Genomic DNA, 72,089 nt, shown 5'->3' on the forward strand with positions numbered 1-72,089 from the left:
ACAAGGACTACATGGAGCTCCTCAAGCGGACTGAGGAAAGTGATAGGAGGCTTGCTCACATGATGTCCATCTTCAGGGCATCTGCGAATTAGCTCCTGCTGCTGGTCGTATCCCTTTTTTGTGTCCCGCCATGGAACTTGGTCATATCCTGGCAGCGTGACAATAACTTGGTCATATCTGTGAACTTCTTACTGCGAAGTGGTTGATCTTGTAGTGAATCTGTGAACTTTCTTGACATGTTGGTGACTCTGTGAACCTGGTCATTTTGCTGATGTCACTCTGCTGTGAAATTTGCAGATTTGAAATGTTGTCTTTTATATTTTGCTGTTGAATTTCCTAATTTAATATATGCACTGTTGGGCTATTGTGGGCTCTTAAAAGGCCAAGGCCCAAAGTAGCCTAGAAATATATGGGTTCTTAAAAGGCTACAGCCCAACAAATAATTAATTGCATTTTCGAAAAATGGGAGTTGAAAAGGCCAAAAAAGGCCGAAGCCCAAAAAACTTGCAGGACCGTAAAAAGGCCAAGGCCCAATATCTTTATGGACCCCAAAAAGGCTGAGGCCCAAAACCTTTGTGGACCCTATAAAGGCCTAGGCCCAAAATCTTAATGGACCCTAAAAGGCCAAGGCCCAAAACTATAATGGACCCTAAAAAGGCCAAGGCCCAAAAGTGTAATGGGTCCTAAAAAGGCCACGGCCCAAAACTGTAATGGGTCCTAAAAAGGCCACGGCCCAAAACTGTAATGGGTCCTAAAAAGGCCACGGCCCAATGGAAATTGGCCCAGGCCCAGTAAGTACAACAGCTAAAAAGGCCGTTGAAAAAAAAAAAAAGCTAAAAAGGCCGAGGTAATTGGGCCAGTTACGGGCCAAGGCCTAACAAAGCCGGAAAAAATAATCAGAACTAATGGGCTCAGCCCACATAAGGAGCTGAATGGACCGGGCTGAATTCAAATAACGACGTTTCTAATTCGTCACAATTTTGCCACGTCGGATTGCCACGCTGGACTGGGGGGCAGGTGCCCATGACGTTTTGGGAACGTCATGCAGTCAGTGACATTTTAAAACGTCACAAAGCTCTACGACGTTTTCAAGTGAAACGTCTTAAGCACTCACTGCTGACTCCAGCTTTCGACGTTTTGAAAGTCGTCACAATAACGTCACAAGTAGCCATTAGTGACGTTTTAGTGACACCTTTATTTTGTCAACTTATGGCAGATTTCTTGTAGTGAACCGATGTATGTTTTGACAGTAGCTCCCGAATATATCGGGAGCACTAACTCTGCCGATGAGCCCGTTGTTCTTTGATATTTCCATAAGTGAAATATCGAACGTAGGTTGTATTATGTGTATTTCCAAACTCTTGCTATTTTCGGCACTCGTAGAGGCATCTATAGCAGAGGGAAAGGTTTGCACCCTTTGTTTATATTGCATCTTTTAGCACTCGTAGAGGCTTTTCTTTTGGAGCACGATCTTTTGCCGCGTACTACGTTGCACCGTCGTTTGCCAGGAGGCGTAGGCAAGGTTCACGGTGATGCGGCTTAAATGCTCTGAATTACTGCAATGCTTATCAAGAAATCGAAACTTAAGTTCTCATTAATAAGGTAAGTACGGGACTAAAGGGCGAGAAAAAGAGAGCCCTGTTGAAAATAAAGGAAAACACTGAATGCTATTCATCTACTTTTTAAGCAAGAAAAGGGTTCTTCTTATCTACCGGCTTGTCCACCACGTTAGTGGTTTTTGAGGCTTCGTTGATTTCACTAGGTGTCTCGATGGCGATTGCCAGTGTCTTTTTTTCTCCTATGAATGCTGTGTCATCAACTGCCGAAGCTTTTACTGCTGATACTTCTGGGTCAAGGTCGGCTGGCTTCTGCTTCGTTTCCCTGTCGCGCTTTCCTTCCTTATTGTCGTGTGGTGATGGCTTGGAACGGAGATCGGTGACTTCCTGTTTGTACCCGAACTTTGCAGCAATCCTCTGAAAGTCTCGATCACAATTGTCTGAGCGTGAAAAACTTCCATAGAATGTGATATTTGTCCCGTTGCTCCCAGGCATTTTCAGCTTGAGGTATGCGTAATGCGGTACAGCCATGAACTTGGCATAAGCTGGTCTTCCGAGTATAGCGTGGTACTGTGATTCCCAGTTCACGACTTCAAACTCGATCTTTTCCTTCCTGAAGTTGTCGGGTTTGCCGAAGACGACGTTCAGGTAAACTTTGCCAAGAGAGTACGCCGGTGAAGTAGGGAGAATCCCATGGAAACAGGTGTCAGAATCCTCTAACATTTTCATGGTGATCCCCATACTTTTGATTGTGTCGACGAATATCAGATTTAGTCCGCTTCCACCATCCGTGAAGACTTTACTCATCTTGAACCCGCCTACTTGCGCCTCGACTACCAAGGCAGCGTGTCCTGGTTTTGGTATGGTCATCGGTGATCTGCTCGGCTGAACGTGATGTTCTGAGATGACCACTCGACATACTCAGGGATGTTTGCCATAATACTTTCTGCCAGATTGATTTCTCGGGTGAGCTTCTTCATTTCTCTTCTTGAGACACCCGTCCTATGGATCATGCTCATCTGCCCACATGGTGGTGGAAACGCCTCATTGGGTTGATGAGGCTGCGCTTGCTGGACCTGGTGCTGCGGTGGGGGTGGTGGTGTTGGTGGCTGCGGCTGCTGCTGCATGAGTTCCTGCATCTCAATGAACTGCCTACAGTCTCTGAGCAGGTGACTTGACTTCGTTTTGTTGTCTTTAGAGTCGATGTACGAGTGCAGGTAGCAAGGAGCGTTTATCTGTTCGGCGTAGGGTAGCTTGGGGGTCCTCTGCGGTCGTGGTTTGTAGTTACCACGGTTTCCAGAATTGTTCCGATTGCCGTCTTGCCGATCGTCTCGTTTGTCGTCATACCGATCATCCTGCCGATCAGAGTATCCTGCGGCTACCAGGTTACTGTCGTCGTAACTGCGGTTTTTCCTTTTCTTATGGCGATCCCTTCGTCCACCCGAGTCGTGCTTCGGCTGGTCATCGTCTTCGTCATCACTGCGCTGTCGCGGCTTCCGTACGTTGTCCTCGCCATCAGCCCAGCTGTTGGCGATTTCCATTAACTTGGTTATTGTTTTTGGTTTCTTGCGCCCGAGTTCCTCTATGTAGCTTTCATGTCGGATGCCATCGCTGAAGGCGTCGATTGCTCTGTCGACAGAAACATCTTCGGCGGCGTTTATGAGTTTGGTGAATCTCCCGATGTATGCGCGCATTGATTCCTTCTGCTTCTGCTGGCAATGCCGTAATTCCTCAATCCCGACGAGCCTTTTGTATGTTGCTTGGAAATTGGCGACGAAAGCGTCTACCAAATCGTCCCATGACTTGATGGAACCCTTCGGCAGGCCTCTTAACCAAGCTCGTGCTGAATCCTTCAGGTAAAGTTGCAAGCATTGCATTGCTGCTATCTGATTTCCTTTGTGCAGAATCACGGTTTGCAAGTAGTCGTCTATCCGGCCAGGACCTCGGCTCCTGCTGTCCATCGTATTTGGCGGCGTCAGTAGGGGTAGGTTTGAACTTCCTGGGTGGCATCGCCTCGCGGATTTTGTAGCTTAAACAATCAGCCCCCCTTAGCTCGCCATCGTATTCCTGGCTCTCATCCGAAGAGTCACTGTCATATTCCTCCCTAGCGGTGTGTCGTCGCCTTGCTTTGTCGATTCTGCTCTGGGTGATTTCGTCTCGAGCATCTCTCGCATGATGCTTTGAGCCGCTGGCCTGTAACGTGGATTTTTCCTTCCGCGGGACCAGGTTGTCTCCCAATATTGCGAGACTTTCTAAGGCACCTCGGTGAGCCTGGGCCATAGAACCTTCAGGGCGCTGATTGATAAGGTATGCTGCAAGATTGGCGGTCGCTCCTGCAACGGTTTTTGGCCGCGGCATGCCCGCGGTGTCCGTGGTCATAAAAGACTTGGTCAGATTTGACGTTATTTCCCTGGCATCATCCTCCGAGAGCCTGGATAACCTTGATCGATGCTTGCCTGCTCCTTGAGTGCTTCGAGAGGCACTTCCTCGTGAGCCTCTCCGTCGCTCACTGGATTGGTCTGCAGCGGATAGGCGTCTCTCGAGGGTGGCTTGCTCTTTCGATAGGCGCTCCCGGTTTTTCTCCAATATAGAGCGATAAGCGTTGAGGGTTCCAACCGAGGTTCCTGCGGGGAGCGGTGTGTTGTTAAGCACGGCTGCCTTGGCTGCTGCCCACTCCTCTTCTGCGATGGTGTAATCGCTATTGTTGTTACTGGCGCTATTTGCAAAACTTGCTCGTCTGCTGGAGCGGGGGGTGTGATCTCCGTCTCCCCTGTTCCTTGTGTTTCCCGTGTTATTGGCGGCATAAACCTGGTGGTGTGCCGTTCTTCGGGTGGTGCCTTGGACGATGCTGTCGACGCTGTCCTCTCCCGAGGAGTACTGGGCATTGCATATGAACGGTGTGTCGCTTGATCCTAGCCCGTGCCTGGTATCACAGTTCAAACAGTAGTACGAGGTCATCTCCAAAGATGTGGAGCCGTCAGATCCAACCGACATAGGAGACGTCGAACGAGGAGTCGATGGCGCAGGCGAGTTCGTTGAGTCCGTCAGACCAGCCGACAGGTCGAGTGATGACGACGCGCTTGGACCTGTCGAGCTGGAGGCGAGTGGTTCTAGCAGCCGAAGGACGCCTTCCGAGTTGACGTTGTAGTGGACGCTGCCGAAGGTCATCTCCATGTTTCCTTGTAGAGCAGAAAAGGTCGAGCGATGACGGTGTCGATAAAGCTACCGATGACATGACTGGATCTGCCGATGACCGATCTTGTGCCGACAGGGTCCCCATAGACGGCGTGATGTCTACGCACGCTTCTATTCCTGTAGACAGTGTTGGGCCTCCAAGAGCAGAGGTTTGTAGAACAGCAGCAAGTTTCCCTTAAGTGAATCACCCAAGGTTTATCGAACTCAGGGAGGTAGAGGACAAAGATATCCCTCTCAAGCAACCCTGCAATTACGATACAAGAAGTCTCTTGTGTCCCTAACACACCTAATACACTTGTCAGATTGTCAGATGTATAGGTGCACTAGTTCGGCGAAGAGATAGTGAGATGCAAGTGATATGGATGAATATGAGTGGTAATAGCAATCTGAAATAAATATGGCAGCAAGTAAACATGCAGTAGAACAGTAAATAAACGGAGTTTCAATGCTTAGAAACAAGGCCTAGGGATCATACTTTCACTAGTGGACACTCTCAACAATGATCACATAAATAAATAAGTTCTCTTCTCTTATGCTACTTCAAACACTCTCTTGTTGGATAACAAACACCATTCATTGTGTAGGGCTACAAGAGCTACCTCAAGTCGGAGTAAACAAGCTCAACAACATTCGGAATTCATATTTAAGTAACCTCTAGAGTGCATAATAGACCGTTGCAATTTAGACCGAGTACTAACATAGCATACACACTGTCACCTTTAAGCTATGAAAGGGGGAATAGATCACATCAGTACTATCATAGTAATAGTTAACTTCACAATCTACAAGAGATTACAATCATAACCTACGCCAAGTACTACATGATGCACACACTGTCACCTTTACATCATGAAGGAGGAATAGACTACTTTAATAACATCACTAGAGTAGCACATAGATTAATAGTGATACAAAGCTCATGATCACATAAAGATCACATGGGAGAGAGAGATGAACCACATAGCTACCGGTACAGCCCTTAGCCTCGGGGGAGAACTACTCCCTCCTCATCATAGGAGATAGCAGCGGCGATGAAGATGGCGGTGGTGTCGATGGAGATGCCTTCCGGGGGCAATTTCCCGTCCCGGCGGCGTGCCGGAACAGAGACTTCTGTCCCCCGAATCTTGGCTTCGCGATGGCGGCGGCTCTGGAACTTTTCTCGTATCGTGGCTTATTCCTTTAGGGTTTTCGAGGCGGACAGAATATATAGGCGGAAGGGCAGCCTCGGAGGAGTCCTGGTGCAGCCAGACCATAGGGGGGCGCCCCCCCTTGGCCGCGCCGCCATGTGGGGTGGGGCCCCCAGGGTTCCCCTCTGGTCCCTCTCTGTCTCTCTGGAAGCTTCCGTGAAATATAAGATCGTGGGCATTAATTTCGTCCAATTCCGAGAATATTTCCTGTGTAAGATTTCTGAAACCAAAAACAGCAGAAAACAGGAACTGGCACTTCGGCATCTTGTTAATAGGTTAGTTCCGGAAAATGCATCAAAATGATATAAAGTATGAATAAAACATGTAGGTATTGTCATAAAACTAGCATGGAACATAAGAAATTATAGATACGTTGGAGACGTATCAAGCATCCCCAAGCTTAGTTCCTGCTCGCCCTCGAGTAGGTAAACGATAACAAGGATAATTTCTTAAGTGACATGCTACCGACATGATCTTGATCAATACTATTGTAAAGCATATGAGATGAATGAAGTGATTCAAAGCAATGGTAAAGACAATGACTAAACAACTGAATCATATAGCAAAGACTTTTCATGAATAGTACTTTCAAGACAAGCATCAATAAGTCTTGCATAGGAGTTAACTCATAAAGCAATAAATTCTTAGTAGAAAGTTTTGAAACAACACAAAGGATGATTAAGTTTCAGAAATTGCTTTCAACTTGTAACATGTATATCTCATGGATAGTTGTCAACATAAAGCAATATAACAAGTGCAATAGGTAAACATGTAAGAATCAATGCACACAGTTGACACAAGTGTTTGCTTCTAATATAGAAAGAAGTAGGTAAACTGACTCAACATAAAGTAAAAAGAATGACCCTTCGCAGAGGGAAGCATGGATTACTATTTTTGTGCTAGAGCTTTTCATTTTGAAAACATAGAAACAATTTTGTCAACGGTAGTAATAATCAATATGTGTTATGCATAAGATGTCCTATAAGTTGCAAGCCTCATGCATAGAATACCAATAGTGCTCGCACCTTGTCCTAATTAGCTTGGATTTACATGGATTATCATTGCATAACATATGTTTCAACCAAGTGTCACAAAGGGGTACCTCTATGTCGCCTGTACAAAGGTCCAAGGAGATAGATCGCATTTTGATAGATCTCAACTTAGGACATCCATACCGGGACAACATAGAAAACAGATAATGGACTCCACTTTAATGCATAAGCATTCAACAACAGATAATATACTCATAAGAGATTGAGGGTTAATGTCCAAACAGAAACTTCCACCATGATTCATGACTTTAGTTAGCGGCCCAATGTTCTTCTCTAACAATATGCATACTCAAAATAGTTGATCATGATAAATCACCCTTACTTCAGACAAGACGAACATGCATAGCAACTCACATGATATTCAACAAAGGTGTAATAGTTGATGGCGTCCCCAGAAACATGGTTATCGCTCAACAAGCAACTTATAAGAAATAAGATACATAAGCTACATATTCAATACCACAATAGTTTTTAAGGCTATTTTCCCATGAGCTATATATTGCAAAGAAAAAGAATAGAATTTTTAAAGGTAGCACTCAAGTAATTTACTTTGGAATGGCAGAGAAATACCATGTAGTAGGTAGGTATGGTAGACACAAATGGCATAGTTTTTGGCTCAAGGATTTGGATGCACGAGAAGAATTCCTCTCAATACAAGGCTTAGGCTAGCAAGGTTGTTTGAAGCAAACTCAAGTATAAACCAGTACAGCAAAACTTACATAAGAACATATTGCAAGCATTATAAGACTCTACACTGTCTTCCTTGTTGTTCAAACACTTTACCAGAAAATATCTAGACTTTAGAGAGACCAATCATGCAAACCAAATTTCAACAAGCTCTATGGTAGTTCTTCATCAATGGGTGCAAAGTACATGATGCAAGAGCTTAAACATGATCTATTTGAGCACAACAATTGCCAAGTATCAAATTATTCAAGACATTATACCAATTACCACATGAAGCATTTTCTGTTTCCAACCAAATAGCGATGAACGAAGCAGTTTCAACCTTCGCCATGAACATTAAAAGTAAAGCTAAGAACACCAGTGTTCATATGAACAAGCGGAGCGTGTCTCTCTCCCACACAAGCATAAATTTATTCAGAGAATGAAAATAACAAAACAAAAATAAAAGCACACAGACGCTCCAAGTAAAGTACATAAGATGTGACGGAATAAAAATATAGTTTCACTGATAAGTTGTCGATGAAGAAGGGGATGCCTTGGGCATCCCCAAGCTTAGATGCTTGAGTCTTCTTGAAATATGCAGGGATGAACCAGGGGGGCATCCCCAAGCTTAGACTTTTCACTCTTCTTGATCATATTGTATCACCCTCCTCTCTTGACCCTTGAAAAACTTCCTCCACACCAAACTCAAAACAAACTCATTAGAGGGTTAGTGCATAATCATAAATTCACATATTCAGAGGTGACACAATCATTCTTAACACTTCTGGACATTGCACAAAGCTACTGAAAGTTAATGGAACAAAGATATCCATTCAACATAGCAAAAGAGGCAATGCGAAATAAAAGGCAGAATCTGTCAAAACAGAACAGTCCGTAAAGACGAATTTTTCAGGGGCACTTAACTTGCTCAGATGAAAATGCTCAAATTAAATGAAAATTGCGTACATATCTAAGGATCACACACGTAAATTGGCAGATTTTTCTGAGTTACCTACAGAGAGGCCTATTCAAATTCGTGACAGCAAGAAATCTGTTTCTGCGCAACAATCCAAATCTAGTATCAACCTTACTATCAAAGACTTTACTTGGCACAACAATGCAATAAAATAAAGATAAGAAGAGGTTGCTACAGTAGTAACAACTTCCAAGACACAACAAAACAGTAGCAAAATAAAAACATGGGTTATCTCCCAAGAAGTGCTTTCTTTATAGCCATTAAGATGGGCTCAGTAATTTTAATGATGCACTCGCAAGAAATAAGAGTTGAAGCAAAAGAGAGCATCAAAAAGCAAGTATGAAACAAATTTAAGTCTAACCCACTTCCTATGAAAAGGAATCTTGTACACAAATAAATTCATGAGGAGCAAAGTGACAAGCATAGGAAGATAAAACACGAGTAACTTCAAGATTCTCAACATAAAGAGTTGAAACTTAATATTATTAAGATGCATATAGCCATGTTTCCCTCTCTCATAATAACTTTCAGTAGCATCATGAACAAACTCAACAATATAACTATCACATGAAACATTTTTATCATGAGCTACATGCATAAAATTATCATTACTCTCCACATAAGCATAATCAATTTTATTAGTAATGGTGGGAGTAAAACTATCACAACCATCATTGTAATCATCATAAATTGCAGGCATGGTATAATCATAATAAACTTTATCCTCCATAGTAGGTGGCACCAAAATACCACTATCATTATAATCATCATAAATGGGAGGCAAAGTATCATCAAAGAAAATTTTCTCCTCAAAACTTGGGGGACTAAAAATATCACCAGCTTCCCCAAGCTTAAATTCTTCCATAGCATTAGCAATAATAGTATTCAAAGAGTTCATGCTAATAACATTACTACAACTATTTTGCAAACAAAGTTCCATGGGTTTTTTAATTCTCTCTTCAAACACATCATGTCCTAATTCAATATAAAGTTCATAAAGATCTCTATTTTTTTTGTTGTTTTCCATTATGCCTAACTAGTGAAAATAAAAACAGGAAACAAAAAGATGCAATTGCAGGATCTAAAGGAAATAGCTTCGAGCACTCACACACCGGCAACAGTGCTAGAAAATAGCTTAGTAGTCGGAGGATGTGAATACCTTTTACCTTACCTCCCCGGCAACGGCGCCAGAAAATAGCTTGATGTCTACGCACGCTTCTATTCCTGTAGACAGTGTTGGGCCTCCAAGAGCAGAGGTTTGTAGAACAGCAGGATGTTTTCCTTAAGTGAATCACCCAAGGTTTATCGAACTCAGGGAGGTAGAGGACAAAGATATCCCTCTCAAGCAACCCTGCAATTACGATACAAGAAGTCTCTTGTGTCCCCAACACACCTAATACACTTGTCAGATGTATAGGTGCACTAGTTCGGCGAAGAGATAGTGATATGCAAGTGATATGGATGAATATGAGTGCTAATAGCAATCTGAAATAAAGATGGAAGCAAGTAAACATGCAGTAGAATAGTAAATAAACGGAGTTTCAATGCTTAGAAACAAGGCCTAGGGATCATACTTTCACTAGTGGACACTCTCAACAATGATCACATAAATAAATAAGTTCTCTTCTCTTATGCTACTTCAAACACTCTCTTGTTGGATAACAAACACCATTCATTGTGTAGGGCTACAAGAGCTCCCTCAAGCCGGAGTAAACAAGCTCCACAACATTCAGAATTCATATTTAAGTAACCTCTAGAGTGCATAATAGACCGTTGCAATTTAGACCGAGTACTAACATAGCATACACACTGTCACCTTTAAGCTATGAAAGGGGGAATAGATCACATCAATACTATCATAGTAATAGGTAACTTCACAATCTACAAGAGATTACAATCATAACCTACGCCAAGTACTACATGATGCACACACTGTCACCTTTACATCATGAAGGAGGAATAGACTACTTTAATAACATCACTAGAGTAGCACATAGATTAATAGTGATACAAATCTCATGATCACATAAAGATCACATGGGAGAGAGAGATGAACCACATAGCTACCGGTACAACCCTTAGCCTCGGGGGAGAACTACTCCCTCCTCATCATAGGAGATAGCAGCGGCGATGAAGATGGCGGTGGTGTCCATGGAGATGCCTTCCGGCGGCAATTCCCCGTCCCGGCGGCGTGCCGGAACAGAGACTTCTGTCCCCCGAATCTTGGCTTCGCGATGGCGGCGGCTCTGGAACTTTTCTCGTATCGTGGCTTATTCCTTTAGGGTTTTCGAGGCGGAGAGAATATATAGGCGGAAGGGCAGCCTCGGAGGAGTCCTGGTGCAGCCAGACCATAGGGGGTGCGCCCCCCCCCCCTTGGCCGCGCCGCCATGTGGGGTGGGGCCCCCAGGGCTCCCCTCTGGTCCCTCTCTGGCTCTCTGGAAGCTTCCGTGTAATATAAGATCGTGGGAATTAATTTCGTCCAATTCCGAGAATATTTCCTGTGTAAGATTTCTGAAACCAAAAACAGCAGAAAACAGGAACTGGCACTTCGGCATCTTGTTAATAGGTTAGTTCCGGAAAATGCATCAAAACGATATAAAGTATGAATAAAACATGTAGGTATTGTCATAAAACTAGCATGGAACATAAGAAATTATAGATACGTTGGAGACGTATCACGACGCCAATTGTCGAGGGTACTCCTCGGCAATGCCCTCCGATTGGGGTTTGGGGTTGATGGAATCCTGCAAGCTGACACGAGACATCGGTTCACAGACAAGCGGGGAGAGCGATTTACCCAGGTTCGGGGCCCTCGATGAGGTAAAACCCTTACATCCTGCCTGTCTGATCTTGATTATGATAATAATGGGTTACAATGGGGTGCCGAAGGGTTCGGCTGAGATCTCGTCGAGAGGCTAAGTGTTGCGGTGACCTAGCTCTAGTTTTCCGGTGGCTATGATTGCTAAGATTGATTGTGTCCCTCGGCAGCCCCTCTCCTGGCCTTTATATAGGTGGCCAGGTCTCAAGAGGTCTAACCGAGTACGACTAGTTTTACAATAACTCCAGCTCCAAACTTTCCTTGTTCGGCTCCTTCCTTGTCTTGCCCGCCAAGGAATCTTCTGCTGCGACATCCAAGTGGCCCATCTTGCCATCGAATACCTTCATGGGCCTTCAGTTAGATCGTATAGGGTAGGGAAATGTCGGTTACCCGAATGGTAATGCCCACATCAGCGTCCCTCCAGGACATGGTTGACGCCGAGGCGGAGAAGAGGAAGAGGCCGCGGAGGATCAAGGCCGGGGAGAAGGAAGTCCAAGCCCTGACAGAGGATGGAGGGGCATGCCATGCTGCACAACGACTACTTCGCTGACGATGCAACACATGCCGACAATTTTCGGCGCCGGAACAAGATGAGCAAGGGGCTGTTCATGAATATCCTCCACGGCGTTCGAGAGTTCGACCCCTACTTCAAGCTCAAGCTCGACGCTGTAGGCGTTGTCGGGTTCTCGTCGATTCAGAAGTGCACCGCCGCCATGAGGATGCTTGCATACGGAGCACCTGCCGATACACAGGACGAGTACCTTCGCATGAGTGAGTCTACTGCCATTGAGTGCATGTACAAGTTTTGCCGAGCTGTGGTGGGAAAGTTTGGCAAGTACTACTTGAGAGGGCCAACTGAGGAAGAGACTGCAAGAATCATGGCACAAAATGCTGTCAGAGAATTTCCTGGAATGCTTGGAAGCATCGATTGCATGCACTGGGCATGGAAGAAATGCCCGTTTGCTTGGCAAAGTATATACAAAGGGCGTCATGGATATTGCAGTGTCGTGCTTGAAGCTGTGGAAGATTATGACCTGTGGATTTGGCATTCTTTTTTTGGCATGTCGGGATCACACAATGACATCAACGTGTTGCAGCAGTCTCCGGTGTTCAGCAGACTAGTGGAAGGGCATGCTCCACCATGCAACTATGAGATCAATGGCCACGAATATACCAAAGGCTATTATCTAGCCGATGGTATATATCCAAAATGGGCCACTTTTGTCAAAACAATCTCGAATCCATCAGGTCTGAAGAATTCCCACTTTGCTACGCGACAGGAGGCTTGCAGAAAGGATGTCGAGCGGGCATTTGATGTTCTTCAAGCACAATTTGCCATTGTCCGGTACCCTGCTCTAAGCTGGTCTCACGACCAAATGTGGGAGCTGATGCAGACTTGTGTGATCATGCACAACATGATCATCGAGGATGACCGCAAGAATCATGCCAGGACACATGTTGGTCCCTATGAGTGTGAGGGCCCTCTTGCGGAGGTTGATCATGAGTTACCTGCAGATTTTGCTGATTTACTCGCCATGCACGCAGAGATCCGTGACAGCAATGTTCATGATCAACTTCAAGCTGATCTCGTTGAGCATTTGTGGAGGATCAAAGGAAATACCGTGGCACCTTGATCTAGCATCTAGCCCTATTTATTATATTTCTTTACTTGTTTATTGTTTGTTGTATTTTAATTTGAAAACAATCCCCGCAAACATTTTTATTCATATGCTATATTTGATCGCCGCTACTCTGATCGCGACGATTCGGCGGGAACGATCTCTTTTGAATGCAACAATTTGAATTTCTGATTGGGAGCGGCGTTTGGGGGACGCGGCTGGGGAGCGACGTCCCCCAAACGTGGCACGAACAAAACACGTTCCTCAAACGCTCAATCCGACGCGGTTTGGGGTGGGGGACGCGACTGAAGATGCTCTTATAGCTGAGAGGCCAACCTACTATAATTTGAAACGGAGAAGCATGGAGTAGACTGTTAATTTATCCATGTACCTAGTTTTGTGTAGATATGTATCTTTCACAACCGACAGTGACGAAGTGACACGTGAAACCATCTACTTTTTTTTTTTGAGATGGTGAAACCATCTACTTGTACTTCTTCAAACGCACCGTTCTACAAAGGGACGTCTGACCGTTAATTTCCCCCATTTCATTAATCGGCCAAGTTAGAAAACTGACGGCGAAATCTCGCGGCATCGTCTACTACTTTGCATATCGAAAAGAAGTTCTTTTGTCGTCCAATCCCAAAGCTCGAGTATGTTCGTCAACCTAGGAGCATGGATAGCTTGCGGCGCTGAATACCAGCCCGCCGTTTTTCTTCTTGCCCTTGACCACTCCCCGTTGTTGACAATCTCATCTTGACGGTCGGTACGATGTCCAAATTAAGTCGTCTGACTGCAAGAGCCACCACAGACACTGAGACACAGACCTGATCGGCTAATCCCATGATCCTTGTGTCTGTTACTTTGCTGCACTCTTGAGGCACACATTTGCTTATTTTCTGTATTATAGCTAGCTACTCCTTGTTGTACGGACAGAAATTTGGTGCACATAAGCACCAGTGATCTCACTTCGAAAAATAATTTAAAAATCATATTTCTAAGATTTATAAAAATCTGAAAATAAATCATGATGTAGCCGGTATTGTATCCCACGGTCGTGTAAATTTTCAATTGAAAATAATGTGTATTTTAGGCTGCACAAAAATAACAAATGCATAGATCTGAGTATAGTGATTTAAATCTACAAAAAGAAAACAGATTTTGTCATTTTTGTATAGGTCAAAAAACAAAACATTTGAATTTGAGATTTTGTAGGTTAGTGGGGTACATCATTAGTTACTTTTACAATTTTGTTACATAATTTTTTTAAACATATAAATATAATTTTCGAATTTTTTAATCTAGCAAAAGCACTGGTGCCTAGGATCCAATATGACTTTTCGTTGTTGCACCCCCAACTCTCCAACAATTCGACCAGCTCCTGCTGGCGGCGCTCTTGGTTGGCTGGCGAGCACCACTCTGTCGAGAGCGGAGTCACCTCGAGGAATTGAAACGTGTTATTTTGGGCTGCTCGAGGAATCGAAGCCTGCTATTTCAGGTTTGTAGCTGCGAAAATCCACAATTTTGTTGCAGCAAGTTTCACTGTTTCAGTTACCACTAAAAAAGAGGATAGTTTCAGTTCGCCCAGAAAAAAAACGGTAATAAGTTTCAGGAGGTGAAACTCCGGTACGAAATGGGGTTGGGCACTAGCAAGTGGCCCTCCCCTCCCATCACTACCAAAATTAAAAGGAAAATAATTAGCCCACAAAAAGATATCGAGAGATCCTAGGCATGCACATGAAATCAAAGTTTGCAAAGGGAAGATAATTAAGCAAAATCCCTCACAATCAAAGTGTTGGAGGAACTCACTGCCGCCGGAGTCGACGAACCGGACATTCAGGACCACGAAGGGAGGGCTGATAGGAAAGCACAAACTTAAAGCAAGAGCTTGCACCATTATGATTTCTGAAGTTCAACAGATAAACTTGCGCACAGACTGAAGATCCAAGTGCGCGGCACCTGCATCTATCGAGACCAACATGCTTGCAGCAATCAATTCAGGAACTTCTGTGCTTGGAATCACTGAGCTCTAGTCTACTAGCATCTTTGTTCACCAAGGTCGATTGACATTCTACTGAATCAAAAACTTGGCAACGCCACACTGATAAAAGGACAGCGCTAGAAATCCTCCGGAGGATCAAAGTTTTCCAGCCTCCTGTTTGCATGTGCGACACGTGTCCACTTTCACCTGAAATTCAGACTTTGCTTCGTCGCAGCAAAAAACCTCCCGCTTTTGCTTCATTGAAGCAAAAAACGGTTCGACCAAAAACAGAAAGAGAGTTGCCAAGACTCGTTCAGATTTTACTTCGTCGCAGCAAAAAACTCCCGCTTTTGCTTCATTGAAGCAAAAAAGGTTCGACTAAAAACAGAAGTAGAGTTGCCAAGACTTGTTCACACTTTGCTTCGCCACAGCAAAAAAACCTCTCACTTTTGCTTCATTGAAGCAAGAAATGGTTCAACTAAAAACAAAAGGGGCGATACCAGAGACTCGTTGGAGCACCATACTTCGCCGGAGACTCTCCAGAGACCTCGCCCGAGACCTCGTAGCAAAACATCGTGCTATTGAAGCTGAACCGACCTCGCCGGAGACCTCGCCGGTGATCTTATAGCAATAATTTTATACTAAAGTAGCAAGCTGTAGACCATTTGTAGCAAAAGTTTAGTCTATTGTAGCATCGTTATCTCCTCCTCTCCAGCGCACCACCGACAACATTTAATCTCTGGCTAGCAACATTGTGACTTTCTTGCAGCACCACCACTGAATGTTGGTAGCACCGCCGCTAACCGTGTGCAGCAGCGACACTGACAGTTTGCAGCACTGTCGGTAGCACCACCAACATACCTTTGCAGCAAAGGTATGCCACCTTGGCAGCATCATCGCTGTGCTCCGCTAGCATTGTCGCCATATCTTTGCAGCAACGTCGCTCATCGTCGGTAGCAACACCAACATACCTTTGCAGCATCCCGCCGCCCACATGTAGGCCATCATTCTTGTAGCAGTAGTACCGCATTGCAGGCAACGTCCACTCCGGCTTATAGCAGCACCGCCCCTGGCTTGCAACTCTGCCGCCCACTCCTAGTAGTACGCCCAAGGTAGCTAAGCCGGCCTTAGCCAGTAGCAATGTCGGAAGCACAAAGTAGCAGCAGCCTGAACCGCAAATACCAACTATCGCAGAGATGAGTGGCGATAGCACAGGGGGAGCACTACAAGCTCGGCCTCCACGACCACCGTGCTCCTCGTAGCATCACCATGCAACCTTCGTAGCACCGGCGCCGACCAATGGTAGCACAGAAGTTGGTGATCGTAGCACCCCAGTCCGACAGTAGCTAAATACCCGTTGGAGAAGGAGGTGGCAGAGGAGCACCGGCGGACAGAGGGCCGGTGAGCAGAGGGCGCCACAGGTCGCCGCAGATCGTAGCACCTCCGCCGGCCGCATCATCCTTCGTTGCCGGTGGTAGCATCCGTAGTCGTCGGTGGCATCATCCGCCGGCCCGGCTTGCAGCAGCCAGGCGCAGCAACCGTCGTCGTCGGTGGTAGCATCTATAGTCGTCGGTGGCAACATCCATAATCGCTGGTGGCATCATCCGCTGGCCCAGCTTGCAGCACCGTCAGTCACAACAACCGTCATCGTCGGTGGTAGCATCCAGTCGACGGTGGCAGCATCGCCCGACTCCACTGGAAGTACCGCCCAATGTTGTCGGAAGCACCGCCAGGTTCGCCATTGGTGTTGCCTAGCAGCACCAGCCGTCTCGCGTGGCTGCACAAGTGCCTTTGGAAAGAAGCACCCTCCATGGGCAGTCGTAGCTTGGAACAATGAAGACAAGTTTAGCAATGCACCTTGGGTGCTTTTTATTGCATTGATCAACTTATATAGGGTTTACATGTACAATCGTGTGTACAGGAACATGTGAGCAGTTGTGCTCTTAGTGCGTTTGTGCGTGTGCTTGACTAGGTCTGACAGTAGCTGAACCAGGTCACGCTAACACCAGCACCCATCACCTCCATCTCCGGCGACGGCGGGATGCGGGCCTCCATCTCCGGCGACGGCGAGGGCCGAGGGGACTAGGGCGTCGGGCTCCGCCGTGGCCTCCATCTCCGGCGACGGCGAGCGCCGGGAGGACTAGGGCGTCGGCCTCCGCCGTAGCCTCCATCTCCTGCGATGGCGGGCGCCCGGCGCTGCGTCGCGGCCTCCATCTTCATGCTACCCCGAAACCGCCGGCCGCTGTATCCTCTGAAACCCGCCGCCGCGCTTGCAGGCTTGCAGCTCCCCAAAAAATACGCCCCGACTCCTCAAGCGAGCAGCCCAGGCCGCGCCCTCACCGGACGGGCCGCGCCGCGGTTCCTCCTCCCGCTCCCGACATCCTTATAACCAGCAGCGGGGCGGTTGATTTGGGGGCGGTCACATCAAAGTGCGTGGGGAGGGATGGAGAAAAAGAGATGGAAGCAGATAAGGTATGTAGTGGAGTTGGTGGGGCCCAAGGCAAGAACGTCTGAGGGATGGTGGAATCCGGACGCATCCAATGGCCACGAACCCGGAGGCCGCGCGCGATGCAGCCTCCGAAGGAAACGGAGCATTTTCCCTGATAAAAACTGCGGCAAGTAGAGGAGACCGAGTTCAACGTTAATAATGCAGCCCGACCCGGCCTGGCCTGAAAATCCTAGGCCAAGCCCTACCCAACCATGCCTCCGGGCCGGGCCGAGAATATTGCGTGGACTGTTGACCGGTCACTGCTCCAACAGATATTTGACTTTGCCTGCTCAAAACTTAGACCGGTTTACTCGTCGCTTCTCCGGCTGGTTCAGCGGTCAAAGCTGTCAAGGACCATTTTTTGATGGATTGGGTTCCAGCACGGATTACAAAGATTGATCGTATCATTCCGGACCTGAATTCCCATGCCATGACATCATCCACTAGTGAGATCACTTTGATACATGTAGTAGTGTAGTTCGCTACACAAGGGCAACATTTTGAGAAAGCACGGAAGGAATACTTGGCATGTGCCGATTTAAGTTGTGGATGATTTGTTCTCTGTTAATTACTCAGTTCAGACCATCTGATGACAATTAACAAGACGATGGATGCTGCTTTATTAGTATTCCTTTCATGGTTTCCCATGGTTCACACACTGCAAGGTGCGCCTCTCTCGCTGTCATGTTGTTCTTCTATATGCGTGTGACAAGTTGTAAAGGCGGAATTAGTTCAGAACATCAGGTCAGCTTAGGTCGTCACTAATCTAGTTTCTTCAGTGGGAGTGCTTCCCGTTAATCTAGCATTGTTCACGGTTAGTGTTCCCACTATTTATTTTTGAATAAATTGTTTTCCGACTGTCCATCTTAGAACCATTCGACTAAACTGTTCTTCGTAGGCTGGGAGCCTTTTTTTCACGCGAAACCACCACAAGTGGGATCGATTTCCATTATAGGATGGGAGCTTTGAATCAGCTACATTACTAATTCTACATGTGACTTTCAATGGTAGATCAAATTGCAGGTTATATCGGATTCCGTGTTGAAGGTGCCATAGGCTTAGCCAGAGAGCCTCATATACACACGTGAAGCAGATGCATATTAATCCCTGTGTTTGGCACGGATGACCTATGCATTCTGTTACATCACAGGAAGCATCATCATTCCAACTTCGGAACTCAAATTTCAAGGGCAGGCGGCAGAACCATCACCATCGGTGACGAGCTGAAACCATCCAGAGCAGTCCTAGCTACTACAAACGAACGGCAGGGTATACATAATACTACTATGTATTTATAGGCAATGATGCAAGCGACGTCTGACCGTTAATTTCTCCATTTGATTAACTGCTCAGCATGCCATATCTGACCGAATGCCAAGTCAATATCAGGCTAGAAATTGACTACGAAATCTCTCGGAATCGTCTACTACTTAGCGAACGAAAAAAAACAAAGCTATATTTGTTATCCAATCCAGAACTCGGGTATGTTTTTCAAACTATAAGAATATGCAGATAGCTTGCAACGCTGAATTCCGGCCTGTTTTTCTTCTTGGCCTTGACCACTCCCAGCTGACATTCGTTTGACATCGGTAATTAAGCACACCTGATCCCACGATCCTTTGTGTCTGTTGCTGCCAGTGGCCACTCCTGCTATATGCCCACCTGCATTCTTCAGACTCGGATCTGTAATAGCTAGCTGCTAGTGCTCTGTGCTCAAACACATTTGCTACTCTGCTCTGAATGTTTTGTCTTTCTTTCCTACTACTATGTGAAAGCGGTCCTTGATGCAATCCAATTCTCCAAGAATTCAATCAGCTCCTGCCGCCGGCGCTCCTGGCTGGTGAGCACAACTCTGTCGACAGCGGAGTTAACTCGAGAAAATGAAACTTCGTTTAGATGACTGCTCGAGGAACTGAAACCTGCGGCCGGAGGCGACTAAGCGGTCGACGTTCAGGAACACGACCGAGCGAGGGAGAGCTAATACAAACCCACAAACTAAAAGCTAGAGCTGCAACGTTGTGATTTCTGAAGTTTAACAATAAACTGCGCTCATACTTAAGATCCAACTGGAGAACACCTGCATCTGTCAAGACCTGCCAACATGCTTGCAACTATCACGTCAAGAATTTTCATGCTTGGAGTCACTCAGCTACTAGTGTACTAGCACCTCCGTTGAGAAAGGTCGACTGACATTTCACTGCATCAAAACCTGGTAATGCCACATTAACAAAAACTGCAGCAATCAGAGGAATAGGGGTTCAACATTAATCATGTATCCCAGCAAATACAAGACTTGGCAGGTACCCAATTCTAGTCTGACTGAAAGACGGGTATCCATAGTTTTGCCACGAGACATACATGCAGACATATAGTAGAGAGGTACTAGTACACATGTAGATAGTACTAATTGGATGCACATGGGAGCGTATGCTCCCTTTATTTTGAAATACATGTTAGGCACATTTTAAAATGTCCAAAAAATTGAAACAAAAATTTCGCACGTACAACTTCATGTGCTACGCGCTCACAAAGTCGTTTCATGAAAAATCGACATGTCATGTGACGTGTGTAAAAAAGATAAAATTCGGTGCTGAAACAAAGACTTGTCACAAGATAAATTTTCTCTTTTTCGCTTAGACTACAAAAAATATCATTTTTTCGTGAAACTTGACGAATACACATATATTATGGAGATGTACATGTAAATTTTTTTGTCAAAATTTTTTGACACTTGAAAATATGTTTTTATGGTAGAGGGATCATACGGACCCGGGAGCCGAATTGAGTTTCTGTAATTGGATTGGATAGATAGATTCACAGATACCATGACCATTAGCCACACTACTAAACTGTCATGATAATATCTTTGACTGCTTTCAGCTCGGCCGGCAGGAAGCTAGCAGCCAGCTCCTTGAGAACAGACGGGGAGCTTGTTTTAAGATGCTCGTAGTCATCAGTTGCCATCATGGCCTCCAGATTGGAAGGAGAAGCGAGGAACTCGAAACAACTTTGCTTGATTCTATGGAAGCCATGCTGCTCAGCTAGAGCTAAAGTGGTCGCCACAATGTCAGTGTCGATTAGGTCGCACAACCTCTCCTCGCATATCAGCTTCAGCCTCTCGATGTTGTACCTGTCCGCCGCCACCAGTAGATGGCCAGCCATCGCGCCGTTGCTTTGCGCATCACCTCCAGGAGTCGTCTCATGAACATGCAGTGAGTCGGTGTATATGAAGTGCAGCAAGGACTTGAACACGTCGCTTTCCATGTCGCTGATCTCAATTGGACCGCCGGAATTCTCCTTCATGGGGCCGAAGAGCTCAGCTCTGAAGACGGATGACCGGGCGGCGAGCACGGACCTATGAGCCGAGAAAGATTGCCCACCAACATGAAAGGTCACGTCTGCTCCTTCCCAGCTCTTTAAGAGATCGCCAAGATGCTGATGCAAGTCGCTCGGAGGAACCGAAACTGACCGGCTGCCTTTGTGGATACGCCTCACGACGGTAACATCGCATCTGATGCTGAAACTGCCATCTCTTAGATGAACTGAACTCTCAAGATCAGCCTTCTTTATAAAATCACGGATACCCCAAGTTGAATCTTTGGTAGGGAAGATGTTTTCATCCGTGGTACGGCTATGTGACGCCACTGCTTCCCCATCCTTGTCGAGTAGGCTAAATCTAACTTTCGCCTTCACATCCTTGGCCATGACTGAATCAAGAACAAGAAAAAACAGATATAGAATAGGGAAGATTTTCAGCGGGGCAACCGTTTGGGTAATACCTCACAACCCAGTTGTGACCTCCAACTGTAAATGGGATAGATTTCACGTATTTGCCATGCTTGATTCGCTCCTTGATACTTGAGTACCCATCTACCTTGATCACATACGAACTTTCTTCAGATCCAGCTACGATGGCAGCAGAAAGATTGCAGACCTCTGACATTGGGTGGTCGGATAGGCAGCTTGGTTGGAAGAGGGAAGATTTCTTTTCGTCAAGCGTGGGAGTTAGATTGATCTGTTTGAGAGCCGATCAATCAAATCAAACGGAAATATCCTGTAACAACCTCGGTCTAGATCTTTGGGTCGGTATGATTTGCTCATATTTAGGAACCTGACTAACTTCACGAGGGGACGCCGGTGAATCTGCAACCGTTGGATATGAAATGAGAACGAGGTGTGTATTAATTGCCAGATGATATTTCCTTTTCTTCTTAACCTTGTTTTTAGTATGCCCCGGATAAAAAGGTTACATCATTCCTTTAATCTTGTCGTTGAAAAGGAAACAGATTGGATACAAATCAAATGGTGCCCTTTCCATATATGCTTCCATATTTTCAAAACGAATACAGATCCGAATATGAATATTATCGAATACCAATTCAAAGCCGATGTTACTCGGATACGGATGTGAACCAGATATTTTCTCAATTCGAAATGAATACGAATACAGTGAAATAATAGACTGATGTCTTATAACGAGTCAACTATAAACGTACAAGGAGATAAATATACTAATACAATACATAATTGTTTAAAGTTCAATCATAGAAATGTACAATTTATCAAAATATTTTAAAAAAATTATAGTGTAACATCCCAAATTTTTCTAAATTTCTAAATATTAAATTAATAATTTAAGTTGATTGAATTGCTTGACTCCGTTGAAAATTTTGAATGAAAATAAACTTTTTAGGACTTGTTTTAAAGAAGGAAAGAAAACATATTTCCTAGAAATTATTGAATATATATATAAAAAACCTAAAACTTTTATTGTTTTCTCAACCTCGTGAAGCGGTGTTCAAAATATTCGAATTGATTTCTCCTCAACCAAAAACTTACTTCCAAAATATCCAAAAGTATTAGTTTTCGAAATAATTGATTTTGGCTGAAACCTAAACACATTTTGATTTTTTCCAAATAGCCCTACAGTACAAAATATCCAGAATATTTTGGTTTTGAAAATATTTTAATTATTTTCTTGCATAAGATCCAAATTTTATTTCTAGTTTTTTCCAATAAGCTATTAGGCCAAATGTATATATTCTAGCATTTTATTAAACTCTCCAATATGTCCATATTAGTACTGTGCTTTTTAAATATCTTTTCATAATTTATTTGAGTTAATTTTTTTATATAGATAAAAGGGATCATATCCCCGATTTCATTAAACGAAACCAGCATACTACAAAGTTTCCATCCTTACACACCATAACACATCAGCAAACACACAGCAAGGTCTTTTTCCCTCACGCATGATCACATCCTGATCACTACTAGGTTTTCCACTAATTTTTAAGGTATAGCAAAAACACTACTGGCGAAAATGATATAGAAGAGAAACACATATCTAACAACAGCCAACCACTTTTCTCTCCTCCGACACCGAACACCAGACAAAGTGTTTGTTGCTGACTTTCTTTTCCTTCACATCGTTAGTCTTGGTATCCATGGCATTCAACTTCTTCTTTCTCTAAACACTTCTTTCACAACCTTCTTCAGCAGCTTAGCGCAGAAATTCAGTTGATCCTTAACGTCCTCCTTCACCTGCAAAAGACTTCAACAGTTAATATAGTAGCAAATTTTAACAATTACTATATAGGGCTCATCAGGCCATTTCCCCTCAAAACATGCCAACTTCCTCGTTTTCCAGATGTTACATATCACTACAGGTACCCTGTCGAGGTGGCTCCTCGGCAATGCCCACCATAAGGGGCTTAGGATTGACGGAAGGCAACGATGGAGATTCCGAGAGCGAGAAATTGCACGATGTACCCAGGTTCACGTCATCGCGATGGAGGATCGCTACGTCCTACAAGCAATCCACTATATGAATATATGTGTACAAGGGGCCGCCGTTGGCGGAGTTGTATTTAGTCTAGTTCTAATCTGCAGGTTGCGATATCTAGGTGTATCGCGTGTATGTTTTTCTGTTTTTCAATCTGCCTTAAGGGGTGCCCCTGCCTGGCTTTATATATGCAACCAGGCTAGGGTTTATAAGAGTCCTAGTAGAATACGTACTAGAGTCTTCTTTCTTGTAGTCCAAGTTGATAATTCGTGCGGGTCCAATTTGTCGAGTCCTTGTGCTAGTCCACCTTCATAATCTGCAGTGGGTAGGGAAATGTCGGGTACCCGAAGGGTAATACCTACAACATACCCCCACATCAAGAATTACCCCCTTTTTCCCCAAACCCTTTCAACCGGTTAGAAATACAATGATTAGCTGAATCAAAATGGAAATTGAAACCAAAGGTACAACTAACCACATTCCAAATGTATCTGGCCAGGGGGCATCTAAAAAGAGGTGTTTAATTGTCTCATTGCATCCACAAAAAAGGCATCGTTTCTCACATTCTCCGTTTCTCACATTCTCCCTCTGTATAAGCACACCCCTTGTCAAAATAGTCCCTTTTAGCATTAACCACAAGAAAGTTTTTATTCCGAGAGGTATATTAACTTTCCACATGAATTGTAAGGGACAAATTCATTGAATTCAATTGCTAGGTACGTAGAAAGATTAAACTGAGAATGAGCCTCAGCTTTTTAATTTCCATATTAATCTATCACGTTCATTTCTCAAAGTTACTCTCTCTAGAAACTTTTTCAATCCACCCCATTATTTCCTGAGCTCTCCCACCATCGCTCTTCTGTATCTAAGTCCATTCACACCCTTATCAAACACGTTCATAGAGATAGTGAAAACCCTGGGAAAGGCCTTGGCTAGGCAAGAGGCGCCTATTCAGTGATCTTCCCAAAAGCTTGTCCTCAATTCATCACCTACCTACACCCGACAACAATTCTAGAAGTGATGTTTAATCTCCATTAACCCCTGCCAGAAATGGGAGTCCCCACTTTTTGCCACTGCCTGGCATAGGGTTTGCTTTTGGAGATATTTCCTCCTAAGATTTTTTTTCCATATCCCATCCTCATTGAACAATTTCCATAAGCATTTGGACAACAAAACAATATTCATTTTTTCTAGGTCTAGGACCCATAAACCCCCTTGGTCCTTGGGCATACACACTGTCTGCCAATTCACCAAGTGATATTTTTTCGTATCCTCACTTTCATCCCAAATGAAGTTATTTCTGATTCTATCCATCTTTTATTCACCCCACGTGGTATTCTATAAAAGGATAGCATGTATAGAGAAACACTAGTTAGTGAAGAGTTGATCAGAGTAACTCTTCGCCCCATCACTAGCATTTTCCTTGCTATGGTCCCAGTTTAGTCCTCATTTTCCCTTCAGTGGGGTCCCAATCTGAGTTTTCAATGTTTTCTTGTGTATAGGCACCTATAAGTATTTCATAGGAAGTAATCTAGATTTACAAGTGAAGATTCTCTCAAAATCACTCTCTCTCTTTCTCTGAAGCCTCTCCTAAGCAATATATATCACTCTTATGAAAGTTTATTTTCAGCTCTGACATTTGTTCAAACATGCATAGGATAACTTTCAGGTTTCTATCTTGTTCTAGATCATCCTCAAGAAGAAGGATAGTGTCATTTGCATATTGCAGAATTGACACCCCTCCTTCTGTCAGATCTGCAGCTAGCCCAGTCAACAAACCTTACCCCGTGCCCTTTTAATGAAAACTGCCAAAATATCAACAACAATGTCAAAGAGGAGGGGTGAAAGGGGACCCCCTGCCTTAAATCTTAGTGTGTTGAAACATAAGAACCAATTTCTCGATTGAGATTAATCCCCACCTTACCACTACTTACTGTTTTCATAATCCAATCCATCCATTGAGTTTGAAATCCTTTGGCCTCTATTGTTTGATATAAGAAAGGCTATTTGACTTTATCAAAATCTTTTTCAAAGTCAATCTTGAAGAGGACTCTAGATTTTTTATTCGTGTGTATGTCATTTAACACCTTATGCAGGACATTCACCCCTTCCATTATAGACCTACCCTTGATGAAAATTGTTTGGTTTAGCATAATAATTTTCCAAATTACTTGGATGAGTCTGTTAACACAAACTTTTGTTATGATTTTGAAATATACATTCAAGAGACATATGGGCATGTACGTTTGAATTCTATCTACACCTTTCCATTTTGGCACTAATGTTATCACTCCATAGTTTAATCTACCAATGTCTGGTTCTCCTTCTTAGAAATCTGTTAACAAACCAAAAATCTCATGTTTAACTAGATCCCAGTTTTTTCGATAAAATTCTGCATTGAACCCATCTGGGCCAGCTGCTTTGTTTGCTTCCATTTCAAACACAACATTTTTTAGTTCTAATGAAATCCTTCCTAAGAAGTTCACAGTCTTCAACACTACGCCTTTCTATCCCAACATCATTAAAACGAATATTAGTTACATATATGGATTGCCAAAGAGTTTTTTTATAGAAGTTAGTAATGTATCTCTTGAGATTTTCCTGTCCTTCTATCACACGTACCCTCATCCTAATTTAAACTAATAATAAAAGTTTTTCTTCTTCTCCCATTTGCTTTTTAGTGGTAATACATAGTGTTATTATCCCCCTCAAGCAGTTATTTTTTACTTCGCCCTTTGTATCACTTGATTTATTCCTCTTCAATAATTATTCTCAGTTGGTTCTAGATTGATTTTTTGGTAGCTATATCCACTTGTGTTAGGCCATATAGTTCCCCTTTATTATCTATTTCATCCAGCTGAAGAGCAAGGTTCCCTCTCTTCTTTCTATATTCCCCTTCTATATTAACTTATTAAGATTCCAACCTTTCAAAGTTTTCCTCAAACATTAAAATATTTTTCTGCCATATATATTTTTTCTTTTCTCCAAAGTATGATTTATTCTATACCCTACTCACCACACTTTTTAGGTCAAATCTCAAGAACTAGCAATTTTCAAATCTGAAAATTGGTGGTATTCTAGGTCTGTTCCCTGTTTTGATAAAAATAGGTGTGTGATCAGAGAGTTCACTAGGCAGAGTTGATGCACACACCAGTGGAAATCTCTCTTCCCATGATGGTGACACCAAAACCCTATCTAATAGCTCATAAGTTGGATTTTCATGATTATTACAACAAGTAAACTTTCTTCCAGTAAGGTCAATTTCCATAAGTTGCTCAATAACAACATTGAACAAAGGCTCCATATGTTATACCCCCTGGTTTATTTTTCTCACTTTCTTTTCTATTCATGTTGAAATCCCCTACTATATCAGTATCGGATATGTAGAGCTCCTGATGACATTCACCAATTCTATTAAGAAGTTGGCTTTTCCATCTTGCTGAGCATCTCCATATAGCACCACTAAATTCCAGGTGAAATTATCTTCTTTGCTAGCAATAAGGAATCTAACAAAATAGACTCCCATTTGTTTATCAATAACATCATAAGTCCCTTTATTGACTCCCAAAAGAATCCCTCCATATCTCCCCTTGCAGGTATACCATCTTATTTCCTTAAGGAAATTAGCTGGATAATCCCGTCTCACTGTTTCATGTATGCCAATAAAATCCAATTTAAAATCTTTGATACTTTGTCTAATATAATTTTTCTTGCTTTCCTCTCTTGTCCCTCTACTATTCCAAGTAAAACCACTAATCATTATTTGTTTCCACTTTCTCTCTCTCTCCTACACATAACAATAGTTTTAACAGGGGTTTTACAATGCACTTCCTGCAGAGTCATACCCTTTTCCCCAGTAAATTTTGCACAATCATTTTATCTATCAAATTCTCACAATCCTCTTTTTCCACTTTGAGAATATACATTAGAGCTTGGTCAACATCATCTCGCTGATTGTCCATATCTAATGAACTCTCCTGACACTCGATCAGTGTCCTTTTCACTATTAAGGAAAAAGAGAGAGGATTTGGTGACTAGGTGTATACGTGAGCACCCTCTAGATACCACACGATCTGCCTTGAGATCCGGTTCTAGTCAATTGGGTATGTTGCCTTGACGTTGTCTTATGCATTGCTAAGCGTACTTGGCGTGGGCTGCGGGTCTAGCGTTTCAATGATTGGTAGCACCTACGTGATTTGGAAGTGTTGTTAGTGCTGATGTGGTTTGCTAACCCAACAACGATGATAACAGGGGGTTGCTAAATGTGACACGTGTCAGCAAATGGATGCGTGCTCACGTATACACCCGGTCACCAGGCTTCTTTTGTAAGGAAAAATATTAACTCTAGCCTGCTCTTGCACTCTCAATAAAGATAAATTATTATCAATCATGTCCAGTGAGGTATCGAGTTCAATCCCCACCATACTAGCAATATCTAGAATGCAATAATCAGATGTACTAGCCAAAGTGGCTAGAGATGTACCTTCTGATGACTGAAGATTCTTCACCACAGCTCTGTTCTTTGCCCTATCCATGATTGGTTTATCACTCATGCGAGCTCGCCTGTTACTGAGCATGTTTCCATTGGCTTCTTCTATTTCTTCTAAGATCCCCACTCCTTTCTGTTTCTTCTTGCCATGATTAGGTGACTTCCCAGCTTGCACATTGTTGATTTTTGTGTTGATGCTTAAGTAAGAATCATATTCCCCATTTCTACCCCCCTCATCTCCAGATAAATCAACTCTGACATTTGCTTCCAAATCTTCAGTTTGATCTTTCATGTCTAAGTCAAGACCTCTCCCATTGTCTCTAGTTTCCTCCATATTTTCATCCTCCAATATTTTTTCTTTCCCTCAACTTGCTCATCTGCCCCTGCTCTCATTGTGTGTGTGTGTGTGTGTGTGTGTCTTGTTTGTCTCATTTGATGAAGCTACTGCTTTCTTGTTTGTTAGGGAAATTACATTAAGATCATTATGCTTTTCCATCTCTTCTTGTCTTGCTTGTGCTTTCCTAGTTTGCTCACTTGTTTGAATGTGGGTTTCTTTGTCTATCTCCTCACTTTCTTCATTCCTCTGTCTCTTTTCTCCTCTGTCCCCTATTTCTTGTGACAAAGTGTCCTCCATCTCATCAAAGAATTGTATGTATTCTTCTTCTGGTCTTAACCACCCTTCCTCCACCAACTGCTCTACCTATAAGTAGATGTAGTAGATCATCAACTTCTTTGTAGTAATCTTGGCCATGGAAGGGATGTTTTTATGGTTCACTACCTAACCAAAGTCCTAATGCTTCCATTCTTCCTGAAGGTGTCCATATCAACCTCAATCACCTGTCCTAGAGTAAATCCTACCTTATTGATCCCTTGGTAGTTTTTCAGTGTTTTTGGCACTCTCTTAGCCCTTACCCATACTATATGAAGCTTCCTTGCTGTCAAATTCTCACCTGACCATTGCTTCACATTGATTTTGATGAGTGCACCTCACAATGTGACCCAGTCATATATTGATACCTCATTAATCCTTGCAGCTGATGGGAAATTGACTAAGAAACGTCCCGTGGATACTTCTTTTTCTTGCCAGGTCCACTTCCATGGTTAAATTCGCCCTAGACACATCACCAGTAGTTTCTCATCAACTTGGAAATCTAGTTCCTGAACTTCGACTATTGCAATTGCTTTTCCTTTCTCTTCAGCTCAAGAGCTCTCCTTTCCATGCTCAGCCATAAAACAACATAGGCTAGCAGGCCCCCCAAAACCAACCAGATTTGCCGTTGGCTTATTCAGCTTCAACCAAGCACACCTTACAGATATGTGCCCTTTTCCATAGTTAACACATTCCACCTCCTTAGCACAATCTTTTGAACTATGTCCTTTTTTCCCACACTTATTGCACAAAAGATTGTCAGTTTGCATTGTTTTCTTCCCTGCAATGTCTGTTTCAGAGCTAGATCCCACATGGATCTGTTGAGTAGCACCTGAAGAAGCTGCTACTATTGTTGCAGAGACAGTAGTTCTCTCATCCGCATTCCTGTTCTGTCCAGTAGAAACTCCCCCTGAACCAGTTGATGCAGTTTTCTGAACATATGCTCTGGCTTGATACTAATCTCTCTCCCTAGCTCTTCCTCCTTGGACTTGATTGCCTCAAATTGTCCTTGCCCTTTCCCATATTGACCTCTGTTCAGGTTGTTGAACTTTCCCTGTCCTTCCCCAAAGCGATTCTGCCCATTCTGGTACTGATTCCCCCCAAATTTCCAAGGACGAGAGAAAGGGGCGCTGAAATTTTTTACCTCTCTATCCACCGAACTGCTGTTGCCTGCTAGGTCCACCTCCTTCTCTCCCAAAATTCCCTCCACCTCCATTGTTTTTATAACGCTCTCCCATCTCACCCGCAATTTCCGCCGCCAGTGGCACCCCAGGAACCCTAACCTTGTGCTCCCACCAACCACAAATAAGAGTGTCCAAGTGCCCAGGAACAAATATCTTCTCAGACAAAGATGTCCCTGCTTTGTTTGGGCACGTGGGACTCTGCTTTTCATTTTTTGGTGGGCTAGGTTTTGGGCTTTGACTACTTTTCACCGGCCCACGAGATGGAACATTTTTAATAGAAATTTTTATTCCTATAAACAGTGGATGTCATCCCCTATCTTCCTCCATGGTCGTTTGCAAGCTTGGGTTACAGAGTCTCCTGCCGGTGGCCTAAGCAACATCGAAACAGGTTTCTCTACCCCTAATGCTCGTTTGGATTCTAGTAAAGGGTCAAGGTTTTGCCGAACTGCTTTTCCTTTACAAATTTTAAACCACCCAAAATCTTTTGCTTCTCCGACAGTGTCACCAACATGCTCTATTGTTCTAGATTGCAGGGAAGCATTGCTTCCAAGATCTAGTCCAGCAGAGCCTATTCCCCTACCAGAACAATGATCACGCATACAACCTTTCCTTGTTCTATCTTGAAGCTCAATCAACCTTTTTTTCTTAAAAACTTTTTTGCAAGGTACACCCCTCATGTCTTCTACGATGGCGAGAAAATCACCAAAACAGATAGGGGATACACTATGAAAAGAATCATCCCCCGATTCCTCACTCTCGTCATGGTAGAAGTGAACAAGAATATGAAAACGATTTGCACTGCTATTGATTTTACACATACCTTTTAGAGGATTTTGCTGCATCCCTCCTTGAAAAGTTCCTCGAACTCCACCTTATTCTTCTTCCCCTTGAGAAGGCGCTTGGTGAATTTCTTGAGCCTTGCCATCATGGAGATGGCTGTGAGATCCTCTACCTTCATCGGTGGCAGCCTTCTCTCCGGGTCGCAGGAGCTCTTGACGTATATTGAATCCTCCCTAGGCGGTCGAGACCATCTTGTTGGAGTTGGTGGCCTGACTAGATTTGGACCCAGCAACTCCGACATCCTTCGATTTGGTGGAGCTGGCAAAGCCATGATTCCCACCGGCGTGTTCCTCAATAGCTCTAGCCCTTTTGCCGCCTCTCTCGTCTACTTCTCGCTCGTCGTTCTTCTGTGGAAGACTCTACGAGGACTCTCTGGATTCTCCTCCATTTTTGGTAATGGAGGCCTCCCTGGGACTGCCTCCTTTTATGGAATCTGGTCGAGCACCTTGCGACAACAGAGGAACATGGGACACAGAAGCTCCCAAGCCCACGTGATCTCCACTGCATCCATCATGTGGGCCCAATCATGGAGAATCCGATTGATTCCTCCACGAGCGGTGGCGCGACCACACCACGGCGACCAACCACCCCATCCCATCAGCAAATTCATGGCATCTCCTCCAGATCCGCGATTCCCTGCGCCACCATATCTCGCATCGGATCGTCGGCATCCTTGAGATCCAGCATCGCCTGCGCTGCCTTGATCTGTTCCTCGATCCCTTTGCATGACAGCTACGGTCGCCATCCCACCGGCTCCGCCATCTGCTTGATTGCCCACGGTGAGGATAAGCAGATCTGCAACAACAATTTCTACCGCAACTTCGCTTGCCTCCGTTCCTCTACTAGCCTCTCCTCCTCGCTGTCCCTTGCCCTTTCCTTGGCGATCCTTCTCAACTCCTCGAATGGCAGCATCCCCAGCGTCCACTTCCGCTCTGACATCGCGAAGGGGCTTCGTCGGCAAGGAAGCGGCGAGGGCGGGGACAGGGGCGAGGGTGGAGGTGGGGGAGAGGGTGGGTTTCCCCTCAGGAGTGGGCATCAAGAGATATCATAAATTATTCGCCATCTGCAAGCGTAGCGGCCGAGCCGGAGCTGTAGTGGCGACGTCTTCTGGCCCAGACTGCCTCTCCCTTTCTTTCCTTAGATCCCGAGCGCCCGCCATGGGAGAGAGCCTTGAGAGAGGGGACAGAGGAGGAGAGGCCTGTGGGTCCATGCCTCGCCGGAGGAGAGGCTGAGAGCATGAGAGCATCTCCACTCGTCCCCCATATGCGCTCGGGCGCAGCGGTTTTAGGGCCCATATGGGGGACGCTGGTGGTAAAGTAAAAAATAGGGGGCAGGCGGCTGCCAGTCGTGGCCCCTATACTATTTTTTTTTTCAAAATATAACACAATTCATAGAAATAGTAGATTTATAGATAGTTCGGCTATATTTGGCCAATATTTGTACAAATTTTAAAACATAGACATAAAGAACCCTAAAAATCTAGTAACCGCCGCCATTGCCGCCACGCCCTAGCCCTAGGCGGCGGTTCATCGCCGCCGCGTAGTAATCCTCCTCGTCGCTAGGCTCCTCCTTCGGTTGCGGGAGGTAGCTGCAGCCCTGGCTAGCGTCCCCACGCCTCCTGCGCGGCCTGCTGGACTAGCCAGCATCGTCATCGTTGTCCAAATTGACGACGAGGCCGAGGTGACGACAACGTTCCTCCTCAGTGCGGCGGTGATCGGCCGCGCTTCATGCCTCGGTGAACTCGTCCGTCGCGGCAAATGACTCGAGCTGGGCTTGGTGCAGCCCCGGGAACTCCTCCAGGTCGTCCTCCGCCTTGACGATGGACGCCGCCGCCTTGTACTCCGGCTGTGACGTCCACTCACGCTAGCGCGGCGGAGATAATTTACACTTGCACATGATTTAGCTAAGATAGGTGCCGCTTCATTTAGACCTCACTTCATATGGCAGAAGGAGACCGAAGAGAAGTTCCACACCAATAGCTTGATGCCAGAGATCATCAAACCAACCGACGATCTATCCACTCTCAAGTGAGCGATATGACATTTCAGCGAGTCATGCTTGAATTTTTTGTTAATGCAGTAATGTCATTCCTATTTATACACATCCGTATTAGCTTCAAAACATATATAGGTGGATGTTTATTGTATGCTAGCTTGGTCTCTTGCTTTATCGCACATATTAGCATTTTAATCAGTTTAATTGTGTATGATACCATATTTCTCTTATAACAGGTGTCGCTATTTCGAGAAACTTGCCCTGTCATTTATGATTTACGGTAAATTTCGAGCACTAAGGTATTGTGTCAATTATGTCGCGAATAAGACACTTTTAGTCAAGCGCAATTTATGTCATTTATGCGCTACACAGGTAGCGATGGCTAGATAGAACAACCAAAATTATATTAACTTCTTATAATCCTGAGAAAAGAATAAGTATGAGGAAGATGAAACATTTGAAAAAGGGAGAGTAGCGTACAAGTAGTCACGCACATGTACCGCGTGGCCTTTGATGGGCCGATCAGACGGTGATGGCATGCTGACCGTAGAGTGGGCCGTCAAGCTGGCTAATTTTTACAACATGCTATAAATGTAAAATTGAGATTGTAGACTTGGTATAGTGTTTTCTCTCCCGGTGCAACACACGGGCAACTGAAAACCTTAAAACTGAAACTTAAAGAAAAAATAAAAGAAAAAGAAAAAGAAACCGGCCAGGCAAGCTCAATGAGCGAGCAGCCCAGCTCACGCGCGTCCCTCAAAAAGAAAAGGTCATAAATGGCGCCCCGCGAAATGTTCCGTTATAATACTAGCGCAATCTTTCGATTTCAAACGCTGTTCCTCACTCTCGCTTCCCCCAAATAACCTCCCACAGTCGTCTGCTCCAGCCCACAGAAGAAAGCTAGGGTTTCCCGGTCGGAATCTCCGCGAGAATGCCGGCCAGCGCCGCCGCGGGGGTCGCCGCGGAGGGCGAGGAGAAGCCGGCGGGCAGGGAGCTGCTGTACTGCGGCACGACGCGCTTCGACATCATGGGCCGGACGGTGAAGGGCGTCATGCGGGGCAGCAGAGGCAACCTGGTGTCCCCGGCGCGGCTGCGCCCTCTCGTGGGCGTGGACATCCGCTTCGTCGCCTCCGGTTGCGGTGAGCTCCCCCCGCCGCGCGCCGGCGTCCTCGGATGGTGGTGGTGTTACGCCCTGCTTTATTTCTTCATTTAATATCCTAGGCCCAGTTTGTGCGTGCAAATGCTTGAATATCCTGGAATATTTGTAATTTCCTACTAGGTGATTTTGCTAATGGGTTCCTGTACTGTGCCCAGCGGCTTGCCACTGCGTTGCGTTGGGCGCTGACGGCCGTTGCTTCACATGGGGTCGAAATGAGGTATTAGCACCAGTCAGTCTCAGTCGATGGATCTTTTTTTGGGGATGGATTTCTTACTCAACGCTATTCTTTCGAGCAGAAGGGGCAGCTGGGGCATGGCGACACGCTCCTGCGTAATCTGCCCGCCGTTGTTTCTCAACTTTCAAAGTAAGAAAATCGACCGCACCGCTGAACCTATTTCCTGCATCTTTACTGTTTAAACAGGAAGCGTGTACTGCATTGCTGAATTCGTCAATAACTCAATATATACCATCCACTCCAGTGGAAATGAATAATCCAAGAGTGTTGTGTCTTGTCTCGACGCATTTCTGAATGCTAATTAGCACTTGTCAATTCTGCTGCAGATACAACATAACTTCAGCAAGTGTTGGAAGAAATCATACGGTGGTCGTGACTGACGATGGAAAGTCCTTTGCATTTGGTGACAACAAACATGGGCAATTAGGGACAGGTTCACTAAGGAAAGGTTTGGTATCCTTCACTTTTCGTTTTTTTATGACTGATATGACATAAGTATTATTGCATCAAATACAATTGTTTTGTGGAAAATCATTCTGAGCTTGGACAAATTGTGGCTATATTTGCTTGACTAGCCAATTAGTACTATACTCTACATCTCGTGTATGTATGTTGTTACTCCAACCTATTCTTAGAATCTACTTCAACTTATTTTCCAGTTTGGTTCTTACACTGCTGTTATTTGTTGTCCCTGACTCCCTAATTTGCTGCAGAAACTGTGGTGTCGCCAGTCCCCTGTCTTGTGACTGAAGCAACTAATGCGGTCTGTGGTGCTGACTTTACTGTCTGGCTGTCATCAGTTGAGGGATCTTCAATACTGTATGGCTTTACTGATTCTTAAAAATTAGCAACCTATTTTGTGTTTCATAACAAGAATGATCATCTTTTCATGATAACCTTTTCTCGATCAGTATCTGCTTTAGCTGTAGTTAGTAGTTTTTTTCCCTTGTCAATTTTTGAAGCAACATTTTATTCTTCTGTTCTATTCAGCACAGCAGGCCTTCCCCAGTATGGCCAACTTGGTCATGGAAGCAACAATGAGGTTGATTGCTACTCTGTAACACAGCACACCTACCGTATTTGCTATCAAAAATGTTTGTGACTTGATTTATGTTATTACAGTATAATACCAAAGTTTCATCGGTAAAGCTATCATATGATCCTCAGCCCCGCCCCAGGGCAGTAGCTACATTATCTGGCAAAACTGTTGTCAAAGTTGCATGTGGAACAAATCATACAGGTTTTTGTCCTTTCTTCCTTTTTCTTGGTTAATGTGTTTCTTCAACCTTCATGATTAACACTGATCTTAATACCTTTGCTATACTTGGATGTTGCAGTTGCAGTTGATTCAAGTGGCTTTGTTTACACGTATGTTCCTTCTCTGCCATTTGCTTGACAATGTTAAATCCAGATTGTTGTGACTTACTGGTGTCTCTCTATAGTCCTTTTCTGTATACATAAATATAATTGCTTTAAGTCCCATATATATATTTCTATTCTCTCATATAGTTCCTTTATTTACCAGATGGGGTTTTGGTGGATATGGAAGGTAACTTATTCCTTTCATGCATGTCACCATAATCATGATGTGTCCTACATTGTTCATCTGTCCACTTTCTTAATATGTAGGTTGGGCCACGATGAACAGAAGGATGAATGGCAGCCTCGCCTTGTTCAAATATTTCAAAAGAACAATATCCTGGGTCCCAACGACATTATCTCAGCTGGTTCTGCAAGTTCGGCGTGCACTGCCGGTGGTACGATTCACGTGTTACTTTGTCATGCACCCTGGGATAAAATTACTAGAGGAGTTTATTGCTTGGGCTATATCACGAAATACACTAGAAAAACCCAGCTATGAGAATATAGTTTGGCGAGGATCATACATGGATCAAGTAGCTATTGTACGGAATTTACCTTGTACCTTGAGCTGATACTTAGTTATGTTTGTGTTGCTTGTCTTGCTAAGATTATTACACAATTCAAAATTCAAGTGAAATGGCATTGAACTATCGAGTTAGTAATGGATCTTTAGCCTGTTGCACACCAACCATCAAGCCTGGCAAACATAACTGTAGTTTCATATTTTGGCATTTATCTATGTTTGCGTAAATATGCCTGTAAAACCATATCATTCAGCTAACATAGCTGAAAGCTGTTGAATGTTATTGTGTTTTAAGTTTATGCTCCTGTGTGGGTAATTGTTTGAAAATCTGACCTGAAAACTTGGGTACTTTGATAATATTGCTCTTGAATTACAACAACAACAAAGCCTTTATTCCCAAACAAGTTGGGGTAGGCTAGAGGTGAAACCCATAAGTTCTCGTAACCAACTCATGGTTCTGGCACATGGATAGCAAGCTTCCACGCGGCTCTGTCCATGGCTAGTTCTTTGGTGATACTCCAGTCCTTTAGGTCTCTCTTTACGGACTCCTCCCATGTCAAGTTTGGTCTATCCTGTCCTCTCTTGACATTATCAGCATGCTTTAGCCGTCCACTATGCACTGGAGGCCTGCGTTGAATATGCCCAAACCATCTTAGACGATGTTGGACAAGCTTCTCTGCAATTGGTGCTACCCCAACTCTATCTCGTATATCATCATTCCGGACTCGGTCCATCCTCGTGTGCCCACACATCCATCTCAACATGTGCATCTCCGCCACACCTAACTGTTGAACATGCCGCCTTTTAGTCGGCCAATACTCAGTGCCATACAACATTGCGGGTCGAACCGCCGTCCTATAGAACTTGCCTTTTAGCTTTTGTGGCACTCTCTTATCACAAAGAATGCCAGAAGCTTGGCGTCACTTCATCCATCCGGCTTTGATCCGGTGGTTCACGTCTTCATTAGTATCCCCATCCTTGTGCAGGATTGACCCCAAGTATCGAAAGGTATCCTTCTGTAACCTCCTCCTCCTCGTGCCTAGTAGTACTAAAACCGCACATCATGTACTTAGTTTTAGTTCTACTAAGTCTAAAACCTTTCGATTCCAAGGTTTGTCTCCATAGTTCTAACTTCCTATCGATTAGGACCACATCATCTGCAAAGAGCATACACCATGGGATATCTCCTTGTATATCCCTTGTGACCTCATCCATCACCAAATCAAATAGATAAGGGCTCAAAGCTAACCCCTGGTGTAGTCCTATTTTAATCGGGAAGTCATCGGTATCGCCATCTCTTATTCGAACACTTGTCACACCATTATCGTACATGTCCTTGATGAGGGTAATGTACTTTGTTGGGATTTTGTGTTTCTCCAAGGCCCACCACATGACGTGTCGCGGTATCTTATCGCAGGCCTTCTCCATGTCAATGAACACCATATGCAGGTCCTTCTTTTGCTCCTTGTATCTCTCCATGAGTTGTCGTACCAAGAAGATGGCTTCCATGGTCGACCTCCCAGGCATGAAACCAAACTGATTTTTGGTCACGCTTGTCAATCGTCTTAAATGGTGCTCAATGACTCTCTCCCATAGCTTCATTGTATGGCTCATAAGCTTAATTCCACGGTAGTTAGTACAACTCTGAACATCCCCTTTGTTCTTGAAGATTGGTACTAATATACAGCGTCTCCATTCTTCTGGCATCTTGTTTGCCCGAAAAATGGAGTTGAAGAGCTTAGTTAGCCATACTATCGCTATGTCTCCAACGCCTCTCCACACCTCAATGGGGATACATTCAGGGCCCATTGCCTTGCCTCCCTTCATCATTCTCAACGCCTCCTTGACCTCAGACTCCTGGATTCGCCGCACAAAACGAGCTCTCAGTCTTCCCATTGAATAACCCGTTGAAGTACTCCCGCCATCTATGCTTAATCCCCTTGTCCTTCACCAGGAGCTGGTCAGCTCTGTCCTTGAAGCATTTGACTTGGTCAACATCCCTCGTCTACCTCTCTCGGATCTTGGCCATCCTATAGATGTCCTTTTCGCCTTCCTTTGTGCCTAACCACTGGTAGAGGTCCTCATACGCCTGACCCCTGGCTTCACTCACAGCTCGCTTTGCGGCCTTCTTTGCCATCTTGTACTTCTTCATGTTGTCTGCACTCCTATCCAGGTACAGGCGTCTGAAACAATCTTTCTTCTCCTTAATAGCCTTCTAGACATCAGTGTTCCACCACCAGGTATCCCTAACTTCGCTCCTCTGAGGCCACCTTACGAATACAGGTCCCCATCTTCATCCACATATTGTCCGCATCACCTCCTTCCTCCCAAGGGCCCTCCTTAATGACCCTCTCCTTGAACGTCGGAGCTACCTCCCCCTTGAGCTTCCACCACTTCGTTCTAGCGACTTTCTCATGCTTATCCCGCTGGACACGAAGTCGAAAGCGGAAGTCAGCCACCACAAGCTTATGCTGATGGACAACACTCTCTGCGGGTATCACCTTACAATCTAGGCACGCACTCTTGTCTTCTCTCCTTGAGAGGATGAAGTCAATCTGGCTACTGTGGTGGCCACTACTAAAAGTCACTAGATGTGATATCTCTTTTTAAAGAGGGTGTTAGCTACGATCATGTCGTACGCTAAAGCAAAGCTTATGACATCTTCCCCTTCTTGATTCCTGATGCCATAGAAAAAGCTCCCATGCGCCCCTTCAAACCCTATGTTAGATGTACCCACGTGGCCATTAAGGTCTCCTCCTATGAAGAGCTTTTCGCCACTGGGTACACCCCTAACCATGTCCTCTAGGCCTTCCCGAACTCCCTCTTGGTGTTCGCATTGTGGCCTATTTGTGGGGCATAAGCGCTAATAACATTGAGAACTAAGTCCCCAACTACCAGCTTGACTAGGATAATCTGGTCCCCACATCTCTTGACGTCTACCACTTTAGATTTGAGGCTCTTGTTGATCAAGATACCTACTCCATTTCTGTTTGGAGCCGTTCCCGTATACCACATCTTGAAGCCGGTATCCTCTACTTCCTTCGCCTTCTGTCCCCTCCACTTGGTCTCCTGGACGCAAATGATATCAACACCTCTCCTCACCGTTGTATCAACTAGCTCCCGAAGCCTACCTGTCAAGGACCCTACGTTCCAGCTACCTAAGCGAAACCTCCTAGGCTCGGCTAGCTTCCTTACCCTTCGCACTCATCGAGTCAAATGCGAAGACCCTTGCTCATTTTCCACTACACCCGGGCGCCGATGTAGCGCGCCACTAAGGATGCGACGACCCGTTCCTTGCTCACTTGCCACCGTATCCAGATCAAGATACGGCGACGACCCGGCCCTTGCCCATTTGACACCACACCCGGGTTCCGATATGGCGCGTCACTAAGAGGGTTACGCCCCAATGAAAATCTGTTGGGCTTCATCTCCATAAGAGTGGCTGAGTTTTTTACGTTGGCTCGCCAAGCCTATCACAACCCTTCTCCTTTACCCGGGCTTGGGACCGGCTATGTTGGGACAACATAGGCGGAGTTATAATATTGCTCTTGAATTATTCCATTTAAATGAAAACATCGTGTGAAGATTCACTCTCACTTTCGTTTTCCCGTCATACTGCCCGCACATAATTTGCTATACAAGAGCCTCTCTAATCATTGAAGTGGGGTGCTATAGACAGTGTGTCCAGAGTGATTTGTGTTTTCAGATATGTAAAGCAAATACTTTAGCAGGTTTGGGTTTAGTTGATTACAGAAGGAGGCATATGGCATGATTCTTGAATCATCCTATTTTTATGTGTTTGGGTCTACACTCTACACTCTACATTAAATCTAGTAGCCCCTAGCTTTTATTCTGCTGATTAGATCTCATATCACATGCGACAAGAAAATAGTATTGTTATTATATCTTGTACTCTGTCAATCAGACTGGTGTTGCTGTTGATTGTGCTGCAATATATAGAACTACAATTCTTTTTATTAATTGTTTGTTGTTTGGTTTGATTATTAGGTCGCGGGCAGCTTTACATGTGGGGAAAGCTGAAGAATTCAGGCGATGAGTGGATGTATCCAAAGCCAGTTACAGATTTAAGGTTCCTTGCAAACTGTGAATACCATAGTGATGAACAGTGCCATAGATAGCTACGCTGCAGTTTAGCTATTCTCGTAATTACCTTACTGTTAGAATATTATTATCCTTTGCTTATTTTTTGAAATGATCACTTTTTTCTTTCAGTGGTTGGAACATCCGCTGTATGGCTTCTGGTAGCATGCACCATACTGTTGGCGCGGATGACTCTTGCATAAGCTGGGGTCATTCTGAATATGGAGAGCTTGGTTATGGCCCTACGCAAAAGTACATCTATTAAAATGCTTGTACTATGTGAAATACAAGTCTTGCAACCGTAGATTTTAACCATTGAACCTCTCTTACTGGTTATTGTTGCACATTATAATGTAACACAGGTCATCTGTAAATCCTAAAAAGGTTGATATTCTTGAAGGAATGCATGTTACCAGGTAATTGCACTAAATCAACATGTGAATCTAGCCGCATCCTTTGTTCATAATATAATCAGAATTAAGTCCAGAACACTTTTGCAGTGTGGGTTGTGGAGTTGGGATGTCTCTGATTGTTGTGGATAGGGCAAATGTTGGTGATAAGATTGACCAGGTAACTAAATGGGTTTTCATGCAAGAACTGTTTACCTGCTTAAAGTTACTTAGGTGTTAAAATTTAAGGAAATTTATTTTGTTATAAATATTTGTGATGCTAAAGCTAAACAAAAGAAACATGTTGAATGAATTAGCAGCATGGCTTTGGGTCATGTGATGTTAAAGTTGAGGTATGTCTGTTAACATGAATCACATCCTAAACAACCGATCCAAAGCATATGCATGTTAGTAAAAGAGTCAGGTGATCAATCATGGACACATGCTAATGATGAGGAGTTAATTTTCTAAAGGTTACAGTGAAACAAAAATGTCTTGAAAATCTTGATTCATGAACCCTTTTAGGAAAATTGTTTGCCTTTTCAATTTAAAATGTCATTATTTACATATACCCCCGTGAACCCATCCTCTTTCTTTTTGGTTATTAGTTGTCATGTCCTGTACTGCCTAGATTGGTAATAACATGTTTCAATACACACAAACTGCGATTAGTTCCCACGGTCTAATATACATATTTTTTTTCTCAGCTGGATACTTTTGATGGGGATTCTGATGCTTTGTTTCAAGGTGTGAATTAAGCTTATTATTTTTTAGTTTTTTACAATGACATGTTTCTTACACTGGACATATGTTTGGTAAATATCATTCCAGTTTTGGTTTGATCTGTTACAAAAGATACTATCATCCTTGCTCAAGGTATTGAAACAGGTAATTGTTACTCGTTTTTTCAGAGAACCTCTACTTCCCTTCACGTCGATACAGCAAAGAAGAACAGGTTACAAATACGAGCCAGCAATATGCAACGCACGAAACAGGTACTTGGCAGGGCACCTCCCCTTGTATTAATTGTAGATAATCATCCTTGTAGCCAGTTTTCCTGGTTAAGTTCTGAATTTATATAGTAGTATTTATATTCATAGTTTCATACATCATCAAAACAAATATACGATGCATTTCAAATATTTGATGTAGTATAAGATTAAATATTTACAAGTATTTACAAATCAACTGTGAACAAATGCTAGAAGGATGAATGAGAAGTCATAGCATGGAGATTTATCCAGATTGAAATTGGGAAGTTGTAAATTTCAAATAGAAGCAACTAATAAAAATGATCAAAACATTAAATTGATGGGTCATATTGTCCGATTGCTAATGTGTACTACTGAGAACCAAGAATTATGAATTAGCAAGTGCGTTTGTAAATTGGCTTATGTTGTAGTATGCATATCAGCATATGCAGTATCCAGCTTACTAGATGCAATCTTAGCTGACTGTACGGCTTAAAACAGCCATGTAAGTGGTAGCTCTTGTTAATAATTTGTTTTGCGTACTCATAAGCCGTAACATGGAAGGGCACTTTTTACATATAGCCTAGTATGTGGTCCTGCAGAGAGAGTCCTCGTTTGTAACTTTTTTTTTTTTGCATACTCTCATTTCCAATCAAATTAGTTAGTTATCTTATCGATAGTTATTCTGCGCTTAATTTCAATCTGTTCTTTCTACAGTTTGGAACTGTTACGGTCATGGCCTTATGTATGTCGGCTGCTCCACCTGTAGAATATGAGTACTTAAAATAGCACCAGAGGGATTGTAGTAGAAATCTAGGACATATGAATTCAATTTCTGCTGTTACATCTCAATTACACCCCAAGATTATTTAAATATGTCCTCTACAAGCTGCAAAGGTTTCCATGAAGACTAGCCCATTACCCCGCTTGTGCTACACTTTGTCAAGTGCACTACAAGCTGGCCCAAGTTTTAGCTTAGTTACAGATTCAAAAATCACTGGTGCCAGGAGAAAAAGGAAAATCGTGAGTAGGTTGTTGGACATCGTTAGTTTTGGTCTGTTCACGCTGCCACGATTCAGGTTGATTTGTTTTGAATTCAAGTATTCTCCTTCTACTGTCGGTCCTAATGATTTCGGAACGGAGAACATATCGATAAAGTGAGATGTTCTCCACTGACTTCCTTTCAGATCAACAATTGGTCAACCCTGTTTTCTGCATTTTGGTGTTTAAATTTCTTTCTTCTGTTGCCACTGTGTCGAGTATCAGCACTTAAGATGCATGGTATTCTGGATCTTATTTTCACTCACTCGAATAACTTTTCACTTGTGGGTTCTTCATGTCAAACCTATGTTGGATACTTCTTTCAGATGGAATATGTATTTACTGCTGGAAAATGACAGTCATGTGTTTTTAGTGCACCTAAGATGTTGATTTGATGCTACTCTGCTACCCCATCTTCAGTGTGAAAATGGTTAAACTGAACTTAAGCTGGTTTGCAATGGAATTGTTTTAGACTGCTATAAAGCGACTACCGTTTTTTCCGTTCACAGTTCTTTTGTTCACCATCTAATCATGGATTATTCTGAACTGTTTCACTGCAGCATCAGAGACGCCGGACAAGGCGACCAAGAAGGCAACTCCCGCCGCCAACTCAAGGTCCAACAAGCGCAAGTCTACTGTCGATCATCCGAAACCAGAAGACGGCACAGATGGGAGTGGAGAAGAGACCAAGGAGGTGCAGCGTAGCCATGGGACCTCTACGAGAAGAGGCAGAGACAGGGGAGCCAAGACGGCCGCGACTCCGGAGCCAATGCCGTCCGGAAGGGGCAGAGGCAGAGGTCGTCCCAAGAAGGGAACCGGAAGCCCTGACCCTGCACTCCTGGAATCCGGGAGCTCTGGACGAGGCCGAAAGAAGAGTGGGAAGCGAGGGAGGCCTCGAAAGTGATCGGTCGGATAGGGCGAAGTCTTTTTTGGTCAGATCAGCTGGCAGCAAGAGTGGATTCTTACTCTTTGACGGTGCCATGCAAAGTACTACGAGCCGTACGGCCTAATTATGCCGTATCCTGTAATGTGGTTTTAAACAACTAATCTAATGGACGTGGCGAGGGCTGGATTCATTTCCGTCGTGCTAATTGTGAATGCTAGGTATGAACAATGTGTAGGCACAAGCGGTGATGTTTAATGAATGCTAATTGTGAATGCTAGGTGATGTAGCCTCGAAAGTGTATACACTACCAGAAACGCGACTGAGCCGACGTATTTTTCTGTCGGCCCCGCAGTAGCACACACAAAAATACGTATATTCTTGTGGGATGCAAATGAACTCATAGGAAAAGATGTAGGTTCTCCCGAACCGATAGGCCTGGAGAAATTTCATTTACCCCTTCGCGTCCAAGGCCCACATATTCTTGTGGGTTGCAAATGAACGGGTACCACTAAAAAAAGACCGACCTTCGCGAAGGGAAGTTGGACTAACGAATTAACGACACCTGGCAACCCAATCCGCGCACGTACCTCGCGGAGCGCCCCGCGCTCGTACTCGTCCGCGCGCGCGTGTACTCGTTCCGTTCTCGTCCCCGCGCACCGCACGCACCACATGCAGCCTCACGTGTACCTGCATACTCGAGCGAGTAAGTACAGATGCACGCGACGGATCTGGCAACCCAATCCGCGACTGTACCTGCATATGCTTTGCTTGATTGCTTTGTAGTTTTACTTCCAACTACAGCTAGCTACTAGCACGTGTGTTCGTATCTCATACGCATATAAGCCGAGTACAATTACATGTAACACACAGGTACAACTACATACAAATCTAACTACATCCGAGTACAACTACACACGAGTACACTTACGTGTACCACAGTCTGATCACGCACACGAACGAGTGCAGTGATCAGCAGCGAGACAGTCAGATCGTCCACATAAGATAGTGTACGATCGCGAACGATGCAGTCACAGACGCTCACACGAGATGGTACAATCGTCCACATAAGACAGGTCTGATCGCACACGAACGAGCAAAGTACTGACCGCTTACACGAGACAGTACGATCGACACGAGTAAATACGATCGCCTACGAGCGAGTACAGATACGATCGTCCACATAAGACAGATACGCATTACCGAACGAGTACACATACAGTTGCTCACACGAGTAAAGGGAAAAATGCACCAAAAACATTCAAAACAGAAGTACTTATCAGTTTATCAGTTCATGCACAGGTACACTTAGATACACAACGAGTACAAACATAGTAGTATAGGAAGTACGAAAAAAAAAGTATCTCGAAACCTATCAACATGGATCTAGTTTTAAAGATCTCGACGGGAGAATCTCAAAAGTGAAAACGGTTCGTAATTTGGACTTACGGTTCTCAAGATATTTCATTTTGAAAAAACGAATCTAGAAGAAAAAGGGAAAAACTGACACAACCCAGCTCTTCTCTCTCCTCCCTCATCCCCACCTTGCTTCCCCTTGCGACACGTGGCGAGCAGGGAAAGTACTTCCCAAGGATTTTCTGGCACCACAGCGCGCCACTTGTCGCGCGCGGAGCGAGTTGTGTTCCCTTCGTGAAGGTCGGCATTTTTCTAGAGTTTTCGCAAATGAACTCACGGGAAAAGACATATTCCCGTAGGTTCTCCCGAACCGACAGGCCTGGACCTCTATTCATTTACACAGAAAAATACGTATATTCTTGTGGGTTGCAAACTGTTAGATGTATATATTTGTATATTGTAGTTTCCCCATATGTTAGGGGGCTTCCTGCATATTTGCACCTGTACATGTACTATATATTGTGGCCTTTGGCCCCCTGGTAATACAACACGCATATTGCTCTAACATGGTATCAGAGCTGAAGGTTTAGCTCCTCTTTTCTCCTCGTCACAGCCGCCACCTCGCCCCGGTCTTGCCGGTTCCGATCTGGCCGCTGTTTCTTCTCTCCCGCGACGAGATCTCCCTGCTCCTCCCGATTCCGCCGCCCTCGATCTCCTCCGGCGGCTCCTGCTCAGCGCCCACTCCCCTCGCTCGCCCGTCCCGTCGCCTCGTTGATCCGCCTGCGGCGCGCCCTGCCCGATCGCCCTGCGGCGCGCCCTACCCGATTGGCTGCTCTTGGGGAGGCCGGATACTACTGCTCCCGCTCGATCTGGGAGCTGGCTCGCCGCCCGACGCCAGGACGCTCTCGCTCCAGCGCCAGGCCGCCCGACGCCAGCCCGGATCGATCTCCTGCTCTGCTCCTCCGCGCGCCATACGCCCGCCCGATCCATGCTGTCCGCTTGCTCCCTGGCCCGCTCCGTGCTGGCCGCTCCCTCTCCGTGCGTGGCCGTGCTCCCTGGCCTATCTCCCTGCTTTCCAGTTGACTTTCTTTTGAGGTAAAAAAACAAAAAAAAAACTATCGTTGACTGTTGTTACCCGATGTCTTCTTCCGCTGATCCCGCCTTCTCTTTGGGCCCACCTTCGGTACTTGGTATTTTTCCGCTGCCTCCGTGTATGACGGCTAGCCATTCTTCGTCGCCGTTTGCGGCCTCTTCACGCGACACTGCCCGCGCTTCACCGACTCCGTCTACGTCGGCTCGCCGCTCTATATCGACTTTCGCGGCCTCTTCACGCGGCTCTGCCCGCGCTTCGCCGACTTCGTCTATGTCGGCCTGCCGCTCTACATCGACTTTCGCGGCCTCTTCACGTGGTTATGACCGCGCTTTGCGGACTCTGTCTTCATCGGCGTGTTGCTCTCCGTCGCCCCTTTGGTGGCCTCTGTGCGTGTGGATGATGACTCCTCGTCGGCACCTGATTATACGTCGACCTCTCCAGTCGCGCCCCTCTCTGCGCATGAGATAGCGCAGCTTCACTGCCTGCTTGATGCTTGGGATTCCAGTTTACGTCAGCAGCCTCGCGGTCCGAGTCTCCGCCGTCGTCCTCATTGCACCTACTGTGGCAAGGTTGGCCACACTTGCTCCACCTGCTGGACGCGGGATCCCAGTTTACGTCAGCAGTTCCAGGATCGTCGGCAGGCTGGCTCTTCAGGATCTTCTGCAGTTGCACTCTCTGATCAGGACATTCTCAGGGGTCTTCGTGGTCTGCTCGCTACTCCAGACTCTTCCTCGTCGGGCGCTGCTGGTTCTGTGACTGGCTCTGCTGGCACTGCGCGACCACCTCTTTCTACACAGTCAGGTACGTCCCTGTGGTATCTGGATTCTGGAGCTTCCTTTCATATGACCTCTGAGTCTTCTATTCTGTCTGCTCTTCGGTCTCTTATTTCTCCTGTCCGTGTTGTCACGGCTGATGGTACCTCTATTCCTGTTTCTAGTACATGCACCCTTTCTACTCCCTCTTTCTCTGTCCCCGATGTTTCTCATGTTCCTCGCCTTCAGATGAACCTTTTCTCTGCTAGCCAGCTCACCGATTCTGGTTGTCGCGTCATTCTTGACGCTGAGTCTTGTGCGGTTCAGGATCGTCGCACACAGGCCCTGGTTGGAGCTGGCCCTCGTAGCCGTCAGTCTCCGGGGCTTTGGGAGTTAGACTGGCTTCGTGTTCCTTCCGCTGCCACTTCATCTGCCAGTTCTCCTCCGGTTGTTGCCTTTGTCACCGGCTCTTTTCAGCAGTGGCATCATCGTCTTGGTCACCTTTGTGACTCTCGCCTGTCGTCTTTGGTTCATCGTGGCCTTCTGGGGTCTGTCTCTGGAGATGGGTCGTTACACTGTCAGGGTTGTAGGTTAGGCAAACAGATTCAACTTCCCTATCCTACTAGTGTGTCTGTCTCTCAGCGACCGTTCGGTTTAGTCCATTCAGATGTTTGGGGTCCGGCTCCCTTCGCTTCGAAAGGGGGCCATCGATACTATATCTTATTCATTGATGATTTTTCACGGTACACCTGGGTGTTTTTCATGCGCTCTCGCAGTGAGGTGCTCTCTATTTATCAGCGTTTTGCGGCCATGGTCCGCACTCAGTATTCCTCACCCATTCGCGTGTTCCGTGCTGATTCTGCTGGTGAGTATATCTCTCAGCACCTTCGTGCTGTCCTTGCTGAGGAGGGCACACTCGCTCAGTTTTCTTGTCCCGGCGCGCATGCTCAAAATGGCGTCGCCGAGCGTAAGCATCGTCATCTTCTTGAGACCACCCGTGCTATGATGATTGCCTCTTCTCTTCCACCACATTTCTGGGCTGAGGCTGTCGCTACGTCGGCTCACCTCATTAACATTCAGCCTTCCGCTGCTCTACATGGTGGCATTCCTCTCGAGCGTCTCTCTGGTGTTTCTCCAGACTACTCGACTCTCCGTTCATTTGGTTGTGTCTGCTATGTCCTTCTACCTCCTCGCGAATGCACCAAACTGACCGCTCAGTCTGTTGAGTGTGTTTTTCTCGGATACAGTGATGAGCATAAGGGCTATCGTTGTTGGGACCCTGTTGGTCGTCGGATGCGCATCTCTCGTGACGTCACGTTTGATGAGACGCGTCCCTTCTATCCTCGCCCCACCTCGGGTACTTACCCGGTGGATGATATCTCTTTTCTTCTTTTTCCGGATGCACCCCATGCTGTCCCTCCTCCTCTCCCTCCTACTTCTGTTGCGCCCCCTTCGGCGCCATCCTCTCGTTCATCTAGTCCACCTAGCACTCCTCGTTCTCCGGCTTCGGATCCTTCCGATGCTGTCCCTTCTTCTTCTTCTTCTTCTGATGAGTTGTCTTCTCCCGATGAGCTTCCTCCTTCACGGCCTGTTCGCCAGCGTCGTGCTCCAGTTCGTTATTCTCCTAGTCAGTATGGTCTCTCTGTTGTTTCCGAACCGAATTCTTATCGGGATGCCGAGCGTCATCCTGAATGGCAGCTTGCCATGGCTGAGGAGATCGCTGCGCTTGAGCGCACTGGCACTTGGGATCTTGTTTCTCCCCCTTCTGGTGTTCGTCCTATCACGTGTAAGTGGGTCTATAAAATTAAGACTCGATCTGATGGATCTCTTGAGCGCTATAAAGCGCGTCTTGTGGCTCGTGGTTTTCAGCAGGAGCATGGCCGTGACTATGATGAGACTTTTGCCCCTGTGGCTCATATGACTACTGTGCGTACCCTTCTTGATGTTGCTTCTGTTCGCCGCTTGTCTGTCTCCCAGCTTGATGTTCAGAATGCTTTTCTTAATGGCGAGTTGAGTGAGGAGGTTTACATGCAGCCTCCTCCTGGGTATTCTGTTCCCGATGGGATGGTTTGTCGTCTTCGACGTTCTCTCTATGGTCTCAAACAGGCCCCTCGTGCCTGGTTTGAGCGCTTCGCCTCTGTGGTGACTGCTGCTGGTTTCTCTCCTAGTCTTCATGATCCAGCACTCTTCGTTCACACTTCTCCTCGTGGACGTACTCTTCTTCTCTATGTTGATGATATGATCATTACTGGTGATGATCCTGAGTATATTGCCTTTGTTAAGGCTCGTCTTCGCGATCAGTTTCTAATGACTGATCTTGGTCCTCTTCGCTATTTTCTTGGCATTGAGATTTCCTCTACTTCTGATGGCTTTTTTATCTCTCAGGAAAAGTACATTCAGGATCTTCTTGCTCGTGCTGCTCTTGGGGATGAGCGCACGGTTGATACTCCTATGGAGCTTAATGTTAAGCTTCGTCCTACTGACGGTGATCCTCTTCCTGATCCCACCTGTTATCGCCATCTTGTTGGGAGTCTTGTTTATCTTGCTGTCACTCGTCCTGATATTTCTTATCCCGTTCATATTCTAAGTCAGTTTGTCTCAGCTCCTACCACTGTTCACTATAGTCATCTCCTTCGGGTTCTTTGTTACCTTCGTGGCACGATCACTCGTCGCCTTTTCTTTCCCCGTTCCAGCTCTCTCCAGCTCCAGTGCTACTCGGATGCTACATGGGCGAGTGATCCTACGGATCGTCGTTCACTTTCTGCTTACTGTGCGTTTCTTGGTGGTTCGCTTGTTGCTTGGAAGACGAAGAAACATGTAGCAGTTTCCCGTTCGAGTGTTGATGCTGAGTTGCGGGCTATGGCTTTGTTGATTGCTGAGGTGACCTGGTTACGGTGGTTGCTTGCAGATTTTGGGGTCTCTGTTATGACACCCACTCCGCTTTTGTCTGACAGTACATGTGCTATCAGTATTGCACGTGATCCGGTCAAGCATGAGCTGACCAAGCATATTGGTGTTGATGCCTTTTACACACGTGCTCAGGTGCAGGATGATGTTGTTGCGGTTCATTATGTGCCTTCAGATTTGCAGTTGGCGGATTTCTTTACGAAGGCACAGACTCGAGCGCAGCATGATTTTTTACTCTTCAAACTTAGTGTTGTGGATCCACCATGAGTTTGAGGGGGGGGGGGGGGGGTGTTAGATGTATATATTTGTATATTATAGTTTCCCCAGATGTTAGGGGGCTTCCTGCATATTTGCACCTGTACATGTACTATATATTGTGGCCTTTGGCCCCCTGGTAATACAACACGCATATTGCTCTAACACAAATAAACTCACAGGAAAAGACATATTCATGTAGGTTCTCCCGAACCGACAGACCTGGACCACTATTCCTGTGGGTCGTCGGCCCACAGAAATTTCATTTACCCCTTCGCGGCTAAGGCCCAAGCCAAGTTTCTGGTAGTGATATGATCTTTTTTTCTTCTTAGGGTGAGACTGTGCAACGCATGTTTATTTTTTTTAATAAAAAAGCAAGGTTTTTTTAAAAAAAAATCATGAGACAAGTATGTCGAGAAAGATCATGCATGGTGCAAAGCATGTTCATTTGGATAAGCGTCGTCAAGACATCAATCATACATTGTCCTATTTGAAACCAAAACAAACGTTCCAGATCGATGCAAAGAATCCAGGCGTGATTATAAAAGGTTAGAATATGATTTGCATAGCATGGCTAAACTGTACGGGAATCATTGCTCTCCCATATAGAAACAGGCCCCTCTCCACGAAAATAAAATTAGGATGGATACGAAGAAGAGGAAAAGAAAAACCCTAACCTACACGCGACCGCCCCTTCGTCTTCGCGCCGCCGCCGCGAGGACCATGTTACCTCGCCGGATGAGTGGAGGGACTGGGCGTCGCTGCCCCGGGACGTCCTATGGATCATACTCAGCAAACTCCCGCAGATCGACATGCTCCGCGCCGCAGGGCTCGTTTGCTCGCCATGGCCGCGGCTAGCCCTGGAGGAGCCCCAGATGTGGCGGCACATCGATCTGCGTGAAGGCGATCTGTGGGACTGGCGCGAGCGGCCTCGCCCTCCGGCAGGATGGAAGGCCATGGCTCGCGCCGCGGTGGAGCTCAGCGCCGGCCGGTGCGAGTCATTCACAGGCCACGTGGACGCCGACGTCCTCGTCAACCTCGCCAACAGGCACGTACACAATCAGTTGAACCGGTGAAAATCCATTCATTAAATCCTATTGTACCTAACTAACTCTCGTCATCGATTGCCTGCAGAGCGCCTTTGCTGACAGACCTGTTCGTCGCAGGTTGGCCTTACATCGATGACGGAGAACTCATCACGGGGATCATCAAGAAGCTCCCTTTGCTGCAGCGTCTCACGCTGTGGGGCGGCACATTCCAGAAAAAGCTACTTCTCGCCCTCCTCGACCACTTCCCCGCCTTGAGCTGCTCGATGTCACTCGCTCTTACCCCACGTTTGCTCTCTGGCACAAGCGTATCACAACGCGGATCAGGAGCTGCACCATCAAAGACTTCAGGCAGCCGTTCATAGTTTTGGAATAGTGTACCTCTAGCTCATGGCCGTGACATTGAAAGCTTTGTACTAGTTTAGTACTCTCACGCAGATCATCTTCAACGGTTTTGGAATAGTGCATTTGCCTTGAGCTCATAGCTGTGACACTGAAAGCTTATGAAATATCTCTTTTTTTTTTATCAGACTAGAAAACAGAAACGACATTAGGCAGAGTACGTGACACTACGGGAAAGAGGCCGTGGGCCGACGGCCCCACACCATCGGCGCAGCTCCTTTCACCGTTGGCACCGTCTGCGCCGACGGTGACCGTCGGCACAGCACGGTCGGCACATCTCCAGTCGGCACAGATACGGTCACCATCGGCACAGCCCGCCACCGTCGGCACACTCTGCACGGACGGCTGGGAAGGTGGCCATCGGCCGTGCCACCGTCGGCACGGTGCGCTCCTCGACCGCCACGGCGTAACGACACCGGCGATGCACGTTAGGCTGTGCAGACGGGGTCACCGTCGGCACAGTTACTCAGTTTTTTTTCCAGAAACGGCGCAAAACGTGGGAACTTCCAAACTGGGAATTTTGGCGCGCAGCTCACCGTCGGCACAGTTACTCAGTTTTTTTTCCAGAAACGGCGCGAAACGTGGGCACTTTCAAACTGGGAATTTTGGCGCGCGGCTGGGCCGGCGACCCTGCCATTTGGCACAGCTGCGGGTCTGTGCCGACGGTGATAGTCGTGCCCAGTTTTTTCTGAATTTTACCATTTTGGTTCAATTGGCTCAGAAAATCGCAGAAAATGCACAGGAAATACCATTGAATGTTTCAGTAACATATTCAACACAAATATATCACCATAGAGCACAAATATATCACCCTATAGCACCAAATCCACAAATAGCACAAAATATAGCATACAGGACCATCGTACATACACGGGATCCACTACAAAGATGACATGTGTCATCATGTAGCTAGTACAATGTAGCAACTATCATGATCTACCCGGAGGCTCGTATTCACGCAGCTCGTCTGAGTTGAAGCGAGGGAAAGTTATTTCGACGGTGCTCGGGGAGGTAGAACCACGACGAGAGCCACCGGAAGTAGAACCATGCCGAGCTGCGCCATAAACACCAGGAGAACAGTGACTGGGGTGCATCGGTGTACCATCAGCAGAGACGTTCCCGGATTCTCCCAATCCCTACATGTTTGAGGGATTAGCAACTTAGCCATGTAACACCAAGTTAGCAACTTAGCCAAGTTAGCAACTTACCTGACGCTGACGCTTGTACATGCAATAGAACTCCTCCTTCGATGGGAACACTGGCGTCGGCCCCAGATGATGAGGTGGCTCTGGCTGTGTTTCCTCTCGCACTCCAGTCATCATAAACCGAGTCAAAGTCTGCAAGAAAGGAGAGAGGTATGTCAGGTTCAAACAAGGGGACTTATGATATTTTGCAACCATAGAGATTGAAACTTACCGCCATCTAGTTGCTCGACCACTTGAAGTAGGTATCTTTCACAAGGTCATGCCCCTTAACCTTCTCGAGATACTCCTCATAAGCTGCTGCATAGGCCTCCTCGAGATGAGCCTACAATTTCAGAAATAATGCTTCTCATCAACATAGCCATTCAGGAACAAGAGTCAAAACAGAGGATGAAAATGTGGATGACTTACATCTACCTCTGCCCGAGAACGGCATGTAGTCCGCGAGGAGGTACCGTAGCCGCCGGAGGGGAGGGTAGCCTTGATCTGCGTGAAGTTCCTCTCAGGCATGAAACCCCCAGCAAGGCAGGCAGGACGTCCATGCGGTTGGCTGCCCCCCTGCCACCATCATCGCCACCTCATCGATCGGCTCGTTCATAGGGTCCTCCACCTCAGGATGGAGCTTGGCCCTCCTCGCAGTATTTTTCCTTGTTCTCTTTGGCCTTGCCGAAGTTACTTGGCAGGCGCGGGCCGAGGCTCGTTCGGACCGGGCGTCACCAGCTTCATATGCTCCCACGCTTCCATCTCACCAAGTTCCTCCGGACCTTCTTCCCCTGTATCACAAAACAAATATGCAGCTTGTTCCATTTTTATATGTACTAGATGGTCCCGATAGTGATCGGTGCTGCTGCTCTCCGCAGTGTGTGTTCCCTCATGCCCGCGGTTGACCTTGTTCCGGTTGCTCACGGCTTTGAAATCGGGGTTTTCGCCGACCCAATTCCTGACCAACTCCATGAAGGCGGCCCTCTTATTATTATCAGCTCAATGTGGTACAACCTGCAAAATCAAAACTCATTTGAAGAACAAACAATATAATTGCAAATTAGCCGTAGTACATAGAATCTCATTGACAATTACTTACCGACATGAAGTCCTCTATCATGATCAAGCTATGTGCTGCGGTGTTGGGATGTTTGACAGCACTAGCCTTTTTTGCACTGATCATTTTGGTTTCATCTAAGTCCTTTTTTCATCGCAAACTTATGCTGGATACATCTTTAAACGAGAGAGTGGTCAACTAGCAGAGAGAGTGGTTGTTACTCTTTGACGATGCTATGAAAAGTACTACGGGCCATACCTAGGGGCCTAGGGCCTAATTATGCCATATCCCAATATGGTTTTGAACTAATATCCTGCGAATCGTAGATGTCAGCGAGTATGAACACTGTACGCATGAGCGGTGATGCGCCTTAACGCTTGATGTTTTATGAAGGACATGAATCGGTCATCCTACACAAATTGTAGATTTCAGCTACATGTTTGAAGAAGATTGGATAGACTCTGGAATTTATATCTAGCATGCTCGGTTTGAGTCGAGAGACGATGAAGTATCCAGGGAGTTCTTTTTTAGTGGATCGGGAGAATATTGAGCATCGGGTGATCTCTAATTTGCAGCAGTGTTCTCGGTGAGTGGGAGCGGCGGCTTCGGCCGACTCCATTTTGGGCGGAGTAAGTTTCCAGGGTGAAAGCCCTTAGGCTAACGTACCTGGCAATAGCGGGTTTCTAATCGTTCCTTGTTAAAGATATTGTTTTGGAGATTTGATCTTTTGTGGGGTGAAAACCCATAATCTAACCAGGTTAGACTGGACGACGATGGTGTTTGGAGCACCTGAGCCATCCCTTTGTCGAGGCTTTTTAAAATCTTTAGGTCTTGTCACCACTGGTGGTGCTCTTGCGTCTGTGAGTTTCTGATTGTTTCGATAAGATTTTTGTTTCCTTTTCTCTTATTGCTATTTGTATTTGGATGCGTGACACCCTTAATGTCTTAACTTGCTCTGGACGTTATGTTGTTGAAGAGGCTTGGTGTATTTGGGCTTAAATTTAGAGCTTGAACGTTGAACCGGACCGGGCTCGGGTTGCAGATTACGGGTTTAGGCTAAATTTGGGCCAGGCTTTCCCTTGTTCGGGTCGGGGTCAGACCTGGTTTGTTAAGCCCGAAGGTCGGGTCAGGCCGGGCTTCGGACTGGGTATTTAGAGCTGGGTTTTAGGTCCGGCCTGAAGCCCAAAGCGGCCCAAGAAATGCCCAGGTGTAGTCAAAACTAAGGATCATTTTTTTTTGGAAATTAACGAAAAAGAACCTAAGTGCATAATACATCGATAAACGTGAGCTCGAACTTACTATGTCCTCCTTGAAACAAAAAAAAAAAACGCTCCAGATCGATGCAAAGAGTTCAGGTGTGACAAAATACTCCACGCTGGCCACCCGATTTCAAACGCCACAGAAGCCAATCAATCCATGCGGCCGCCGCCGTGATTATAAAATGTTCAATAATACCAGAATATAATTTGCTCTCCCGTCGGAAACAGACCCCTCTCCACGAGAACAAAAATAGGATGGATACGAAGAAGAGGAAACGAAAAAACCTAACCTACGCGACCGCCCCTTCGTCTTCGCGTCGTCGCCGCCGCCGCCACCGCCGCTGCAATGACCATGTTACCTCGCCGGACGAGTGGAGGGATTGGGCGTCTTTGCCCCTGGACGTCGTACGGATCGTCCTCAGCAAACTTCGGCAGACCGACATGCTCCGCGCCGCAGGGCTCGTGCGCTCGCCCTGGCCGCGCCTAGCCCTGGAGGAGCCCCATATGTGGCGCCACATCGAACTTCCTCAAGGCGATCTGTGGGACTGGCAGGAGCCACCCTCAGCAGGATGGAAGGCCATGGCTCTCGCCGCAGTGGAGCTCAGCGCCGGCCGGTGCGAGTCATTCATAGGCCATGTGGATGTCGACGTCCTCGTCCACCTCGCCGACAGGCACGTGCTCCTACACCTATCTTGTTGCGTTAAATAAACCTAATAATTTGCAAAGCGGCGATAAATTATGAAATCCTACCTTGCTAACTCTCCTCATGGCATGCAGAGCCCCATTGCTGAGGAAGCTCTATGTCACAGGCTGGCCCTACATCGAGGACAAAAAACTCATCACGACGATCATCAAGAAGCTCCCTCTGCTGGAGCACCTTGTGCTGTCAGACGGCATATTCGAGGAAGAGCTACTTCTCGCCCTCCTCGACCACTGCCCGCGCCTTGAGCTGCTAGATCTCACTGAAGCTGACCCAATGTTTAGGGTCTGGGAAGAGCCAATCAACACGATGATTCAGAACTGCAGTATCAAAGACCTCTGAATGCCCCGCATGATTTTGGAATAGTGCAGTGCCCTCGAGCAGTGGCGGGTGGCCAGTGTGGTGCATGGATCCTAAAATTTCTACATAGCCTATATTTCATAGAAAACAAATAAAAAATATTTAAATGAAAAATTATACTGGTGGTTCACCCTGACATTTTGTGCTAGATCGGCCGCTATCCTCGAGCTCATAGTTGTGACATTCAAATCTTTGTATTCCGTTCCATAAAATTTATGTTAAAATTCGGATGTATTTAAACAGTACAAAATTGCTAAGTTTCAGCTAGCTGAGACTTAGCTTATGTCTTAGTCATGTGCTCTACAGTTGATTTTATTTTTGCTTGAAGATTCGTGTTTGTTGTTGTTTGCACTTTATTTAGATCCGCCAATGAAACACAGTAATGTAATTTGACTGAGACATATACCCTAAACAATAACTAGCATCTAGATACATCCAAATTTTAACAATTTTAGACAAATTTTGTGAGACTGAGGGAGTAGCTAGCTTACTGCCACACAAATCATCTTGACCGGTTACCATAACCTGCTCCAGACGGCGATGTTGTTCCTTTTTTTTCATTTCAGAGAAAAGGCTTTGCAACCATGTTACTATTTTTCAAAAATAAAAGATCCATAAGGGCATCTCTAACCGATGCCCCAAAATTTAGAGAAGAAAACGGTGGAGTAAAATAGAGGAGCAAAATTTTGCACCTCTAAACGGTGGCCGCCCCCTAAAACTAGTTAACCACTTCCACAAATTTTGTAGGATTTAAACGATTTCGACTACAATTTACACATAGTTCGTAGAGATGAACTAAAACATGCACTGGTAGAAAAAGAGGCTTTCATCCACCCCCATTAGTCCCCAAAATATTCGAACCGCGACTAAAGGGGTCTTTAGTCGCGGTTCGGGAGGCGACCCGCGACCAAAGGTCTGGTCCAGCGGGCTCGCTCGACAGCTGGGGGACGGGAGGGGCTTTAGTCCCGGTTGGCCAGGCCAACCGCGACTAAAGGTGCCCGAAGGCCTTTAGTCCCGGTTGGCCAGGCCAACCGGGACTAAAGGCCCACCCCTATATATACCATTCAGCACACACACTTAGCCATTTGGTGCCACTTCTCTTCACAATCTTCACAAGTGGGTGGTGGGTTTGCTTTTGGTTCCTCTTATGCACACAAGGTGTTCGATGAAATGCCCGAGAGAATGAAAGAAACATGATATGAAGTGTCCGAGCCACACTTGAGCTTTCCCATTTATTTTTCCTCCTCGATCGCGGTTAGCAACTTGAACCTTTCATGTGTCATTGATAAAATATGCATGTGTGTAGTTCATTGTTTAATTTCCATTATTTCTAGCTAGCTAGTTAGTTTAACAAATGCATGATGGTTAATTATATACTTTATATAATAATAATGCAGATGAATCGGCAATGGATGTACAATAACCGACTCTCCGTCGAGTTCATTACGGGTTTGAAAGATTTCCTCGTAGTGGCTAATGCGAACAAGCAGGGGGGTTTTGTTATCTGTTCATGTGTTGCCTGTAAGAATCAGAAGGGTTACTCTTCCTCAAGAGAAGTTCACATGCACCTGCTTCGGCACGGTTTCATGCCAAGCTATAATTGTTGGACCAAGCATGGAGAAAGAGGGGTTAGAATGGAAGAAGATGAAAAAGGGGATGATATCATCGATGACAACTATCCTGATCATTTCGGTGATATTTTCATGGAGGATGCTGAAGGTGGGGAAGGTGAAGGGGAAAGTGAAGGGGAAGGTGAAGAGGAGGTACGTGATGAGCCCGCTGATGATGTTGGTCGGACCATTGCTGATGCTCGGAGAGGCTGCGAACCTGAAAAGGAGAGGAAGAATTTGGATCGCATGTTAGAGGATCACACAAAGTCGTTGTACCCAGGATGCGATAATGGTCTGAAAAATCTGGGCTGCACACTGGATTTGCTGAAATGGAAGGCACAGGAAGGTCTATCTGACTCGGGATTTGAAAATTTGTTGAAAATGATGAAGAATATGTTTCCAAAGAATAATGAGTTGCCCGCCAGTACGTACAAAGCAAAGAAGGTTGTCTGCCCTCTAGGTTTAGAGGTTCTGAAGATACATGCATGCATTAACGACTGCATCCTCTACCGTGGTGAATACGAGAATTTGAATGAATGCCCGGTATGCACTGCATTGCGTTATAAGATCAGAGGCGATGACCCTGGTGACGATGTTGAGGGCGAGAATCCCAGGAAGAGGGTTCCCGCCAAGGTGATGTGGTATGCTCCTATAATACCACGGTTGAAACGTCTATTCAGGAACAAAGAGCATGCCAAGTTGTTGTGATGGCACAAAGAGGACCGTAAGTCGGACGGGGAGTTGAGACACCCCGCTGATGGAACGCAATGGAGAAAGATCGACAGAGAGTTCGAAGATTTTGCAGCTGACGCAAGGAACATAAGATTTGGTCTAAGTACAGATGGCATGAATCCTTTTGGCGAGCAGAGCTCCAGCCATAGCACCTGGCCCGTGACTCTATGCATCTACAACCTTCCTCCTTGGTTGTGCATGAAGCGGAAGTTCATTATGATGCCAGTGCTCATCCAAGGTCCGAAGCAACCCGGCAACGACATCGATGTGTACCTAAGGCCATTAGTTGATGAACTTTTACAGTTGTGGGGCAGACCTGGTGTACGCGTGTGGGATGAGCACAAAGAAGAGGAATTTGACCTACGAGCGTTGCTTTTCGTAACCATCAACGATTGGCATGCTCTTAGTAACCTTTCGGGACAGACAAATAAGGGATACAATGCATGCACGCACTGCTTACATGAGACTGAAAGTGTATATCTGGGTAATTGTAAGAAGAACGTGTACCTGGGCCATCGTCGATTTCTTCACCGACATCATAACGTAAGAAAGAAAGGCAAGCATTTCAATGGCAAGGCAGATCACCAGCCGAAGCCTGCGGAACGTACTGGTGCGGAGGTATTTGATATGGTCAAGGATTTGAAAGTCATATTTGGAAAGGGTCCTGGCGGACAATCAGTTCCGCATGGAGTTGACGGGCACGCACCCATGTGGAAGAAGAAATCTATATTTTGGGAGCTAGAATATTAGAAAGTCCTAGATGTCCGCTCTGCAATCGACGTGATGCATGTTACGAAGAATATTTGCGTGAACCTGCTAAGCTTCTTGGGTGTGTATGGGAAGACAAATGATACAAAGGAAGCACGGCAGGACCAGCAACGTTTGAAAGACCCAGATGACCGGCATCCAAAATGGTTTCAAGGTCGTGCCAGCTACACTCTTATCAAAGAAGAGAAGGTCATCTTTTTTAAATGCATGAGCAGTATGAAGGTCCCGTCTGGCTTCTCGTCGAATATAAAGGGAATAATAAACCGGACAAAAAGTTCCAAAACCTGAAGTCTCACGACTGCAACGTGACTATGACGCAATTGCTTCCGATTGCTTTGAGGGGGATCCTACCGGAAAATGTTCGATTAGCCATTGTGAAGCTATGTGCATTTCTCAATGCAATCTCTCAGAAGGTAATCAATCCAGAAGATCTACCACGGTTACAGAACGATGTGGTCCAATGTCTTGTCAGTTTCGAGTTGGTGTTCCCGCCATCCTTCTTCAATATTATGACGCACCTCCTGGTTCACCTAGTCGAAGAGATTTCCATTCTCGGTCCTGTATTTCTACACAATATGTTCCCCTTTGAGAGGTTCATGGGAGTATTAAAGAAATATGTGCGTAACCGTGCTAGGCTAGAAGGAAGCATCGCCAAGGGCTATGGAAATGAGGAGGTAATTGAGTTTTGTGTTGACTATGTTCCTGACCTTAAGCCGATTGGTCTTCCACAATCGCGGCACGAGGGGAGACTAAGTGGAAAAGGCACGATCGGAAGGAAATCAACGATATGTATGGACGGCCATTCTATGACTGAAGCACACCACACAGTTCTGACCAATTCCAGCTTGGTGGCTCCGTACTTCGAGAAACACAAGAATATTGTACGCTCGGACAACCCGGGAAAGCCTGAATTCTGGATTAGAAAGGCCCACATGGAGACTTTCGGCAGTTGGTTGCGAAATCATTTAATGAATGACAATGATGTTGGAGATCAGCTGTACATGTTGGCCAAGACACCATCTTCGACTATAACGACTTTCCAAGGGTACGAGATAAATGGGAATACATTTTACACGATCGCCCAAGATAAAAAGAGCACCAACCAAAACAGTGGTGTCCGCTTTGATGCAGCAACCGAGACTGGGCAAATGGTCACATATTATAGTTACATAGAGGAGATATAGGAACTTGACTATGGACTCTCCTTTAAGGTCCCTTTGTTCCGGTGCAAATGGTTCAAGCTAACAGGAGGTGGGGTAAAGGTGGACGAGATACGGAATGACAATGGTGGATTTCAACAATCTTGGTTACCTTGATGAACCATTCGTCCTAGCCAAAGATGTCGCTCAGGTTTTCTACGTGAAGGAAATGAGTAGCAAATCGAGGAAACGGAAAGATAAGAAAATGATCAGTACATCATGCGATGATCCAAAGCGCCACATTGTTCTTTCAGGGAAAAGAAGCATCGTGGAAGTGGAGGACAAGACAGACATGTCAGAAGATTATAATATGTTTGGTGAAATTCCGCCCTTCAAAGTGAACACTGACCCAAGCATTAAGTTAAATGATGAGGATGCTCCATGGATACGGCACAATCGTAAGCAAGCAGGGACACAAGGGAAGAAATGATGTGTAATAATTTATTGTACCAAACTTTGTTGAATGGATCATGTGAATTATATTATCTGTGATGTGTTTGGTGTCCAGTTTCGAATGATTCGATTGATTCGAGATACCACTGATGATACATGAAATTTGGAGTGATTTAGTCATACTCCTGCCTAGGCGTATATTATGCATACTCGTAGTCTTCATAGTCGCCGCCGTTGTACTGGTAGTCGCCGCCTTCTAAGTTGCCGCCGTCATCGTCGCTGCCGTCGTGGCTATCGTCGGGCAGCGCTCGTGGCTCGAACTGAGGGTAGCGCATGCGGGGGATATCGGCGGCCGTGATGTAGTCCATGACGCTTTGTAGAGTCCGGCCGTACCACCATAGCCGATGGCTGGCCTCGTGGAAGTTCCCAGGAGGCAGACCGTCCTCCTCATACCTGGCGAGTGATGTCTACGCACACTTCTATTCCTGTAGACAGTGTTGGGCCTCCAAGAGCAGAGGTTCGTAGAACAGCAGCAAGTTTCCCTTAAGTGAATCACCCAAGGTTTATCGAACTCAGGGAGGTGGAGGTCAAAGATATCCCTCTCAAGCAACCCTGTAATTAAGATACAAGAAGTCTCTTGTGTCCCCAACACACCTAATACACTTGTCAGATGTATAGGTGCACTAGTTCGGCGAAGAGATAGTGAAATACAAGTAATATGGATGATTATAAGTAGTAATTGCAATCTGAAATAAAAATGGCAGCAAGCGAAAATGTAGCAGAACTTGTTGGAAACGGTGTTTCAATGCTTAGAAACAAGGCCTAGGGATCATACTTTCACTAGTGGACACTCTCAACAATGATCACATAATTGAATAAATAAATGCTACTCTCAAACACTCTCTTGTTGGATAACAAACACCATTCATTGTGTAGGGCTGCAAAAGCACACCTCAAGCCGGAGTAAACAAACTCCACAACGTCATAAAGGAATCACACACGATGCGCACACTGTCACCATCACACCGTGGAGAGTGACTCCGGAGTTCATATTAAAGTAACCTCTAGAGTGCATAATAGACAAGAGTAACATCTACATATTCAACTAGATTACAAAGCTCATGATCACATAAAGATCACACCATGGGAGAGAGAGATGAACCACATAGCTACCGGTAGAGCCCTCAGCCTCGGGGGAGAACTACTCCCTCCTCATCATGGGAGTCAGCAGCGGCGTTGAAAATGGCGGTGGTGTCGATGGAGATGACTCCGGGGGCAATTCCCCGTCCCGGCAGCGTGCCGGAACAGAGATTTTGTCCCCCGAAACGTGTCGTCGATGGCGGCAGCGCTGCGGAACCCTTGGTGGAATATGACTGGATTATTTAGGGTTTTCGCATCTGGGGCAATATATTGGCGAAGGGGCAGCGTCGGTGGAGTCCCGAGGGGCCCACCACACATGGCGGCGCGACAGGAGGTGGGGCCGCGCCCCCCTATGGTGTGGCCAGCTCATGGCCCCCCTTCGTCTCTCCTTCGGACTCCGTGAAGCTTCTGGAAAAATAGGGACGTGGCCTTTTGATTCGCGCAATTCCGAAAATATTTCCTGTGTAGAATTTCTGAACCCAAAAACAGCAGAAAACACGAACTGGCGCTTCGGCATCTTGTTAATAGGTTAGTGCTGGAAAATTCATAAAAACATTATAAAGTGTGAATAAAACATGTAGGTATTGTCATAAAACTAGCATGAAACATAAGAAATTATAGATACGTTGGAGACGTATCAGCGAGCGCCCTCTCACGCCGATTGATGAAGAAGGCATCCCAAGTATGCTGGTTATCGGGATGTCAGCGGGGATTCATCCGCTGCTCCGGCGTGAGGTCGAGGTAGTAGTGGTTCGTCATGGCCGCCCGGCGCGCAGTACCCTGAGGGACGGGAGGGACCGGCACGCCTCCGGCGCTTAGGCTCCAGCCGGTGGGGACGCGGTAGCCCGGTGGGCAAGGGTAGTTCGAGGCGCAAAACTCCTCCACCTGCTGGTAGGTTAGAGTGGGTAGGGTGGAAGCCATGAGAGAGTGATGAGAGATTGTAGAGATGTGATAATGCTGGCCAAGCAGGGTGATACGTCCCCAACGTATATATCTATAATTTCTTATGTTTCATGCTAGTTTTATGACAATACCTACATGTTTTATTCACACTTTATAATGTTTTTATGCATTTTATGGGACTAACCTATTAACAAGATGCCACAGTGCCAGTTCCTGTTTTCTGCTGTTTTTGATTTCAGAAAAGTTAGTTTACAAATATTCTCGGAATTGGACGAAACAAAAGCCCACGGCCCTATTTTCCACGTTGTGTTCCAGAAGTCCGAAGAAGAGTCTAGGAAGGCCAGCAGGGGGCCACCCCATAGGGCGGCGCGGCAGTGGGCCCCCCCACGCCGACATGTGTGGAGGGAGCCCCCTGGCTCCCCCGACTCTGCCCCTTTGCCTATTTATTCCTTCGTCCCCGAAAACCCTAGTACCGAGAGCCAAAATACGAGAATAGTTCCAGAGACGCCGCCGCCATCAAACCCATCTCGGGGGGGTCAGAAGATCTCCTCCGGCACCCTGCCGGAGAGGGGAATCATCACCGGAGGGCTCTACATCACCATGCCCACCTCCGGACTGATGCGTGAGTAGTTCATCCTTGGACTATGGGTCCATAGCAGTAGCTAGATGGTTGTCTTCTCCTATTATTCCATCATGTTTAGATCTTGTGAGATGCCTATCATGATCAAGATCATCTATTTGTAATGCTACATGTTGTGTTTGTTGGGATCCGATGAATATGGAATACTATTTCAAGTTGATTATTGATCTATCATATATGTTGTTTATGATCTTGCATGCTCTCCGTTGCTAGTAGAGGCTCTGGCCAAGTTGATACTTGTAACTCCAAGAGGGGGTATTTATGCTAGATAGTGGGTTCATGCCTCCATTGAATCTGGGACAGTGACAGAAAGTTCTAAGGTTGTGGATGTGCTGTTGCCACTAGGGATAAAACATCAATGCTTTGTCTAAGGATATTTGTATTGTTTACATTACGCACAGTACTTAATGCAATTGTCTGTTGCTTGCAACCTAATACTGGAAGGGGTGCGGATGCTAACCCGAAGGTGGAATCTTTAGGCATAGATGCATGCTGGATGGCGGTCTATGTTCTTTGTCGTAATGCCCTAAGTAAATCTCATAGTAGTCATCATGATATGTATGTGCATTGTTATGCCCTCTCTATTTATCAATTGCCCAACTGTAATTTGTTTACCCAACATGTTATTTATCTTATTGGAGAGACACCACTAGTGAACTGTGGAACCCGGTCCATTCTTTTACATCTGAAATACAACCTACTGCAATCATTGTTCTCTTTTGTTTTCTGCAAGCAAACATCATTTTCGACACCATACCTTTAATCCTTTGTTTTCAGCAAGCCGGTGAGATTGACAACCTCACTGTTAAGTTGGGGCAAAGTATTTTGATTGTGTTGTGCAGGTTCCACGTTGGCGCCGGAATCCCTGGTGTTGCGCCGCACTACACTCCTTCACCAACAACCTTCACGTGGTCTTCATCTCCTACTGGTTCGATAACCTTGGTTTCTTACTGAGGGAAAACTCGCTGCTGTACTCATCATACCTTCCTCTTGGGGTTCCCAACGGACGTGTGCTTTACCATCACAAGCAGCTACTTTTCTGGCGCCGTTGCCGGGGAGATCAAGACACGCTGCAAGGGGAGTCTCTCACACCCAATCTCTTTACTTTGTTTATTGTCTTGCTTTATTATATTTTCTGTCTTGTTTGCTTTCTTTATATCAAAAACACAAAAAAAATTAGTTACTTGTTTTACTTTATTTAATTCAGTTTTGCTCTATTTATTTTTATTATTGCTGAAATGAGTACTCCTGAGGACACTAAGTTGTGTGACTTCACTAGCACAAATAATAATGATTTCATATGCACTCCTATTGCTCCACCTGCTTCTACATCAGAATTTTATGGAATTAAACCTGCTTTACTAAATCTTGTTATGAGAGAGCAATTTTCTGGTGTTAGTACTGATGATGCTGCTGCCCATCTTAATAATTTTGTTGAACTTTGTGAAATGCAAAAGTATAAGGATATAGATGGGGATATTATAAAACTGAAAATTGTTTCCTTTCTCCTTGAGAGGAAGAGCTAAAGATTGGTTGCTATCTTTGCCTAAAAATAGTATTAGTTCATGGACTAAATGTAAAGATGCTTTCATTGGAAAATATTATCCTCCTGCTAAAATTATATCTTTGAGAAGTAGCATTATGAATTTTAAGCAATTGGATAATGAACATGTTGCCCAAGCATGGGAGAGAATGAAATCTTTGGTAAAGAATTGCCCTACCCATGGACTAACTACTTGGATGATCATCCAAACCTTTTATGCAGGATTAAATTTTTCTTCAAGGAACCTATTGGATTCAGCTGCTGGAGGTACTTTTATATCCATCACTTTGGGTGCTGCAACAAAGCTTCTTGATGATATGATGATCAACTACTCTGAATGGCACACTGAAAGGACTCCTCAAGGTAAGAAGGTAAATTCCGTTGAAGAAACCTCTTCCTTGAGTGATAAGATTGATGTTATTATGTCTATGCTTGTTAATGGTTGATAGCGTGCAAGACACACGTCCGTTGGGAACCCAAAGAGGAAGGTGTGATGCGTACAACAGCAAGTTTTCCCTCAGTAAGAAACCAAGGTTATCGAACCAGTAGGAGTCAAGGAGCACGTGAAGGTTGTTGGTGGCGGAGTGTAGTGCGGCGCAACACCAGGGATTCCGGCGCCAACGTGGAACCTGCACAACACAATCAAAGTAATTTGCCCCAACGTAACAGTGAGGTTTTCAATCTCATCGGCTTGCTGAAAACAAAGGATTAGATGTATAGTGTGGATGATGATGTTTGTTTGCGAAGAACAGTAAAGAACAGAGTGTGCAGTAGATTGTATTTCAGATGTAAAGAATGGACCGGGATCCACAGTTCACTAGTGGTGTCTCTCCGATAAGATAAATAGCATGTTGGGTGAACAAATTACAGTTGGGCAATTGACAAATAAAGAAGGCATAACAATGCACATACATATATCATGATGAGTACTATGAGATTTAATCAGGGCATTACGACAAAGTACATAGACCGCTATCCAGCATGCATCTATGCCTAAAAAGTCCACCTTCAGGTTATCATCCGAACCCCTTCCAGTATTAAGTTGCAAACAACAGAAAATTGCATTAAGTATGGTGCGCAATGTAATCAACACAAATATCCTTAGACAAAGCATCGATGTTTTATCCCTAGTGGCAACAACACATCCACAACCTTAGAACTTTCTGTCACTATCCCAGATTCAATGGAGGCATGAACCCACTATCGAGCATAAATACTCCCTCTTGGAGTCACAAGTATCAACTTGGCCAGAGCCTCTACTAGCAACGGAGAGCATGCAAGAACATAAACAACATATATGATAGATTGATAATCAACTTGACATAGTATTCAATATTCATCGGATCCCAACAAACACAACATGTAGCATTACAAATAGATGATCTTGATCATGATAGGCAGCTCACAAGATCTAACATGATAGCACAATGAGGAGAAGACAACCATCTAGCTACTGCTATGGACCCATAGTCCAGGGGTGAACTACTCACACATCGATCCGGAGGCGATCATGGCGATGAAGAGCCCTCCGGGAGATGATTCCCCTCTCCGGCAGGGTGCCGGAGGTGATCTCCTGAATCCCCCGAGATGGGATTGGCGGCGGCGTCTCTGGAAGGTTTTCCGTATCGTGGCTCTCGGTACTGGGGTTTTCGCGACGAAGGCTTTAAGTAGGCGGAAGGGTAGGTATAGGGGCGACACGAGGGGCCCACACACTAGGGCGGCGCGGGCCCCCCTTGGCCGCACGGCCCTAGTGTGGCGGCGCCTCGTCGCCCCACTTCGTAACTCCTTCGGTCTTCTGGAAGCTTCGTGGAAAAATAAGACCCTCGGCGTTGATTTCGTCCAATTCCGAGAATATTTCCTTTGTAGGATTTCTGAAACCAAAAACAGCAGAAAACAAAGAATCGGCTCTTCGGCATCTCGTCAATAGGTTAGTGCCGGAAAATGCATAATAATGACATATAATGTGTATAAAACATGTGAGTATCATCATAAAAGTAGCATGGAAGATAAGAAATTATAGATACGTTTGAGACGTATCAAGCATCCCCAAGCTTAGTTCCTACTCGCCCTCGAGTAGGTAAACGATAACAAAGATAATTTGTGAAGTGACATGCTATCATAATCTTGATCAATACTATTGTAAAGCATATGAGATGAATGCAGCGATTCGAAGCAATGGTGAAGACAATGAGTAAACAACTGAATCATATAGCAAAGACTTTTCATGAATAATACTTTCAAGACAAGCATCAATAAGACTTGCATAAGAGTTACTCATAAAGCAATAAATTCTTAGTAGAAAGCTTTGAAGCAACACAAAGGAAGATATAAGTTTCAGTGGTTGCTTTCAACTTCAACATATATATCTCATGGATAATTGTCAACACAAAGTAACATAACAAGTGCAATAGGTAAACATGTAAGAATCAATGCACACAGTTGATACAAGTGTTTGCTTCTGAGATAGAAAGAATAGGTGAACTGACTCAACAATAAAGTAAAAGATAGGCCCTTCGCAGAGGGAAGCATGGATTACTATTTTTGTGCTAGAGCTTTTCATTTGAAAACATAGAAATAATTTTGTCAACGGTAGTAATAAATCATATGTGTTATGTATAAGATATCCTATAAGTTGCAAGCCTCATGCATAGTATACCAATAGTGCTCACACCTTGTCCTAATTAGCTTGGATTAACATGGATTATCATTGCATAGCATATGTTTCAACCAAGTGTCACAAAGGGGTACCTCTATGCCGCCTGTACAAAGGTCTAAGGAGAAAGCTCGCATTGGATTTCTCGCTTTTGATTATTCTCAACTTAGACATCCATACCGGGACAACATAGACAACAGATAATGGACTCCTCTTTAATGTATAAGCATTCAACAACAGTTAATATTCTCATAAGATATTGAGGATTAATTGTCCAAACTGAAATTTCCACCATGGATCATGGCTTTAGTTAGCGGCCCAATGTTCTTCTCTAACAATATGCATACTCAAACCATTTGATCATGAAAATCGCCCTTACTTCAGACAAGACGAACATGCATAGTAACTCACATGATATTCAACAAAGGTAAAAGTTGATGGCGTCCCCAGAAACATGGTTACCGCTCAACAAGCAACTTATTAAGAAATAAGATACATAGCTACGTATTCTTCACCACAATAGTTTTTAAGGCTATTTTCCCATGAGCTATATATTGCAAAGACAAAGGATAGAATTTTTAAAGGTAGCACTCAAGTAATTTACTTTGGAATGGCAGAGAAATACCATGTGGTAGGTAGATATGGTGGACACAAATGGCATAGTTTTTGGCTCAAGGATTTGGATGCACGAGAAGAATTCCTCTCAATACAAGGCTAGGCTAGCATTGTTTGAAGCAAACTCAAGTATAAAACGATGCAGCAAAACTCACATATGAACATATTGCAAGCATTATAAGACTTTACATCGTCTCCTTGTTGTTCAAACACCTTAACCAGAAAATATCTAGACTCTAGAGACCAATCATGCAAACCAAATTTTAACAAGCTCTATGTAGTTCTTCAATAATGGGTGCAAAGTACATGATCCAAGAGCTTAAACATGATCTATATGAGCACAACAATTGCCAAGTATCAAATTATTCAAGACATTATACCAATTACCACATGCAGCATTTTCTATTTCCAACCATATAACAATGAACGAAGTAGTTCAACCTTCGCCATGAACATTAAGAATAAAGCTAAGAACATATGTGTTCATACGAAACAACGGAGCGTGTCTCTCTCCCAAACAAAGAATGCTAGGATCCGATTTTATTCAAACAAAAACAAAAACAAAAATAAACAGACGCTCCAAGTAAAGCACATAAGATGTGACGGAATAAAAATATAGTTTCACTAGAGGTGACCTGATAAGTTGTCGATGAAGAAGGGATGCCTTGGGCATCCCCAAGCTTAGATGCTTGAGTCTTCTTAAAATATGCAGGGATGAACCACGGGGGCATCCCCAAGCTTAGACTTTTCACTCTTCTTGATCATATTGTATCATCCTCCTCTCTTGACCCTTGAAAACTTCCTCCACACCAAACTCAAAACAAGCTCATTAGAGGGTTAGTGCATAATTGAAAATTCATATATTCAGAGGTGACATAATCATTCTTAACACTTATGGACATTGCACAAAGCTACTGAAAGTTAATGGAACAAAGAAATCCATCAAACATAGCAAAACAGGCAATGCGAAATAAAAGGCAGAATCTTTCAAAACAGAACAGTCCGTAAAAACGAATTTTTCAGGGCTACTTAACTTGCTCAGATGAAAATGCTCAAATTGAATGAAAGTTGCGTACATATCTGAGGATCACGCACGTAAATTGGCAGATTTTTATAAATTTTCTACAGCAGGGGTGGCTCAATTTCGTGACAGCAAGAAATCTGTTCCTGCGCAGTAATACAGATCTAGTATTGACTTTACTATCAAAGACTTTACTTGGCATAACAATGCAATAAAATATAGATAAGGAGAGGTTGCTACAGTAGTAAAAACTTCCAAGACTCAAATATAAAACAAAGTGCAGAAGTAAGATAATGGGTTGTCTCCCATAAGCGCTTTTCTTTAACGCCTTTCAGCTAGGCGCAAAAATTGTGAATCAAGTATTATCGAGAGATGAAGCATCAACATCATAATTTGTTCTAATAATAGAATCATAAGGTAACTTCATTCTCTTTCTAGGGAAGTGTTCCATACCTTTCTTGAGAGGAAATTGATATTTAATATTACCTTCCTTCATATCAATGGTAGCACCAACAGTTCGAAGAAAAGGTCTTCCCAATATAATGGGACAAGATGCATTGCATTCAATATCCAAGACAACAAAATCAATGGGGACAAGGTTATTGTTAACCATAATGCGAACATTATTAATCCTCCCCAAAGGTTTCTTTATAGCATTATCAGCAAGATTAACATCCAAATAATAATTTTTCAATGGTGGCAAGTCAAGCATATCATAGATTTTCTTAGGCATAACAGAAATACTTGCACCAAGATCACATAAAGCATTACAATCAAAATCATTGACCCTCATCTTAATGATGGGCTCCCAACCATCTTCTAACTCCCTAGGAATAGAAGTTTCAAGTTTTAGTTTCTCCTCTCTAGCTTTTATGAGAGCATTTGTAATATTTTTTGTAAAGGCCAAATTTATAGCACTAGCATTGGGACTTTTAGCAAGTTTTTGTAAGAACTTAATAACTTCAGAGATATGACAATCATCAAAATCTAAACCATTATGATCTACAGCAATGGGATCATTGTCCCCAATATTTTGAAAAATTTCAGCAGTTTTATCACAAATAGTTTCAGCAGTTTTAGCAGTTTCAGCAGTTTCAGGCAATTTTGCACGCTTTGCACTAGGAGTAGAAACATTGCCAACACCAATTATTTTACCATTGATAGTAGGGGGTGTAGCAACATGTGAAGCATTATCATTACTAGTGGTGGTGATAGTCCAAACTTTAGCTACATTATTCTCTTTAGCTAGCTTTTCGTTTTCTTCTCTTTCCCACCTAGCATGCAATTCAGCCATCAATCTAATATTTTCATTAATTCGAACTTGGATGGCATTTGCTGTAGTAACAGTTTTATTATCATTATCCTTATTAGGCATAACTTTCAATTTTAAAAGATCAACATCAGAGGCAAGTCTATCAACCTTAGAAGCAAGAATATCAATTTTATCAAGCTTTTCCTCAACAGATTTGTTAAAAGCAGTTTGTGTACTAATAAATTCTTTAAGCATGGCTTCAAGACCAGGGGGTACACTCCTATTATTGTTGTAAGAATTCCCATAAGAATTACCATAACTATTACCATTAGCAGAAGGATATGGCCTATAGTTGTTACCAGAATTATTCCTATAAACATTATTGTTGAAATTATTACTTTTAATGAAGTTCACATCAACATGTTCTTCTTGGGCAACCAATGAAGCTAAAGGAACATTATTAGGATCAACATTAGATCTACCATTCACAAGCATAGACATAATAGCATCAATCTTATCACTCAAGGAGGAGGTTTCTTCAAAAGAATTTACCTTCTTACCTTGTGGAGCTCTTTCCGTGTGCCATTCAGAGTAATTCATCATCATATCATCAAGAAGCTTTGTTGCTGCCCCCAAAGTAATGGACATAAAGGTACCTCCAGCAGCTGAATCCAATAGGTTCCGCGAAGAAAAATTCAATCCTGCATAGAAGGTTTGGATGATCATCCAAGTAGTCAGTCCATGGGTAGGGCAATTCTTTACCAAAGATTTCATTCTCTCCCATGCTTGAGCAACATGTTCATTATCTAATTGCTTAAAATTCATTATGCTACTTCTCAAAGATATAATTTTAGCGGGAGGATAATATCTACCAATAAAAGCATCCTTACATTTAGTCCATGAATCAATACTATTTCTAGGCAGAGATAGCAACCAATCTTTAGCTCTTCCTCTTAAGGAGAAAGAAAACAATTTTAATTTTATAATGTCACCATCTACATCCTTATACTTTTGGATTTCACAAAGTTCAACAAAATTATTAAGATGGGCAGCAGCATCATCAGAACTAACACCAAAAAATTGCTCTCTCATAACAAGATTTAGTAAAGCAGGTTTAATTTCAAAGAATTCTGCTGTAGTAGCAGGTGGAGCAATAGGTGTGCATAGGAAATCATTATTATTTGTGCTAGTGAAGTCACACAACTTAGTATTCTCAACAGTACCCATTTTAGCAGTAGTAAATAAAGCAAACTAAATAGAGTAAATGCAAGTAACTAATTTTTTTGTGTTTTCAATATGGAGAACAAGACAGTAAATAAAGTAAATCTAGCAACTATTTTTTTTGTATTTTTGATATAAGGAACAAACAAAGCAGTAAACAAAATAAAGTAAAGCAAGACAAAAACAAAGTAAAGAGATTGGATGTGGGAGACTCCCCTTGCAGCGTATCTTGATCTCCCCGACAACGGCGCCAGAAAAAGAGCTATTGACGTGGGAGTTGAAAATCTTTGTGGTGTAACTTTTCTTCGTTCCCCGGCAACGGCGCCAGAAAAAGAGCTTGATAGCGTGCAAGACACACGTCCGTTGGGAACCCCAAGAGGAAGGTGTGATGCGTACAGCAGCAAGTTTTCCCTCAGTAAGAAACCAAGGTTATCGAACCAGTAGGAGTCAAGGAGCACGTGAAGGTTGTTGGTGGCAGAGTGTAGTGCGGCGCAACACCAGGGATTCCGGCGCCAACGTGGAACCTGCACAACACAATCAAAGTACTTTGCCCCAACGTAACAGTGAGGTTGTCAATCTCACCGGCTTGCTGAAAACAAAGGATTAGATGTATAGTGTGGATGATGATGTTTGTTTGCGAAGAACAGTAAAGAACAAAGTTTGCAGTAGATTGTATTTCAGATGTAAAGAATGGACCGGGATCCACAGTTCACTAGTGGTGTCTCTCCGATAAGATAAATAGCATGTTGGGTGAACAAATTACAGTTGGGCAATTGACAAATAAAGAAGGCATAACAATGCACATACATATATCATGATGAGTACTACGAGATTTAATCAGGGCATTACGACAAAGTACATAGACCGCTATCCAGCATGCA

At 44.8% G+C, this 72,089-nt stretch overlaps 1 protein-coding gene and 1 pseudogene across 2 annotated transcripts; one reads left to right on the forward strand and one right to left on the reverse strand.

Moving 5' to 3' along the window:
* Positions 1–20,385: 20,385 nt before the first annotated feature.
* LOC127332816 (BTB/POZ and MATH domain-containing protein 2-like) lies at positions 20,386–21,484 on the reverse strand (annotated as a pseudogene).
* An 11,852-nt stretch (positions 21,485–33,336) lies between these two features.
* On the forward strand, positions 33,337–43,340 carry LOC127345198 (uncharacterized). Of its 2 annotated transcripts, none has more exons than XM_051371643.2 (17): positions 33,337–33,622; positions 33,798–33,859; positions 33,939–34,006; positions 34,204–34,325; positions 34,591–34,696; positions 34,868–34,919; positions 35,000–35,117; positions 35,215–35,245; positions 35,403–35,426; positions 35,507–35,634; positions 39,771–39,852; positions 39,996–40,115; positions 40,226–40,279; positions 40,364–40,433; positions 40,960–40,999; positions 41,164–41,247; positions 42,825–43,340. In XM_051371643.2, the coding sequence occupies exons 1-17, from the start codon at positions 33,415–33,417 to the stop codon at positions 43,166–43,168; spliced, it is 1,713 nt and encodes a 570-aa protein (XP_051227603.1). In that variant the 5' UTR covers positions 33,337–33,414; the 3' UTR covers positions 43,169–43,340. The 2 variants fall into 2 exon arrangements, with proteins under 2 accessions (XP_051227603.1, XP_071682809.1); XM_071826708.1 differs by having other exon boundaries at positions 42,828–43,340.
* The last annotated feature ends 28,749 nt before the right edge of the window (positions 43,341–72,089 follow it).

Source organism: Lolium perenne, chromosome 1, assembly GCF_019359855.2.
Source record: "Lolium perenne isolate Kyuss_39 chromosome 1, Kyuss_2.0, whole genome shotgun sequence".
Classification (NCBI taxonomy): domain Eukaryota; kingdom Viridiplantae; phylum Streptophyta; class Magnoliopsida; order Poales; family Poaceae; genus Lolium; species Lolium perenne.

Bases quoted from the DNA above. Each gene is read 5' to 3' on its own strand.
- LOC127345198 (XM_051371643.2), top strand. From the start codon at position 33,415: ATGCCGGCCAGCGCCGCCGCGGGGGTCGCCGCGGAGGGCGAGGAGAAG. The intron at 33,860-33,938 runs GTATTAGCACCA...TCTTTCGAGCAG, and splicing joins TCACATGGGGTCGAAATGAG to AAGGGGCAGCTGGGGCATGG. The intron at 40,280-40,363 runs GTAATTGCACTA...ACACTTTTGCAG, and splicing joins GAAGGAATGCATGTTACCAG to TGTGGGTTGTGGAGTTGGGA.